This window comes from Arachis ipaensis, chromosome B7 (genome assembly GCF_059453495.1).
Source record: "Arachis ipaensis isolate K30076 ecotype BB chromosome B7, ASM5945349v1, whole genome shotgun sequence".
NCBI lineage: Eukaryota > Viridiplantae > Streptophyta > Magnoliopsida > Fabales > Fabaceae > Arachis > Arachis ipaensis.
In genome coordinates this window covers 113,974,588-114,046,676 of record NC_142442.1, presented here as the reverse complement: position 1 = coordinate 114,046,676, position 72,089 = coordinate 113,974,588, and the positions used below count along the sequence as shown (strand labels likewise).

The 72,089-nt window shown below is 39.6% G+C and overlaps 1 non-coding gene across 1 annotated transcript; it reads left to right on the top strand.

The window, feature by feature from the left end:
• Positions 1-40,855: 40,855 nt before the first annotated feature.
• Positions 40,856-40,963, top strand: LOC148553784 (small nucleolar RNA R71). The gene has a single exon (XR_015893067.1). It is a non-coding gene; the product is annotated as a small nucleolar RNA R71 (small nucleolar RNA).
• Positions 40,964-72,089: the final 31,126 nt, after the last annotated feature.

Below are 72,089 nucleotides of genomic sequence, written 5' to 3'. Positions count from 1 at the left end.
TATGTCAATGGTTCGTCAAACAAAGCCGGGAGCGGGGCAAGCATCATCCTGGAAAGTGATCAAGGGACCCAAATAGAACTATCCCTAAAGTTTGAATTTCCCGCCTCAATTAATCAAGCAGGATACGAAGCTCTACTGGCTGGCTTAAAGCTGGCTAAAGAGGTCGGGGCATAAAGCATCACCATCTTCAGTGACTCACAGATATTTACCTCACAGATAGAGGGAATCTACCAAGCAAAAGACCCCATCATGAAGAAATATCTGGATAGAACCAAAGAGTAGCTCGAGAGCTTCAGAGAATGTGAGGTCCGACACATACCCTGAGAGCAAAATGCCCGAGCTGACGCCCTCTCAAAGCTAGCTAACACCAATACAGGGGGCAATAACAGAAGCCTCATCTAAGAAACCTTACAATACCTGTCAATCTCAAAGGAAGAGAAGGTGTTAAATATATCGGACCAACACCAAGAGTGGATGACCTCCAAAATAAACTACTTTAAGCTCAGAACCCTACCCACGAAAAGAAAGGATGCTAAAAGGTTCATAAGGGAGGCGCAAAACTACACTCTAGTCCACGACATCCTATACAGAAAAGGGATCTCTACATCCCTTCTAAAGTGCATCCTGACCTCTGACACAAGGGAAGTCCTGGAGGATGTTCATAATGGCATATGTGGTAATCATTTGGGAGCCCGGGCACTGTCCAAAAAAGTGGTGGTCCGATCCGGCTTCTTCTGGCCGATCCTGCAAAAGGAAGCGGCCGAGTTCGTAAAAATATGCCCTCCATGCCAAATGCACGCCAATTTTCACATAGCCCCACCTGAAGAACTCATCGGTGTCACTTCACCTTGGCCGTTTGCGAAGTGGGGCCTCGACCTCCTCGGGCCATTCCCGCTAAGGATCAAGCCAAGTTAAATTCCTCATAGTGGGAGTAGATTACTTCACAAAGTGGATTGAGGCAGAGCCCTTGGCCATCGTCACTACCCAACGAAGTCAGAAGTTCCTGTATAGAAACATTGTCAAAAGATTTGGAGTCCCCGACTCCATCACCACGGACAACGAAACTCAGTTCACCGACACAGGTTTCAGAAACCTAGTGGCTGACCTAAAAATCAGACATCAGTTCACCTTGGTGGAACATCCACAGGCCAATGGACAGGTTGAAGTAGCAAATAAGGTCATATTGACCGCGCTGAAATGCCGACTGCAGGACACAAAGGGAGCTTGGGCTGAGGAGCTCTCCTAAGCCCTATGGGCATATCGGACAACACCCCATTCCACCACAAGTGAATCACCTTTCCGACTAGCTTACGGAATGGAGGTAATGATCCCCATTAAAGTAGATGAAGGATCCCCGAGGGTAATCTTCTACATTGAAGAAATCAACTCTTGAGCGTAAAAAGAAGAGCTCGACCTGCTTCCAGAAGTCCGAGAAAGAGCTCAGATCAGAGAGGAAGCCCTGAAGCATCGAATGGCACTAAGATACAACCGAAAGGTAATCCAAAGAAGCTTCACAGCCAACAATCTTATCCTGATCCGAAATGATATCAGAACACAGAAATCGGGAGATGGAAAGCTGGCAGCAAATCGGAAATGACCGTACCGGGTAGTAGAAGTACTAGGACAAGGTTACTATAAGGTGTCCGACCTTGAAGGGCGGGAACTCCCGAGATCTTGGCACGCCTGTAACCAAAGAAGGTACTATAGCTAGAAAGCCTTGAACTAAGGTGTACTCTTTTTCGCAACAAAAGGGTTTTTTAACGAGGCACCAGGTCAAGAGCCAGGAGGCACCCGATCTGCAGGGTGACAACACTTGTAAAGAAGCCTTTTTTTTCAATTTTACCCTTAAATTACTATTCCTCAAAAGTTTCCTACCCAGGCTCATTAATTTATGCTCGAAAAAATGCAAAAAGTCATTGTCTAACCCAAGGTGGTCGGCGAGACTAAGCGACGAGGTTCAAATTAATGTGAGAAGTTATAAAAGAAACTCATATAAAGCAATCCATCAAGAGATAGGAAAAAAAATGGAGTTGCAAAAATAACTTAAGGACTGACAGAACAAAGTCGGACCAGACAAACGAAAACTAAAAAGAAAAAAAAGCAAAACAATCCAACCTCACAAAGGTCGGAACGGAGGCCGAGTTTAACAACACTAAAACGTTACTCAAACTCGGGCAAAGGCATCTATGGAGTCCCGAAAAGGACAAAGCCTTCGAAAACGCTAACTAAAAAGTTGTCAAGGAACAACTAAAAAGTAAAAGCGAGCCAGCCAAAAGACGTGCGACAAGGAACAATCCTCGGCGACCAAAGGTAAAATTTCAAGAAATTGAACATTACCTGTAAAAAGCCCTGCCCTAACCTAGGTGAAGGCTAAAAAATGCTACCCAGAAATTTGTCAAAAAACAACTAAAAGGGCAAAAGGAAAGCACTCAAGAAATCAAGCTAAACAACTAAATGTGACATAGCTCAAGAAAAAGTTAAACATTAACCAAAAGTTGCTCAAAGACAACTAAAGGCTAAAATGTTCTAACTACGAACTATTACAAAAGAAAATGTTCATCCAAACCCACAAGTCGGGCCATAACAAAATATAAATTGTTCACAAAGAGAGGCCATAAAACCCAATGGTCACAGAGGGTTAAGCTTCTCCCTCATAGCTGCATCTCGGGAAGGGGGAGGGATAATCGTGATTGGAACCGCCCCTATAACCCCATCGGCCTCGTTCAAGATCTCCACATCAGGATCGGCCTCAGGATGGGCAGCCTCGGTAGAAGAGGTCGGGACAGCCTTAGCCTTGGGGTCGGGTACCGGGACCTCGTCCTCATCTAGAGCAAGAACGATCTTACCATCAACCACCACGTTATCCATGCTAAAGAGAGTGAGGTCGAGGTCGGGAGCCAGGATGCGAACTTGTTCCTTTAAATTCTCATACATCTGAGTCATGCGATTGACCATATGACCCAGCAACTCAGTGTAATCATCACAAGCTTATTGGAGTTTTTCCCTCGCCTCTAGAAGCTCGCCATAAGTGCGGGTATAACTCTCTTCAGTTTTCTTCTCCGTATCCTCCGCCAGCTTGGATGCCGCCTTGGCCTTAGTAGCTCGGGCCTTCTCCTTCTCCAAGGATAGCTCCAACTCGACATTCTTCTCCTCCAGCTCGGCCTTCAGGCCACTGACCCTCTCAAACTCAGCTTTTGCACTCCCCAGAAAAGTACTGGTAGCATTAATAGGAGATTTCTTAAATTCTCTCACCAAGATGGCATTCAGACTAGCCATCCAGACATAGTTGCGGACCATGTACTGGAAATGGTAGAGAATGGACACATTATCAGTAGAGGTGAAGGCATGGGGCACAATATGTTCCTCACTCCAAGCTAGACCATCAAACTCCTTGTCATTAATATCAACCACACCAGATGTCTTCTGCTTCTTAGGAGTAGGACTTGGAGAAGAAGGGAGCCAAGCTAGTAAAAGGCGGGTCCGAAGAAACCAAATGAACGTGAGGAGTGGGGATGATCTTTCTCGGGCCCTGAGAACTGATAAACCCCAATTTTGTGGTTTATCTTGTGCTTAATTTGGGGAATTTTACCACATTTTCCCACATTTATTCGATAAAATAGCATGGTTTTGTAATTCTCCCTTGAATTGTGCTTAAGTGTAAAAACATACTTTTTAGGCCCTAAATTGGTGATTTTGATTCACTTTAATTCCATTCGATGCCTTGATGTGTTTGTTGAGTGATTTCAGGTTTATAAGGCAAGTATTGGATGGAAGAAATGAATAGAAAAGCATATAAGGGGAGAATGCATGAGAAACAAAGATTGGGAATGCATCCAAGGACGCGCACGCGCACAAGGCGTGCACGCGCAAAAGTGGTCTCGCCTATAGACGTGCACGCATACATGCCACGTCCGCGCAGTTGGAGAATTTTCCAATCGACGCGCACGCGCATATGGCACGCACGCGCCGGTATTCTCACAAGGCCAACTTAAAGGCAAAACACTGGGGGCAATTTCTGAGCTACCCAGGCCCAAATCCAACTTGTTTCTGAGTGTATTTCATGAAGAATTGAAGTCCAAGCAAAGGGGGAGCAATTGTTTGGTAGCTTAGCATCATGTAGGTTAGTTTCTAGAAAGAGAAGCTCCCTCTTCTCTCTAGAATTAGGTTAGGTTAATCCCTTCTAGATTTAGGTTCAATTACATGTTTTCATCTTGTTTCTTTTACGATTTCTTGTTCCTACTACTTGATTCTCTTAGTTTTCATGTTAATTTCTCTTTTATGTTAATGAACTCTTGTTGGATTTGGATCCCTTTTAATGCAATTTAATGTTTGATGTTTGATACATGCGAAATTGTTACTCTGAGGTTGTAAAATTTGTTGTTCGTTCTCTCCCTGGCAATGGCGCCAAAACTGGTGCGCAATACCATGGTCTAAGCATAACTTCACAACTTCGCACAACTAACCAGCAAGTGCACTGGGTCGTCCAAGTAATAAAACCTTACGTGAGTAAGGGTCGATCCCACGGAGATTGTCGGTATGAAGCAAGCTATGGTCACCTTGTAAATCTCAGTCAGGCGGATATCAAATGGTTATGGAGTTTTCGATTAATAATAATAAATAAATAGAAAGTAAAGATAGAAATACTTATGTAATTCATTGGTGAGAATTTCAGATAAGCGTATAGAGATGCCTTCGTTCTTCTGAACTTCTACTTTCCTGCTGTCTTCATCCAATCAGTCCTACTCCTTTCCATGGCAAGCTTTCTGTAAGGGCATCACCGTTGTCAATGGCTACATCCCATCCTCTTGTGAAAAAGGTCCAAATGCTCTGTCACGGCACGGCTAATCATCTGAGGTTCTCGATCATACTGGAATAGGATTCACCCTCCTTTTGCGTCTGTCACTACGCCCAGCACTCGTGAGTTTGAAGATCGTCACAGCCATCCCTTCCCAGATCCTACTCGGAATACCACAGACAAGGTTTAGACTTTTCGGATCTCAGGAATGGCCATCCATGGGTTCTAACATATACCACGAAGATTCTAATATCTCGGACTCGGTCCTCTGTATTAGGTATCTAAGAGATACTCATTCTAGCTTGGTTGCATGTAGAACGGAAGTGTTTGTCAGGCACGCGTTCATAAGTGAGAATGATGATGAGCGTCACATAATCATCACATTCATCATGTTCTTGGGTGCGAATGGATATCTTAGAAGCGGAATAAGTTGAATTGAATAGAAAAACAGTAGTACTTTGCATTAAATCATGAGGAACAGCAGAGCTCCACACCTTAATCTATGGAGTGCAGAAACTTTACCGTTGAAAATACATAAGTGAAAGGTCCAGGCATGGCCGAATGGCCAGCCCCCAAAACGTGATCACAGGATCAAAAATATAATCCAGGATCTTCCAAAGATGTCTAATACAATAGTAAAAAGTCCTATTTATACTAAACTAGCTACTAGGGTTTACAGAAGTAAGTAATTGATGCATAAATCCACTTCCGGGACCCACTTGGTGTGTGCTTGGGCTGAGCTTGAATGTTACACGTGCAGAGGCACTTTCTGGAGTTGAACGCCAGGTTGTAACATGTTTCTGGCGTTCAACTCTGGTTCGTGACGTGTTTCTGGCGTTTAACTCCAGACTGCAGCGTAGAACTGGCGTTCAACGCCCTTTTGCGTCGTCTAAACTCGGCCAAAGTATGGACTATTATATATTTCTGGAAAGCCCTGGATGTCTACTTTTCAACGCAATTGAAAGCGCGCCATTTTGAGTTTTGTAGCTCCAGAAAATCCACTTTGAGTGCAGGGAGGTCAGAATCCAACAACATCAGCAGTCCTTCTTCAACCTCTGAATCTGATTTTTGCTCAAGTCCCTCAACTTCAGCCAGAAAATACCTGAAATCACAGAAAAATACACAAACTCATAGTAAAGTCCAGAAATGTGAATTTAACATAAAAACTAATAAAAACATCCCTAAAAGTAACTAGATCCTACTAAAAACATACTAAAAACAATGCCAAAAAGCGTATAAATTATCCGCTCATCAATGTTCTTTTATTGTTGATTTGGGTTGTTGATCTTGTTTCCTTGAAATTTGTAGTTGGTAGATTTTTCTAATCTTGCACATTTATTATGCGTTCTTTTTATGCCTTCCAAGTGTTTGACAAAATGCTTGGTTGGATGTTAGAGTATATTTTGAGCATTCTTGGCTTGAAAAGGGTAATTAGGTGATCTTGAGTCATGAAAACCCAACCTATGTTGGTGACTTAGAGTTGTTGGATAATAATGTTTCCATTGACGCTAATCTTTTGCTAATTTAATTAGTAAGTTGATTAGGATTTTTGGATTGAGATTAGCTAGTCTTGTTAGACTTTCTCTCATGGAAGATAACCTATATCTTCTTCCAATGTTGGAGATGACGTAATGAGATAAATTCTTGTTTATATTTGTGACATGATTAATTAGTCTTGTTTGACATTCTCCCTATGTGAAGATGACATAATACCTTCTTCCGTTTGTTGGAGTTGACTAAATAAGATGAATTAATCAATGTATAACTAGGATAGAAAGCTTATGATCTCAACCCTTGCCATGAATGTCTCTCTTTATTACTTACTTTCTTTATTTACTTGCTTGATTTACTCTTCTTGCCATTTATTTTGTTGCCCCTCTTATCAACCAAAAACCCCCCTTACCCCTTCATAGCCAATAATTTACCATTTCATTGCAATTCCTTGTAAGACGATCCGGAGTCTAAATACTTCGGTTATAAATTCTTTGGGGTTTGTACTTGTGACAAAACTATATTTTAATTTAATGTGGGAGTTGTTTGTTGGTTTGGATCTATGCTTACAACGAAGTAATTCCTTTCTTTAGGAAGAAAATCTAGACCGACAACAGATTTTCGCTATCAAGAACCCGTGCCCGGCTTCTTAGGACGAAGCTAGGAAGAACGCTCATCAGCCACCTTCCTCTGGAGATTCTGGGCAGCCACAATCTTTTTTGTCTTGCGCAAAAACTTCATGGAGTCAGAACCCGAAGCCATCTCTGAAAATAGAAGTACAAAAATATCATCAAAAGATACAATTAAGAGAAAAAAGTAAAAGAGCAAGAGGTCGGGTACTACCTAACTCGGACCGAAGAAGGCTGGGATCCCCTAAAAACTTTTTCATGTCCAAGTGAGGAGGTCGACCCCAGTGCTCCTCCAACACACCCACAAAGGCCTGCTCTACCTCGTCTAAACTCTCTTGGGTATACTTAGCAACTACTAGATTCTCTTGCCACCAGAGGGGGAAAGAAGGCTCATCATTCTCATCCAAAAAGAAAGGATGGACTTTATCTACAGCTTGGACCTTAAAGTAAAAGCTTTTAAAATCATTGAAGGAGTTGTCAAAAATGGCAAAAACTTTCCTGCCCTGGTTGGCTCGGAAAAAGATCCAAGAAGCCTTTTTCTTGGTCGACCCAGGTTTGGTAAAGACGAACAGATTCAAAAAAAATAGAGGGTAGGTTGGACACCCAGCTCCTGACACAAGAGCTAAAAAATCTTCATGAAGGCCCAGGAGTTGGGATGAAGCTGAGTAGGGGCAAGATTACAATTCCAAAGGATCTCGGTTTCAAAGTCGGTAAAAGGGGGTAATACCCAACATGGTAAAGAAGCAGTCATAAGCATAGAAGAACGGATGCTTAGTCTGACTTAAAGGGGGAAAGCAGACCATCTCCTCGGGATCAGGGGCAAATACCTCATAATCCTTTTCATCCTCCCTATTTCCACACACCCTATGGAACCTCCTAAACTTCTCACAGTATTCCCGATCCACTACTATCACACATCACAAAACTATAGAGTCTAACCAATCAGCCATACCAGGGGGAACCTTTGTGGAAATCTCAACAAGATTCTTACGAGACATATACGCTACACCTACAGCAATAAAAAACAAAAACATCGCTACCAGCAGCTGATGAGCGGATAATTTATACCCTTTTTGGCATTTATGTATCCGGTGGTAATACTGGAAAACAAAATGCTTAGGGTCATGGCCAAGACTCATAAAGTAGCTGTGTTCAAGAATCAACATACTGAACTATGAGAATCAATAACACTATCTGAATTTTGAGTTCTTATGGATGCCAATCATTCTGAACTTCAAAGGATAAAGTAAGATGCCAAAACTGTTCAAAAGCAAAAAGCTAATAGTCCCGCTCATCTAATTAAAACTAATCTTCATTGATATTTTTGAAATTTATTGTATTTTCTCTTCTTTTTATCCTATTTTGTTTTTAGTTGCTTAGGGACAAGCAACAATTTAAGTTTGGTGTTGTGATGAGCGGATAATTTATACGCTTTTTGGCATTGTTTTAACATAGTTTTTAGTATGTTTTAGTTACTTTTTATTATATTTTTATTAGTTTTTATGCAAAAATTACATTTCTGGACTTTACTATGAGTTTGTGTGTTTTTCTGTAATTTCAGGTATTTTCTGGCTGAAATTGAGGGACCTGAGCAAAAGTCTGATTCAAAGGCTGAGAAAGGACTGCAGATGCTATTGGATTCTGACCCTTCTGCATGCGAAGTAGATTTTATGGAGCTACAAAAGCCCAATTGGCGCTCTCTCAATTGCGTTGGAAAGTAGACATCTTGGGCTTTCCAGAAATGTAATAGTCCATACTTTGCCTGAGATTTGATGGCCCAAACTGGCGTCTAATCGCCAGCCAGAGACCCTTTTCTGGCGTAAAAAGCCAGAACTGGCACCAGAACTGGAGTTAAACGCCCAAACTGGCATCCAAACTGGCATTTAACTCAAGAGAAGGCCTATGCACGTGTAAAGCTCAATGCTCAGCCCAAGCACACACTAAGTGGGCCCTGGAAGTGTATTTCTGCACTATCTGCACTTAGTTACTTATTTTCTATAATCCTTAGTAACTAGTTTTAGTATAAATAGCACTTTTACTATTGTATTCGTAGTTTTTGGAAACACATCTTATGCCATATTTCACATTTGGAGGCTGGCCACACGGCCATGCCTAGACCTTTTTCTCTTATGTATTTTCCAATGGTGGAGTTTCTACACCTCATAGATTAAGGTGCGGAGTTCTGCTGTTCTTCATGAATTAATGAAAGCACTATTATTTTTCTTTCAATTCACGCATATTTCTTCTCCAAGATATACTCTCATACTTAATTCAGTTAAGCCAGAATGAAGGGGTGACCCGTGACAATCACCCACTATCTTCGTTACTCGCTTAGCCAAGATCCACGTGCCTGACAACCACAAGCGGTCTACATGATGTTCAACGTAGTCATTGGACGACAGCCGGAGTATATTCTCTTGGGTTTCTAATCCACGGACCGAGTCCATGAGGTTGGAACCTTCGTGGTATAGGCTAGAACCATTGGCAGCATTCCTGAGATCCGGAAAGTCTAAACCTTGTTTGTGGTATTTCGAGTAGGATCTGGGAAGGGATGACTGTGACGAGCTTCAAACTCGCGAATGTTGGGCGCAGTGACAGTGTGCAAAAGGATAGAGAGATCCTATTCCGACGCTAGTGAGAACCGACAAATGATTAGCCGTGCGGTAGCTGTACCTGGTATTTTTTCATCCGAGACGAGAAATTTGATAGTTGATTAGCCGTGCAAAAACCGTACTTAGACCATTTTCACTGAGAGGATCATACAGCTTGCCATGGAAGGGAGCATGCATGATTGGATGAAGACAATAGGAAAGCAGAGGTTCAAAAGCAACAAAGTATCTCCAAACGCTTATCTGAAATTCCCACCAATGAATTACATAAGTATCTTTATTTTATTTTATGCTTTATTTATCTTTTAATTATCAAAACCTCATAACCATTTGAATCCACCTGACTAAGATTTACAAGATGACCATAGCTTGCTTCAAGCCGACAATCTCCGTGGGATCGACCCTTACTCACGTAAGGTATTACTTGGACGACCCAGTGCACTTGCTGGTTAGTTGTGCGGAGTTGTGAAAAGTGTGATCACAATTTCGTGCACCAAGTTTTTGACGCCGTTGCCGGGGATTGTTCGAGTTTGGACAACTGACGGTTCATCTTGTTGCTTAGATTAGGTAATTTTATTTTATGTTTAAGCTTTTTAATTTTATTTTTGAAAAAAAAAATATATTTGTTCTTCAGAATTTTTAAGAATGAATTCTAGAGCTTCTTGAGATATGTTGAAGCCTGGCTGGCTGTTAAGCCATTTCTAATCTTTTGGACCGAGGTTTTCAATTTTCATTGTAGAAAGGACATATCTGTAATTGTTATGCTAAAGCTTGGCTGGCCATTTGGCCATGTCTAATTCTTTTGGACCGAAGCTTTAGACTAACATTACATGAATCCTGGAATTCTTATTAAAAAATTTTGAATTTCTTTATTTTCTTTTTCCAAACTAATTTCGAAAAATATACAAAAATTAATAAAATCATAAAACCAAAAAAATTTTATGTTTCCTGTTTGAGTCTTATGTCAAATTTTAAGTTTGGTGTCAATTGCATGTTTTTAATTTTTCTTGAATTTTTGAAAATTCATCATGTGTTCTTTCTTGATCTTCAAGTTGTTCTTGATGATTTTCCTTGTTTGATCTTTAACTTTTCTTGATTTGTGTCTTTTCTTGTTTTTCATATGCAATTTCGAATTATTAATGTCTAAATATTAAAAATTTTTAAGTTTGGTGTCTTGCATGTGTTTCTTTTCTTAAAAATTTTCAAAAATATGTTCTTGATGTTCATCATGATCTTCAAAGTGTTCTTGGTGTTCATCTTGACATTCAAAGTGTTCTTGCATGCATTATTTATTTTGATCTTAAATTCTTATGTCTTGTGTCATTTTGTTGTTTTTCTCTCTCTTCATTAATTCAAAAAAAATAAAAAATAATATTTTTTCCTTATTTTACTCATAAATTTCGAAATTTTGGGTTGATTTAGTTAAAAATTTTTAAATTTAGTTATTTCTTGTTAGTCAAGTCAAAATTTCAATTTAAAAACTTTATCTTTTCAAATCTTTTTTTTTTCAAAAATCAAATCTTTTTCATTTTTCTTCTTAAGATTTTCGAATTTCTTAAATAAATTTTCAAAATCTTTTTCTTATTTTTATTTCACATTTTCGAAAACTTTACTAACAATTAATTTTTTGATTCAAAAATTTCAAGTTTGTTACTTTCCTGTTAAGAAAGGTTCAATCTTTAAATTCTAGAATCATATCTTTTAGTTTCTTGTTAGTCAAGTCATCAACTTTAATTTTCAAAATCAAATCTTTTTAAATCTCTTTTTCAAATCTTCTTCAAAATAAATTTCAATCATATCATTTTTAAAATTTAATTTCAAAATATTTTTCTAACTTCTTATTCTCTCTCTACCTCACTCTTCTATTCTTCTATTCTTATACTCACATAAAGGAATCTCTATACTGTGACATAGAGGATTCCACTATTCTCTTTGTTCTCTTCTTTTTCATATGAGCAGGAACAGGGATAAAGATATTATTGTTGAAGCTGATCCTGAACCTGAAAGGACTCTAGAGAGGAAGCTAAGAGAAGCTAAAGCACAACACTCTGGAGAGGACCTTACAGAAATTTTTGAAAAAGAAGTAGACATGGTAGCCGAACCCAACAACAATGGTGGAGATGCAAGGAAGATGCTTGGTGACTTTGCTGCACCAACTTCTGACTTCTATGGAAGAAGCATCTCAATTCCTGCAATTGGAGCAAACAACTTTGAGCTTAAGCCTCAATTAGTTTCTCTAATGCAGCAGAATTGCAAGTTTCATGGACTTCCATTGGAAGATCCTCATCAGTTCTTAGCTGAATTCTTGCAAATCTGTGACATTGTTAAGACCAATGGGGTTAATCCCGAGGTCTACAGACTTATACTTTTTCCTTTTGCTGTAAGAGACAAAGCTAGGATATGGTTGGACTCACAACCTAAAGAAAGCCTGAACTCTTGGAAAAAGTTGGTCAATGCTTTCTTGGCTAAATTCTTTCCACCTCAAAAGTTGAGCAAGCTTAGAGTGGAAGTCCAAACCTTCTGACAAAAGGAAGGTGAACCCCTCTATGAAGCTTGGAAAAGGTACAAGCAATTGATCAGAAGGTGTCCTTCTGACATGCTTTCAGAATGGAGCATCTTATGTATATTCTATGATGGTCTGTCTAAATTGTCCAAGATGTCATTGGACCACTCTGCTGGTGGATCTCTTCATCTGAAGAAAATCCCTGCAGAAGCCCAGGAACTCATTGAGATGGTTGTAAATAACCAGTTCATGTATACTTCTAAAAGAAATCCTATGAATAATGGGATTTCTTAGAAGAAAGGAGTTCTTGAGATTGATACTCTGAATGCCATATTGGCTCAGAACAAAATATTAACTCAGCAAGTCAATATGATTTCTCAGAATCTGACTGGAATGCAAGCTGCATCCGGCAGTACTAAAGAAGCCTCCTCTGAAGGAGAATCTTATAACCTTGAGAATCCTACAATGAAAGAGGTGAATTACATGGGAGAATCCTGGAAACACCTATAATCTTTCATGGAGAAATCATCCAAATTTCTCATGGAAGGATCAGCAGAAGCCTCAACAAGGCTTCAATAATAATAATGGTGGGAGAAATAGGTTTGGCAATAACAAGCCTTTTCCATCATCTTCTGAGCAACAGACAGAGAATTCTAAGCAGAGCCTCTCTGACTTAGCAACCATAATCTCTGATCTATTTAAGACCACTCTCAAATTCACGACTGAAACAAGGTCCTCCATCAGAAATTTGGAGGCACAAGTGGGTCAGCTGAGTAAAAGAGTTACTGAAATCCCTCATAGTACTCTCCCAAGCAATACAGAAGAGAATCCAAAGAGAGAGTGCAAGGCCATCAATATAACCAAAATGGCCGAACCTATAGAGGAGGAAGAGGCAGTGATTTCCAGTGAGGAAGACCTCAATGGACGTCCACTAACCACTAAGGAGTTCCCTATTGAGAAACCAAAGGAATATGAGGCTCATACAGAGATCATAGAGATCCCACTGAACTTACTGTTGCTATTCATGAGCTCTGATGAGTATTCTTCCTCTGAGGAAGATGAAGATATTATTGAAGAAAAAGTTGCTCAGTACCTACGAGCAATCATGAAGCTGAATGCCAAGCTATTTGGTAATGAGACTTGGGAGGATGAACCTCCATTGCTCATCAATGAACTGAATACTTTGGTTCAACTGAAATTACCTCAGAAGAAACCGGATCCCAGAAAGTTCTTAATACCTTGTACCATAGGCACCATGACCTTTGAGAAGGCTCTGTGTGACCTAGGGTCAAGAATAAACCTCATGCCACTCTCTGTAATGGAGAAACTAGGGATCTTTGAGGTACAAGCTGTAAGAATCTCATTAGAGATGGCAGACAAATCTATAAAATAGGCTTATGGACTTGTAAAGGATGTCTTAGTGAAGGTTGAAGGCCTATACATCCCTACTGATTTCATAATCCTAGACACTGGTAAGGATGAGGATGAATCCATTATTCTTGGAAGACCCTTCCTAGCCACAGCAAGAGCTGTGATTGATGTGGACAGAGGAAAGTTAGTCCTTCAATTGAATGAGGACTACCTTGTGTTTAAAGCTCAAGGATCTTCTTCTGTAACCATCGAGAGGAAGCATGAAAAGCTTCTCTCAATACAGAGTCAAACAGAGCCCCCACACTCAACTTCTAAGTTTAGTGTTGGGAGGCCACCATTAAGCTCTAAGTCTCTGTGAAGCTCTCTAAGAGCTTCACTGTCAAGCTATTGACATTAAAGAAGCGCTTATTGGGAGGCAACCCAATGTTATTTAATTATATTTATTTTTATAGACATTTGTTTTCCATTGTCATGTTATGTTTTCTTTAGGAAGATGATCATGTAAAGTCATAAAAATAGCTACAGAATTAAAGCAGAATAAAAAATAGCATCAAAAACAGCACACCCTGGAGGACAGGCTTACTGGCGTTTAAACGCCAGTAAGGATAGCAGAATGGGCATTTAACGCCCAGTCTGGCAGTATTCTGGGCGTTAAATGCCAGAATTGGCAGACAAACTGGCGTTTAACGCCAGAAAAGGGTGTTTGGCTGTCTGGCTGGCGTTAAATGCCAGAAATGGCAGACAAACTGGCGTTTAACGCCAGAAAAGGGTGTCTGGTGAGCGTTAAATGCCAGAAAAGGTAGCAGAGTTGGCATTAAATTCCAGAAATGGCACACAGAGGGCGTTTAAATGCCAGAAAGGTGCAGAGAGTAGAATTCTTTGACACCTCAGGATCTGTAGACCCCACAGGATCCCCACCTACCCCAACTCACTCTCTCTCCTCTTCACACCTCTCCATAACACTCTTCCCTAAATACCCTTGGCCAATCACATCAATACCTCTTCCCCAAATACCATTCACCTATCAAGTCCTACCCTCTTCCCCATAATCTTTTTACCACTCACATCCATCCATCAAAAACCCCATCTACCTCACCATTCAAATTCAAAACATATCCCTCCCAAATCCAACCCCATCTTACATGAATTCCCTCTCCCTCTTACCCTATAAATAACCCTCCTTACGACCTTCAATTTTGCACATCATAAACACTTAAACCCCCTTGGCTGAAACCAACACACCCCTCTATCTCCTCCATTTCTTCTTCTTCTTCTTATTCTTTCTTTCTTCTTTTGCTCGAGGACGAGCAAACCTTTTAAGTTTGGTGTGGGAAAAAGCTCTGCTTTTTGTTTTTTCATAACCATTAATGGCACCTAAGACCGGAGAAACCTCTAGAAAGAGGAAAGGAAAGGCAATTGCTTCCACCTCCGAGTCATGAAAAATGGAGAGATTCATCTCAAAAGTCCATCAAGACCACTTCTATGAAGTTGTGGCCAAGAAAAAGGTGATTCCCGAAGTCCCCTTCATGCTCAGAAAGAGTGAATATCCAGAGATCCGACGTGAGATTCGAAGAAGAGGTTGGGAAGCTCTCACCAACCCCATCCAACAAGTCGGAATCTTAGTGGTTTAAGAGTTCTATGCTAATGCATGGAACACTAAGAACCATGATCAAGGTATGAACCCGAACCCAAAGAATTGGCTCATAATGGTTTGGGGGAATTACTTGGATTTCAGTCCGGAAACTGTGAAGGTTGGCATTCAATTTGCCAATAATGAGAGGAGATTCACATCCTTTCACTAGAAGAGTCAACTTTGATCAAAGGTTGGACCAAGTCCTCACGGATATTTGTGTGGAAGGAGCTCAATGGAAGAGAGACTCCAAAGGCAAGCCGGTTCAACTGAGAAGGCTTGACCTCAAGCCTGTGGCTAGAGGATAGTTAGAGTTCATCCAACGCTCTATCATTCCTATTAGCAACCGGTCTGAAGTAACAATAGACCGGGCTATCATGATCCATAGTATCATGATTACAGAGGAAGTAGAAGATAATGATATCATACCTCTAGAACTATACAAGGTGGCGGACAAGCCCTTTACTTTGGCAAGGTTAGCCTTCCTTCATCTCATCTGTGACCTATGCAATTCAGCTGGAATTGTCATAGAGGAAGACATCCTCATTGAAGAGGACAAACCCATCACTAAAAAGAGGTTGGAGCAAACAAGAGAGCCCACTCATGGACCTCAACAAGAACATGAGGAAGTCCCTCATCAAGAAATCCCTGAGATGCCTCAAGGGATGCATTTCCCTCCACACAACTATTGGGAGCAACTCAACACCTCTTTAGGAGAATTGAGTTCTAACATGGAGCAACTGAGAGTGGAGCACCAAGAGCACTCCATCATCCTCCATGAAATCAGAGAGGACCAAAAGGCCATGAGAGAGGAGCAACAAAGGAAAGGAAGAGATATTAAGGAGCTAAAGCACTCAATAGGATCTTCAAGAGGAAGAACTAGCCGCCGTCACTAAGGTGGACCCGTTCTTTAATTTCCTTGTTTATTTTCTTTTCTGTTTTCGATTTTTATGCTTTATGTTTTGACTATGTTTGTGTCTTCATTACATGATCATTAGTGTTTAGTGTCTATGTCTTAAAGCTATGAATGTCCTATGAATCCTTCACCTTTCTTAAATGAAAAATATTTTCTGAAAAAGAAAAAGAGGTACATGAATTTTGAAGTTTATCTTGAAATTAGCTTAATTATTTTGATATGGTGGCAATACTTTTTGTTTTCTGAATGAATGCTTGAGCAGTGCATATTTTTTATAGTGAAGTTTATGAATGTTAAAATTGTTGGCTCTTGAAAGAATAATGAAAAAAAAGAGAAATATTATTGATAATCTGAAAAATTATAAAATTGATTCTTGAAGCAGGAAAAAGCAGTGAAAAACACAAAACTTGTGAAAAAAATTTGCGAAAAATAAAGAAAAAAAAGAAAGAAAAAGAAAAAACAAGCAGAAAAAGCCAGTAACCCTTTAAACTAAAAGGCAAGGGTAAAAAGGATCCAAGGCTTTGAGCATTAATGGATAGGAGGGCCCAAAGGAATAAAATCCTGGCCTAAGCGGCTAAATCAAGTTGTCCCTAACCATGTGCTTGTGGCGTGAAGGTGTCAAGTGAAAAGCTTGAGACTGAGCGGTTAAAGTCGTAGTCCAAAGCAAAAAGAGTGTGCTTAAGAGCTCTAGGCACCTCTAACTGGGGACTCTAGCAAAGCTGAGTCACAATCTAAAAAGGTTCACCCAGTTATGTGTTTGTGGCATTTATGTATCCGGTGGTAATACTGGAAAACAAAATGCTTAGGGTCACGGCCAAGACTCATAAAGTAGCTATGTTCAAGAATCAACATACTGAACTTGGAGACTCAATAACACTATCTGAATTCTGAGTTCCTATGGATGCCAATCATTCTAAACTTCAAAGGATAAAGTGAGATGCCAAAACTGTTCAAAAGCAAAAAGCTAATAGTCCCGCTCATCTAATTAAAACTAATCTTCATTGATATTTTTGAAATTTATTGTATTTTCTCTTTTTTTTATCCTATTTTGTTTTTAGTTGCTTAGGGACAAGCAACAATTTAAGTTTGGTGTTGTGATGAGTGGATAATTTATACGCTTTTTGGCATTGTTTTTACATAGTTTTTAGTATGTTTTAGTTACTTTTTATTATACTTTTATTAGTTTTTATGCAAAAATCATATTTCTGGACTTTACTATGAGTTTGTGTGTTTTTCTGTAATTTCAGGTATTTTCTGGCTGAAATTGAGGGACCTGAGCAAAAGTCTGATTCAAAGGCTGAGAAAGGACTACAGATGCTGTTGGATTCTGACCCTCCTGCACGTGAAATGGATTTTCTGGAGCTACAGATGCCCAATTGGCGTGCTCTCAATTTTGTTGGAAAGTAGACCACTTGGGATTTCCAGAAATGTAATTGTCCATACATTGCCCGAGATTTGATGGCCCAAACTGGCGTCTAAATGCCAGCTAGAGACTCTTTTCTAGCGTAAAATGCCAGAACTGGCACCAGAACTGGAGTTAAACGCCCAAACTGGCATCCAAGGTGGCGTTTAACTCAAGAGAAGGCCTATGCATGTGTAAAGCTCAATGCTCAGCCCAAGCACACACCAAGTGGGCCCCAGAATTGGATTTCTGCACTATCTACACTTAGTTACTTATTTTCTGTAATCCTTAGTAACTAGTTTTAGTATAAATAGCACTTTTACTATTGTATTCATAGTTTTTGGAAACACATCTTATGCCATATTTCACATTTGGAGGCTGGCCACACGGCCATGCTTAGACCTTTTTCTCTTATGTATTTTCCAACGGTGGAGTTTCTACACCTCATAGATTAAGGTGCGGAACTCTGCTGTTCTTCATGAATTAATGAAAGTACTATTGTTTTTCTTTCAATTCACGCCTACTTTTTCTCCAAGATATACTCTCGTACTTAATTCAATCAAGCCAGAATGAAGGGATGACCCGTGACAATCACCCACTATCTTCGTTATTCGCTTAGCCAAGATCCGCGTGCCTGTCAACCACAAGCGGTTTACATGATGTTCAACGTAGTCATTGGACGACAGCCGGAGTATATTCTCTTGGGTTTCTAATCCACAGACCAAGTCTGTGAGTTTGGAACCTTCGTGGTATAGGCTAGAACCATTGGCAGCATTCCTGAGATCCGAAAAGTTTAAACCTTGTCTGTGGTATTCCAAGTAGGATCTGGGAAGGGTTGACTATGACAAGCTTCAAACTCGCGAATGTTGGGCGCAGTGACAGTGTGCAAAAGGATAGAGAGATCATATTCCGTCGCTAGTGAGAACCGACAGATGATTAGCCGTGCGGTAGCTGTACCTGGTATTTTTCATCTGAGACGAGAAATCCGACAGTTGATTAGCCGTGCAGAAACCGTACTTGGACCATTTTCACTGAGAGGATCATACAGCTTGCCATGGAAGGGAGCACGCATGATTGGATGAAGACAACAGGAAAGCAGAGGTTCAGAAGCAACAAAGCATCTCCAAACGCTTATCTGAAATTCCCACCAATGAATTACATAAGTATCTTTATTTTATTTTATGCTTTATTTATCTTTTAATTATCAAAACCTCATAACCATTTAAATCCACCTGACTAAGATTTACAAGATGACCATGGCTTGCTTCAAGCCGACAATCTCCGTCGGATTGACCTTTACTCATGTAAGGTATTACTTGGACGACCCAGTGCACTTGCTGATTAGTTGTACGGAGTTGTGAAAAGTGTGATCACAATTTCGTGCACCAGCAACTCAGCCAAATGACAAAGAAATCGGAAAATCTAGCAACAATAGTCAACTAACAAAAGGGCACCCCAGTCTTGCTGTATTTGTGTAGTGGTGCACGAAATTATGATTCACACTTTTCACAACTCCGATGTAACTAACCAGCAAGTGCACTGGGTCGTCCAAGTAATACCTTACGTGAGTAAGGATCGATCCCACGGAGATTGTCGGCTTGAAGCAAGCTATGGTCATCCTTGTAAATCTCAGTCAGGCGGATTCAAATGGTTATAAGGTTTTGATAATTAAAAGATAAATAAAATATAGAGTAAAGTATCGTTTTTGTCCTCAACGTTTGGGGTAAATCCTATTTGTGTCCCTAACATTTAAATCATCCTATTTGTATCCCTAACATTTGTAAAGGTGATTCAATGTTATCCTGCCGTCCGTTACACATCATGAGCGCTTTAGTTTGAGTTTTAAAAATCTCTTCTTGAAGTTAGAATACAAATGTCTGGGATAGAATCGATGATCTACTCCGAAAAATAATTGAATCTAAACCCAAATAGTGGGTATAATATTAAAATTGAACACATCCAAGTGAGACCTAATTGAGAATAAATACATCCAAGTGAGAATAATTGAAAAATATAATCTGATTTGTTAGTATAATTGATAGTAGGATAACATTGAATCACTTTTATAAACGTTAAGGATACAAATAGGACGATTTAAACGTTAGGAACACAAATAGGACTTACCCCAAACGTTGGGGACAAAAACGATACTTTACTCTAAAATATAAAATAGGATAGAAATAGTTATGTAATTCATAGGTAGGAATTTCAGATAAGCGTCTGGAGATGCTTTGTTGCTTCAGAACGTCTGCTTTCCTATTGCCTTCTGCCAACCATGCGTTACCTCCTTCCATGGCAAGCTGTATGATCCTCTCCGATGAAAACAAATCCATATGCATTGTCATCTGTCGGTTCCCACTAGCGTTGGAATAGACCATTGTCCTTTTGCGCACTGTCACTTGCGCCCCACATTCGCAGGTTTGAAGCTCGTCATAGTCATCCCTTCCCGGATCCTACTCGGAATACCACAGATAAGGTTTAGACTTTCCAGATCCCAGGAATGCTGCCTGTATTCTAGTCTATACCACGAAGGTTCTAATCTTAAATTAGAAACCCAAGAGATACGCACTCAAGCTATTGCAGATAGAACGGAAGTGGTTGTTAGGCACGCACTCATAGGTGAGAATGATGATAAGTGTCACGGATCATCACATTCATCAGGTTGAAGTGCGAGTGGATATCTTAGAGAAGAAGTAGGCGTGAATTGAAGAGAAAAACAACAGTACTTGTATTAATTCATGAAGAACAGCAGAGCTCCACACCTTAATCTATGGGGTGTAGAAACTCCACCGTAGAAAATACATAAGTGAAAGGTCTAGGCATGGCCATGAGGCCAGCCTCCAAACGTGAACATACAAGTTCCAAAGATAAAAGATTAAAGATTGATAGTAAAAGGTCCTATTTATAATGAACTAGTAGCCTAGAGTTTACAGAAATAAGTAAATGATGCAGAAATCCACTTTCGGGGCCCACTTGGTATGTGCTTGGACTGAGCAATTAAGCCTTTTGGTGCATAGGCTGTTCTTGGAGTTAAACGCCAGCTTTGGTGCCAGTTTGGGCGTTTAACTCCAATTCTGGTGCTAGTTTAGGCGTTTTACGCCAGAAATTTTAGGCTGATTTTGAATGCCGGTTTGGGCCATCAAATCTCGTGCAAAGTATGGACTATTATATAATTCTGGAAAGCCCAGGATGTTTACTTTCCAACGCAATTGAGAGCGTGCCAATTGGGCTTCTGTAGCTCCAGAAAATCCACTTCGAGTGCAGGGAGGTCAGAATCCAACAGCATCTGGAGTCCCTTTTCAGCCTCTGAATCAGATTTTTGCTCAGGTCCCTCAATTTCAGTTAGAAAATACCTGAAATCACAGAAAAACACATAGAATATGCATATGATGCTCCATTCTGAAAGCATGCCAGAAGGACACCTTCTGATCAACTGCTTATATCTTTCCCAAGCTTCATAGAGGGATTCGCCTTCCTTCTGTCTGAAGGTCTGGACTTCCACTCTAAGCTTGCTCAACTTTTGAGGTGGAAAGAATTTGGCCAAGAAAGCATTGACCAACTTTTCCCAAGAGTTCAGGCTTTCTTTAGGTTGTGAGTCCAACCATATCCTAGCTCTGTCTCTTACAGCAAAGGGGAAAAGCATAAGTCTGTAGACCTTAGGATTAACCCCATTGGTCTTAACAGTGTCATAGATTTTCAAGAATTCAGCTAAAAACTTATGAGGATCTTCCAATGGAAGTCCATGAAACTTGCAATTCTGCTGCATCAGAGAAACTAATTAAGGCTTAAGCTCAAAGTTGTTTGCTCCAATTGCAGGAATTGAGATGCTCCTTCCACAGAAGTCAGAAGAGGATGCAATAAAGTCACCAAGCATCTTCCTTGCATTGTTGGCATTGTTGTTATTTTTGGCTGCCATGTCTTCTTATTTTTTGAAAATTTCTGTTAGGTCCTCTCCAGAGAGTTATGCTTTAGCTTCTCTTAGCTTCCTCTTCAAGGTCCTTTCAGGTTCAGGATCAGCTTCAACAAGAATGTCCTTGTCCTTGTTCCTGCTCATAAGAAAGAAAAGAGAACAAGAAAGTATGGAATCCTCTATGTCACAATATAGAGATTCCTTGAGGTGTCAGAGAAAAACAGGAATAGAGGGATGAGGTAGGTAGATAAGAATTCGAACATATGAAGAGAGAGAGAGTCCGAATTGCTAATTGAGAAGGAGTGTTAGTCCTTAAATAGAAATAGATGAGAGAGGGAATTTTTGAAAATTTTTAAAAGAAACAAAATAAAATTTAAATTTAAAACAATTAGTTAATTAAAAAGAATTTTAAAAAATGGTTAATGGTTTTCGAAAATCAAAAGTGAGAAAGTGATTTTGAAAATAAATTTTGAAAAGATAGGAAGTTAGAAAAAGATTTTGAAATCAAGGATTTTGAAAAGATATGATTGAAGAATAATTTAAAAAGATTTGAATTTTTTTTTTGAAAATCAAAGTTGATTACTTGACTAATAAGAAACTAAAAGATATGATTTTAAAGATTGAACATTTCTTAATAGGCAACTAACAACTTGAAATTTTTGAATCAAAATATTAATTGTTAGCATTAATTTCAAAAATTATGAAATAAAAATAAGAAAAAGATTTTGAAAATCAAATTTTAAAATTTTCGAAAATATTAAGAAGGAAATTGAAAAAGATATGATTTGAAAAAGATGTGATTTTGAAAAAGTATGAAGATTTGAAAAAGATTTGAATTAAAAACTAACTTTCCTCCCTTGTGTTGTCCTGGCGTTAAACGCCCAGAATACTACCCTTTTGGGCGTTTAACGCCTAGCCAGGTACCCTAGCTGACATTTAAACGCCAGTTTTCCTTCCTCATTGGGCATTTTGAACGCCCAACTTTTTCTCTGTGATTCTTCTGCTGTATGTTCTGAATCTTCAATTCTCTGTATTATTGACTTGAAAAGACATAATTTTGAAATTTTTTTTAATTTTTAATGATGAGAGAGAGCAATAACAAAATGAAACTAATAATGAATAAATAAGATCAAAAAAACAATGCATGCAAGAACACGTTGAATGTCAAGATGAACATCAACACATATTTTTAAGAAAAGAATGACATGGAAGACACCAAACTTAGAAATTTTCATTCTATAGACACTAATAATTAAAAAATGCATATGAAAAACAAGAAAAGACACCATACAAGAGAATTTAAAGATCAGATCCAAGAAAATCATCAAGAACAACTTGAAGATCAATGAAGAACATAATGCATGAAAATTTTTTTTCGAAAATTTTTAAGATAATTTAAAAATATGCAATTGACACCAAACTTAAAATTTGACGCTAGACTCAAACAAGAAACACAAAATTTTTGGTTTTTATGATTTTATGAATTTTTTTATTTTTTGAAAATTATTTGGAAAAAGAAAAATAAATAAATTCAAAATTTTTAATAAGAATTCCAGGAATCATGCAATGTTAGTCTAAAGCTTCAGTCTAAAAAAAGATTAGACATGGCTAGCCAAGCTTTAGCCGGACATTACATACAACAGCCAATTTGATGGGAATCAACTAGCTCCTGTGATGATAAAAGCATCATCTGAAACTCTAGAATTCATTCTTAAAAATTCTGAAGAACATAGAATAATTTATTTTTATTTTTTTAGAATTTTTCGAAAATAAAAAGCTTAAAAATAAAATAAAATTACCTAATCTGAGCAACAAGATGAACCGTCAGTTGTCCAAACTCGAACAATCCCCGGCAACGGTGCCAAAAAATTGGTGCACGAAATTGTGATTCACACTTTTCACAACTCCGATGCAACTAACCAGCAAGTGCACTGGGTCGTCCAAGTGATACCTTACGTGAGTAAGGGTCGATCCCACGGAGATTGTCGGCTTGAAGCAAGCTATGGTCATCCTTGTAAATCTCAGTCAGGCAGATTCAAATGGTTATAAGGTTTTGATAATTAAAAGATAAATAAAATATAAAATAGGATAGAAATACTTATGTAATTCATAGGTAGGAATTTCAGATAAGTCTCTGGAGATGCTTTGTTGCTTCAGAACGTCTGCTTTCCTATTGCCTTCTTCCAACCATGCGTACCTCCTTTCATGGCAAGCTGTATGATCCTCTCGGATGAAAACAAATCCATATGCGCTGTCACCACACGGCTAATCATCTGTCGGTTCCCGCTAGCGTCGGAATAGGACCATTCTCCTTTTGCGTACTGTCACTTGCGCCCCACATTCGTAGGTTTGAAGCTCGTCACAGTCATCCCTTCCTAGATCCTACTCGAAATACCACAGACAAGGTTTAGACTTTCCGGATCCCAGGAATGCTGCCTGTATTCTAGCCTATACCACGAAGGTTCTAATCTTAGATTAGAAACCCAAGAGATACGCATTCAAGCTATTGCAGATAGAACGGAAGTGGTTGTCAGGCACGCGCTCATAGGTGAGAATGATGATGAGTGTCATGGATCATCACATTCATCAGGTTGAAGTGCGAGTGGATATCTTAGAGAAGAAGTAGGCGTGAATTGAAGAGAAAAACAATAGTACTTGTATTAATTCATGAAGAACAGCAGAGCTCCACACCTTAATCTATGGGGTGTAGAAACTCCACCCTAGAAAATACATAAGTGAAAGGTCTAGGCATGGCCATGAGGCTAGCCTCCAAACGTGAACATACAAGTTCCAAAGATAAAAGATTAAAGATTGATAGTAAAAGGTCCTATTTATAATGAACTAGTAGCCTAGGGTTTACATAAATAAGTAAATGATGCAGAAATCCACTTTCGGGGCCCACTTGGTGTGTGCTTGGGCTAAACATTGAATATTTTTCGTGCATAGGCTGTTCCTGGAGTTAAATGCCAGCTTTGGTGCGAGTTTGGGCGTTTAACTCCAATTCTGGTGCCAGTTTGGGCGTTTTACTCTAGAAATTTTAGGCTGACTTTGAATGCCAGTTTGGGACATCAAATTTTGGGCAAAGTATGGACTATTATATATTTATGGAAAGCCCAGGATGTCTAATTTCCAAATCAATTGAGATCTCACCGATTGGGCTTCTGTAGCTCCAGAAAATCCACTTCGAGTGCAGGGAGCTCAGATTCCAACAGCATTTGCAGTCCTTTTTCAGCCTCTGAATCAGATTTTTGCTCAGGTCCCTCAATTTCAGTCAGAAAATATCTAAAATCACAAAAAAACACACAAACTCATAGTAAAGTCTAGAAATATAATTTTTGAATAAAAACTAATAAAAATATAATAAAAAGTAATTAAAACATACTAAAAACTATGTAAAAACAATGCTAAAAAGCGTATAAATTATCCGCTCATCATGTAGCAACACGGCGGCACCCTTTGGAGGCAACATAAACACAGACAACGTACAATAACCCATCACAAGCAGTAAAAACCAAAACTTTGAAGAAAAAGCAAACACATAGAATCACCAGAAACGAGCAAATAAACAAAGTTCACACCTAAAAGGAGCGACAGAAAGCTAGAACATTGATAGGAAAATTATTCTCGGTCTAGAATTTCTCTTAATAGAAAAGAAAATTCGTTGTAAGCATAGTTCCAAACCAACTAATAATCCTCAATCAAATTTAAATATTGGTTGTCACAAGTACAAACCCCAATAAGAATTAACTGAAGTGTTGAAACCTCGGGTCGTCTCACAATGAATTGCAATGAAGTAGTCAATTATTGGCTATGAAGGAACAAGGGGTTTGGTTTATAAAGGGCAAGAATTTAAATGACAAGAAGAGTAAATCAAGAATTAATAAAGGCAAGGTAAAGAACTCTTGGCTAGACATAGGTAATTGAGATCACCATCCTTGTCTACAAACCATGTATTGATAATTATGAGAAACCAAGCTCATTAAGTCTACTTCTATGCTTGAAGCATATCAAATGGCTTGATCAACATCAATCCATAGGTTCTAACCTAGCTACTAATTAACTTAGTAGTAGGCTAGAGTCAATGGTTATCAAATTGACCACTAAGAGTTCTCAAATCACCAATTCAATGAGACCCAATGACTCAAGGTCACTCAATTCCCTTAGCCTAGGCCAAGAGTAAGAAAACTACTCAAAAAATAGTGTAAATATTCTAGCAAACACATAGTGTACAAGAAAAGTAAACATCACAAAATGCAAGAATTAAAGAAACCCACAACTAACATAAGTAAGAAATTAATAATAACAATCAAGATCAACATAAAAGATACATGGGAACATAAAATTGCATTAAAAGAAATCAAGATCCAACAATTGTTCATCAACATAAGAGAGAGCAAAATAAGAAATTAACAAGAGAACTAAGAATATTAAGATAATAGAACACTAAGATATAAAGAGAATTGAAATCAAAACAAGAATTGGAAGAGAAATTTCAGAGAGATTAACCTAACTTTACCCTAATTTCTATCCTAAATCTAGAGAGAGAAGAGAGCCTCTCTCTCTATAATTCTACCCTATAACATGATAAAAACTCAATTATGACTACTTGGTTCATTCCCCCTTCAATCCTTGGGTACAATAGCATCAGAAATGAGTTGGATTGGGCCCAAAATGCCTCAGAAATTGCTGGCCACGAGTTGCCCAAGATGGCCCACGCTGACCCTGCGACGCGTGCGCGTGGGGGACGCGTATGCGTCACCTAACTGCAAGGCAACTATGGTAAATTTTATATAATTTTAAAGCCCCGGATGTTAGCTTTGCAACACAACTAGAATTGCCTCATTTGGACCTCTGTAGCTCAAGTTATGATCGATTTAGTACGAAGAGGTCAGGATTGACAGCTTTGCAAGTTCCTTCATTTCTTCATGAGTTCTCCCACTTTGCATGCTTTTCCTTCATTCCTTCAATCCAATCTTTGTCTTCTAAACCTAAAATCACTTAACAAACATATCAAGGCATCGAATGGAATTAAAGTGAATTAAATTTAGCTATTTTAAGGCCTAAAAAGCATGTTTTCACACTTAAGCATAAATTTAGGGAGAATTACAAAACCATGCTATTTCATTGAATAAATGTGAGAAAAGTTGATAAAATCCCCTAAATTAAGCATAAGATAAACCATAAAATTGGGGTTTATCAAACATAATCACCAAGAACACAAGGCAGAAATGAAAAGACTGAAGCAAGAACACCAACCTAGAGGAAGAAGTCGAAAGAAGGGGCACGCAAAAACGTTTGGGGCAGCAGCGTGAACCTCACTGATGAGCGGATATTTTATACGCTTTTTGGCATCATTTTCATATAGTTTTCATTATGTTTTGTTTAAGTTTATTATATTTTCAAAGGTTTTAGTACAAAATTCATATTTTTGGATTCTACTTTGAGTTGTTGTGTTTTATGATGATTTTAGGTATTTTCTGGCTGAATTTGAGGAGTTTGAGCAAAAGTCTGATTCAGAGACAGAGAAAAGACTGCAGATGCTGTCAGGATCTGACTTCCATGCACTCGAAGTAGCATGTCTGGAGGTAAAGAAGTCCAAATGGCACACTTTTAATGGCTATGGAAAGCTAACATCCAGGGCTTTCTAGAAATATATAATAGTTTATACTTTGCTTTGGAAATTAAGGCCCAAAACTGGCATTCAACGCCAGCCACCAGCCTCAGTCCTGGCGTCCAACACCCAGAAGGGAGTAGCTGGCTTCCAACGCCCATTCAGGAGTCCAAAGTTGGCGTTGGACGCCCAAAAGGAAGCACTAGCTCGTGGATTGCATTCAAGCTCAGCCCAAACACTCACCAAGTGGGCCCCAGAAGTGGATTTTTCTTTGGTAACCATTGCTTGCTCAAACCAATAATCTCCAAGGGGTCGACCCTCAGTCACCTGAGGTATTACTTGGATGACCCAGTATACTTGCCGGTCTATCTGTGCGAAACGTGCGGAGTCAGTTTCATGCACCAAGTTTTTGGCGCCGTTGCCGGAGATTGTTCGGATTTGACAAACTACCAGATTATCTTGTTGCTTAGATTAGGTACTTTTTACTATTTTGTTTGTGTCTTTTGTTTTCGTTTTTTAAAAAAAATTAAAACCTTTTCTTTTCTTTATTAATCTTTGTCTTTTGTTTAAAGTGTTTTGTTCTTGTTCTTGTTAAAGTTTCGAACTTTCTGGTGTCTTTTTCCAAAAATTTTCAAAAATAATTTCTTTTGTTTGAGTCTAGTGTCAGATCTTAAGTTTGGTGTCCTTTGTGTGTTCTTTATTTTCCTTAAAATTTTCGAATCACTCTTACTGTTCTTTCTTGGTATTCAAGCTGTTCTTGTTTCTTTTTTTTTTTGTTTTGATCTTAAAATTTTTAAGTTTGGTGTGTTTTGGTTGTTTTTATTTAAAATTTTGAAAAAGTTAATGTCTTTGATCTAAAAATTTTAAGTTTGGTGTCTTTTAGTTGTTTTTCTCTTTCTTCATTAATTCAAAAAATTAAAAATATCTTTTTTATCTTTATTCAAATTTTCGAAATTATTACCTTCTTTTCTATTTAAAAACTTTTAAGATTGGTGTTTTCTTGTTGGTAAAGTCGAATTTCAAATCTTATCTTTCTTTTAAATTTCAAAATTCAAAACCTTTTCAAATCTTTATCTTATCTTTTTATCTTTCTTTAAATTTCAAAAATCCTATCTTTTCTTATTTCAAATTCAAATTTTAAAACTCAATTTCAAAATTTAAAATTTAAAAATTCAATTTCAAATTTCAAAATTAAATCTTTTTCAAAAATCAAATTTCACGTCTTATCTTTTCAAATCTTTTTCAAATCTTCACCATATCTTATCTTTTCAAACTTATTTTTAAATCTTTATCTTATCCTGCTTCAATTTCAAAATTCAAAATCAAATCTTTTTCAAATCTTTTCAAATTTTTATCTTATCTTTTCTAATTTTTAAATTTTAAAAATTTTTTAAATCAAATATTTTTCAAATCTCCTATCTTATCATAATTTCAAATCTTTCTTAATTAGTTACTTGTTTTCTCTTTCTTCTTTTTCAAAACTTCCTAACTAATTCCTCGCTCTTCTATTTTTGAAAACTTCTCACCCCTTTCTCTCTCTTCTTTTTCGAAAATTATCTTTCAATTTTCAAATCTTTTTAGTTAATTAGCTTTTAATTTCCTTCTTGCTTTTTGAAATTAAATAAACAAATAAAATAAAAAGAAAAATATTTTAATTCTAATTTCTCTTTTTAATTCTTAAATTTTTGAATTCTTATATCCTTTCATTCGAATTCTTCATCTCATTCCTCTACCTTCATTATTCTTTCTTCTTCATATCTCAAAGGGAGTTCTCTATCCTTTGACATAGAGCTCCCATTATTTTTCCTTCTTGTCTTCTTTTTCTTGTTTATGAGCAAGAACAGAGATAAAGAACCTCTCTTTGATCCTGATCCTGAACCTGAAAGGACCCTAAGGAAGCGTTTGCAACAAGTTAAAGTACAACACTCCAGAAGAGATCTCACATAACTTTTTGAACAAGAAACAGAAAATACAAGCATGGCAGCCGAACAGAACAATGGAGGAGATGCAAGGAAGGTTCTTGGTGACTTTACTGCATCCACTTCTAACTTTTATGGAAGAAGTATCTCCATACCTGCTATTAGAGCAAATAACTTTGAGCTTAAGCCTCAGTTAGTCTCTCTAATGCAACAGATTTGAGAGTTTCATGGACTTCCACTAGAAGATCCACATCAGTTCCTATCTGAATTCTTGCAAATCTGTGATACTGTTAAGACCAATAGAGTGGATCCTGAGGTCTACAGGCTTATACTTTTCCCTTTTGTTGTTAGAGACAGAGCTAGGATATGGTTGGATTCTCAACCTAAGGAAAGCCTAGACTCTTGGGAAAAATTGGTCAATGCTTTCTTGGCCAAGTTCTTTCCACTTCAAAAGATGAGCGAGTTCAAGGCGGAAGTACAAACCTTCAGACAAAAAGAGGGTGAATCCCTCTATGAAGCTTGGGAAATATACAAGCAACTGATTAGGAGATGTCCTCCTAACATGCTTTCAGAATGGACTATCCTTGGAATCTTCTATGATGGTCTATCTGAGATGTCCAAAATGTCTTTGGACCATTCTGTTGGTAGATCACTCCACCTGAAGAAAATGCCTGAAGAGGCACAGGTACTCATTGAAATGGTTGCAAACAACCAGTTCATGTACACTTCTGAGGAAAACCCTGTGAACAATGGGGTAGCTCAAAAGAAAGGAGTCCTGGAAGTTGACACTCTGAATGCTATACTGGTTCAGAATAAGATCTTGACTCAACAAGTCAATATGATCTCTCAGCATTTGACTGGAATACAAGCTGCAACTAGCAGCACTCAAGACACCTCCTATGATGGAGAGGCCTATGATCCAGATCAACCCATGATTGAAGAGGTGAACTACATGGGAGAACCCTATGGAAATACCTATAACTCCTTACGGAGGAGTCATCCTAACCTTTCATGGAGAGATCAAGAGAAGCCTCAGCAAGGCTTCAACAATAATCAAGGTGGAAGAAACCAGAAAATGTTTAATAGTAAACCATTCCCTTCATCTCAGCAAAACATGGAGACTTCTAAGCAGAGTCTTTCTGACTTAGCAACCATAGTCTCTGAACTTTCTTAGACCACTCACAATTTCATAACAGAAACTAGGTCCTCCATAAAAAATCTGGAGGTAGAAGTTAGTCAGCTAAGCAAGAGAATTCCTGAGACCCCTCCTAACACTCTTCCTAGTAATACTAAAATGAACCCAAGAGAAGAGTGCAAGGCCATTACTGTAGAAGTGGAGGCCAAATCTGAAGGGGATAATCTGGCATTGAACGCCAGTAAGAAAGTCCTTACTAGGTGTTCAACGCCCAAGGAAGCACCATCACTGGCGTTGAACGCCAGTAAGGAGGTCCTTACTGACGTTCAACGCCCAAAGAGGCACAACAACTGGCGTTCAACGCCAGTAAAAGGATACAAGCTGGGCGTTCAATGCCCAAAGAGACACAAGTCCTGGTGTTGAAAGCTACAATAGGAGTAGTTGGCGATCTTAAGCCCACTGAGAACTTTCCTATTGAAAAACTGATAAAACCCAAGGTTCATGAGGAGCCAACTGAAGTTCCCTTGAATGCTTGATTTAAGATAATAAAGAGTACTCTTCCTCTGATGAGGAAGGAGAAACTAGGAAAGAGCAAGTTGCTCGGTACCTATGACTTCGCATGAAGCTGAATGCCAAGTTCTTTGGCACAAAACCATTGGAGGAAGAATCTCCAGTGCTCACCAAGGAACTCAATGCCTTGGTTCAAAAAAAACAACCTCAGAAGCTTCCGAATCCAGGACACTTCCTAATTCCTTGCACCATAGACACCATCACCTTTGAAAAGGCTCTGTGTAACCTAGGGTCAAGCATAAACATTATGCCACTCTTTGTAATGGAAAAGTTGGGAATCTTTAAGGTGCAAGCTACAAGAATCTCACTAGCGATGGCAGACAGGTCAATGAAAAAGGCCTATGGTTGTGTAGAGGATGTCTTAGTAATGGTTGAGAACCTTTACATCCCTGCAGATTTCATAATCATGGATACTGGGGAGGAAGAGGATGAATCCATCATCCTTGGAAGACCCTTCCTAGTCACTGCCAATGCCATCATTGATATGGCAAAAGGAGAGCTAATTCTACAGTTATAGGAGGACCACATCTTGTTTAAAATGCCTAACCCTGACTCTCCCTCTGATAAAAGAGAGACACTTGTACAACACCTAGTGTTCTAACCTTCTCTTTTAGTGCAGAGTTATACAGAGTCCCCAGACACCAATTTTAAGTTTGGTGTTGGGAAGCCATCATAAAGCACTGAGAATAAAGGTACTAAGAAGAAAGTACCTAAAGGCTGGAGGGATAAGAAAATCTCCACTGAAAGCCTCTCACCTGGCATGAGAGTTGTCTTTACTGACAATCCAGTCATTCCATACACAGTGAACAGGATCCTATCTCTAGAGCATGCAAAGCTCATCTATGAGAGCAAAAATAGGAAGTTCACTGTAAGGAGCAAAATTCTGAGACCCTATCCATCTCCATAAGGAGCTAACCGTCAAGCTAGTGACGTTAAAGAAGCACTTGTTGGGAGGCAACCCAACCATAATTAAAGTTATTTCTATTTTTCATTAAGTTTATTTCAGTTATATCAGTTTAATTTTCATATTTGTTTAAGTTTGTGATCATGTGCAGTAGTTAGAACAAAAACAGAAATAGTTAGAGCTGGAAACAAAACACCCTGGAGCAGGTACCTTGCTGGCGTTGAACACTAGACAAGGAGACCAGAGTGGGCGTTCAATTCCCATGAGGAATAGCATTGCTGGCGTTGAACGCTAGTCAGGGGGCAGAGACTGGGCGTTCAAAACCCCAAAAGAGGCAGAGACCTGGCGTTGAATGCCAGGAAGGAGGACCCCAATGGGCGTTCAACACCCTATAAGGAGCATATAGCTGGCGTTGAACGCCAGCCAGGAGCAGGAGCTAGGCATTCAACGCCCACAAGGGGGCAGCGAATTCGAATTCCCTAGCCCCTCAGTTTTAGTGGGTCCCACAGAATCTCCACTTACCCCACCTTCTTCTCTCTCTTACTTTCACTCTTCCCTATAAACCCTAACCCAATCCCATCCATATCTCTTCCCAAAACCATCATAACTCCAACCAACCCCCACTCACTTTAAATTCAAAATTTTCCACCCATTTCCCACCCATTCATTCGAACCCTTCCCATCCCACCCTTATAAATAATTAAATACCCATTCTTCTAACCCTTCAACACACACTTCATACACATAAGCCCACTTATCCCAATCCTTCTCTCCCTCTTTCTCCATCTATTCTCTTCTTCTTCTACTCTTTTCTTTCATATTTTGCTCGAGGACGAGCAAAGCTTTTAAGTTTGGTGTTTAAAAAGCCTTACTTTTTGCTTTTCATTCACACCTATGGCACCCAAAGTCAGAGAATCCTCTAGAAAGAGGAAAAGAAAAGCTGTTGCTTCTACCTCCAAACCTTGGGAGATGGAGAGATTCATCACCAAAGCTTGTCAAGATCACTTCTATGAAGTAGTGACAAAGAAGAGGGTGATTTTTGAAGTCCCCTTTAGGCTAAAAATGAATGAGTACCCGGAGATCCAATGAGAAATCCGGAGGAAAGGTTGGAAAGTCCTTTCAGACATTTGTGTGGAAGGAGCTCAGTGGAGGAGGGATGCTCAAGGCAAGCCTATCCAATTGAGAAGGCTTGACCTCATGCCCGTAGCTAGAGGATGGTTAGAATTCATCCAACGCTCCATCATCCCTACTAGCAATCGGTCAGAAGTGACCAGTGACAAAGTCATCATGATTCATTGCATCATGATTGGAAGTGAGGTGGAGGTACATGAGGTGATACCTCAAGAATTGTACAAGAAAGCTGAAAAGCCTTCCACCTTAGCAAGGTTGACTTTTCCCCACCTTATTTGTCATCTATGTAATTCAGCAGGAATTGTCATAGGAGGAGACATCCCTATTGAGAAAGACAAGCCCATCACTAAAAGAAGGATGGAGCAAACTAGAGAGCCTTCATATGCACCTCAACAAGAGCATGTGGAGCAACCTCAACAAGAAATTCCTGAGATTCCTCAAGGGATGCATCCCCCCCCCCCAAAGGCTATTGGGACCAATTACATACTTCTCTAGGAGAATTAAGCTCCAACATGGATCAGTTGAGGATGGGACATCAAGAGCATTCCACCATCCTCTATGAAATAAGAGAAGATCTAAGGGCCATGAGAGAAGATCAAAGAGCCATAAGGGAAGAACGACATAGGCAAGGATGTGACATAGGAGAGATCAAGCACTCCATTAGATCCTCCAGAAGGAGTAGTAGCCGCCATCATTAAGGTGGATTCGTTCCTTAAATCCCTTATTACTTATGTTAATTTTTTTGTTTTTCATGTATTTTATCTTATTGTCTGTTTCTAGTGCATGATCATCTTTATCTATGTCTTAAAGTTATGAAATATTCCATGCATCTCTCACCTTGCTTAAAAGAAAAGTGAGATACTTGAATTTCGAGTTATATATTAAGAATAGTTCAATTATTTGATGTGGTGGCATTGCTTTTATTTTCTGAATATATGAATGAATAGTGCATATTTGATGTTGGAGTTAAAAAATGTTGACTCTTGAAAGAATAATGATGAAAGTGAAGTATTATTGGTAATCTAAAAAATTCAAAAATTGATTCTTAAGGCAAGAAAAAGCAGTGAAAAGCAAAAAGAAAGAAAAAAAAGAAAAAAATAAGCGAAAAAAAAGCAGAGAAATAAAAAGAAGAAAAAGCCAATAGCTCTTTAAACCAAAAGGAAAAAGCAAGGATCCAAGGCTTTGATCATCAATGGTTAGGAGGGCCTAAAAGAGACAAAATCTCGGCCTAAACAGTTCAAATAAGCTACTTCCCTAACTATATGCTTGTGGTGTAAAGGTGTCAAGTGGAAAGCTTGAGACTGAGCAGTTAAAGTCGTGATCCAAAGCAAAAAGAGTGTGCTTAAGAACTCTGGATACCACTTTCTGGGGATTCTAGTAAAGCTAAATCACAATCCTAAGGGGTTCACCCAGTTAAGTGTCTGTGGCGTTTATGTATCCGGTGGTAATACTAGAAAACAAAGCGCTTAGGGTCACGGCCAAGACTCTAAAGAAGTTGTCTTCAAGAATAAAAAAGAACTTAACTAAGAGAATTAATAGCATCATCTGGATTCTAAGTTCCTAAAGATGCCAACTATTCTAAGCTTCAAAGGAAAGTGAGATGCCAAAACTATTCAGAAGCAAAAAGCTGCTAGTCCCGCTCATCTAATTGAAACTGAGCTTCATTGAGAACTCTGTGATTCATTGTATCCTTCTCTTCTTTTTATCCTACTTTGTTTTTGGTTGCTTGGTGGTACGCGGAATCGTGATTACACTTTAATTATGTAAAATTCATTGCTCTTTCTTTCCCTGGAAATGGCGCCAAAAACATGATGCCAAGACCATGGTTCACAACTCCGTGTAACTAACCAGCAAGTGCACTGGGTCGTCCAAGTAATACCTTACGTGAGTAAGGGTCGAATCCCACGGAGATTGTCGGTATGAAGCAAGCTATGGTCACCTTGCAAATCTCAGTTAGGCAGATATAAATTGATAATGGTGTTTTCGAATAATAATTAATAGAATAGGGATAGAAACACTTATGTAATTCATTGGTGAGAATTTCAGATAAGCGAATGGAGATGCTTTCGTTCCTCTGAACCTCTGCTTTCCTGCTATCTTCATCCAATCAGTCTTACTCCTTTCCATGGCTGGCTTTATGTGATACATCACCACTGTCAATGGCTACTTTCGGTCATCTCTCGAGAAAATGATCCAATGCCCTGTCACGGCACGGCTAATCGTCTGGAGGCATCACCCTTGTCAATGGCTTCATCTTATCCTCTCAGTGAAAATGGTCAACGCACCCTGTCACGGCACGGCTATTCATCTGTCGGTTCTCGATCATGCTGGAATAGGATTTACTATCCTTTTGCGTCTGTCACTAACGCCCCGCAATCGTGAGTTTGGAGCTCGTCACAGTCATTCATTCATTGAATCCTACTCGGAATACCACAGACAAGGTTTAGACCTTCCGGATTCTCTTGAATGCCGCCATCATTCTAGCTTACACCACGAAGATTCTGGTTAGGAGATCTAAGAGATACTCATTCAGTCTAAGGTAGAACGGAAGTGGTTGTCAGGCACGCGTTCATAGGGAATGATGATGATTGTCACGTTCATCACATTCAGATTGAAGTATGAATGAATATATTAGAAGCGAAACAAGATGAATTGAATAGAAAACAGTAGTACTTTGCATTAATCCTTGAGAAACAGCAGAGCTCCACACCTTAATCTATGGAGTGTAGAAACTCTACCGTTAAAAATACATAAGTGAAAGTCCAGGCATGGCTGAGAGGCCAGCCCTCAAACGTGATCTAAGGTAGCATACAACTGATCAAAGATACCTAATACAATAGTAAAAGGTCCTATTTATAATAATCTAGCTACTAAGGTTTACAGAAGTAAGTAGTTGATGCATAAATCCACTTCCGGGGCCCACTAGGTGTGTGCTTGGGCTGAGCTTGAGTGTTGCACATGTAGAGGTCCTTTCTGGAGTTGAACGCCAGCTTTTGTGCCAGTTTGGGCGTTCAACTCTGGTTTTGGCTCCTTTTCTGGCGCTGGACGCCAGATTTAGGCAGAGAGCTGGCGTTGAATGCCAGTTTGCGTCATCTATTCTTGGCCAAAGAATAGACTATTATATATTTCTGGAAAGCCCTGGATGTCTACTTTCCAAAGCAATTGGAAGCACGCCATTTCGAGATCTGTAGCTCCAGAAAATCTACTTTGAGTGCAGGGAGGTCAGAATCCAACAACATCAGCAGTCCTTCTTCAACCTCTGAATCTGATTTCTGCTCAAGTCCCTTAATTTCTGTCAGAAAATACCTGAAATCACAGAAAAACACACAATCTCATAGTAAAGTCCAAAAATGTGAATTTAACATAAAAACTAATGAAAACATCCCTAAAAGTAACTAGATCCTACTAAAAACATACTAAAAACAATGCCAAAAAGCGTATAAATTATCCGCTCATCACAACACCAAACTTAAATTGTTGCTTGTCCCCAAGCAACTGAAAATCAAATAGGATAAAAAGAAGAGAATATACTATAAATTTCAAACTATCAATGAAACATAGCTGCAATCATATGAGCGGGACTTATAGCTTTTTTGCCTCTAGAATAGTTTTGGCATCTCACTTTATCCATTGAGGTTCAGAATGATTGGCATCTATAGGAACTCAGAGTTCAGATAATGTTATTGATTCTCCTAGTTCAGTATGATGATTCTTGAACACAGCTTCTTTATGAGTCTTGGCCATGGCCCTAAGCACTTTGTTTTCCAGTATTACCACTGGATACATAAATGCCACAGACACATAATTGGGTGAACCTTTTCAGATTGTGACTCAGCTTTGCTAAAGTCCCCAATTAGAGGTGTCCAGGGTTCTTAAGCACACTCTTTTTTTGCTTTGGACCTTGACTTTAACCGCTCAGTCTCAAGTTTTTACTTGACACCTACACGCCACAAGCACATGGTTAGGGACAGCTTGGTTTAGCCGCTTAGACCAGGATTTTATTCCTTTTAGGCCCTCCTATCCACTGATGCTCAAAGCCTTGGGATCCTTTTTATTTGCCCTTGCCTTTTGGTTTTAAGGGTTATTGGCTTTTTGCTCTTGCCTCTTGGTTTTAAGATCTTTTGGCTTTTTCTGCTTGCTTTTTCTCTTTAAATTTTTTTTTCGCCTATTTTTTTTTTCTGCAAGCTTTGTTCTTTGCTGCTTTTTCTTGCTTCAAGAATCATTTTTATGATTTTTCAGATTATCAAATAACATGTCTCCTAGTCATCATTCTTTCAAGAGCCAACATATTTAACATTCTTAAGCAACAACTTCAAAAGACATATGCACTGTTCAAGCATTCATTCAGAAAACAAGAAGCATTGTCACCACATCAATATAATTAAACTAAGTTCAAGGATAAATTCGAAACTCATGGACTTCTTGTTCTTTTGAATTAAAACATTTTTTCATTTAAGAGAGGTGATGGATTCATAGGACATTCATAACTTTAAGACATAGTTACTAACTACTAATGATCATGTAATGAAGACACAAACATAGATAAGCACATAACATAGAAAACGAAAAACAGAAGAAATAAGAACAAGGAATGAATCCACCTTAGTGATGGTGGCGTTTCCTTCTTGAGGAACCAATGATGTCCTTGAGCTCTTCTATGTCTCTTCCTTGTCTTTGTTGCTCCTCCCTCATTGCTTTTTGATCTTCTCTTATTTCATGGAGCATGATGGAGTGCTCTTGATGTTCCACCCTTAGTTGTCCCATATTGGAACTCAATTCTCCTAGGGAGGTGTTGATTTGCTCCCAATAGTTTTGTGGAGGAAAGTGCATTTGAGGCATTTCTGAGATCTCATGGTGATGAGCTTCATACGCCTCTTGAGCTCCATGAATGGGATCTCTTGCTTGCTTCATCTTTTTCTTAGTGATAGGCTTATCCTCTTTAATGAGGATATCTCCCTCTATGTCAATCCCAGCCGAATTGCAGAGGTGGCAGATGAGGTGAGGAAAGGCTAACCTTGCCATAGTGGAGGACTTGTCAGCCACCTTGTAGAGTTCTTGAGGTATAATCTCATGAACTTCCACCTCTTCTCCAGTCATGATGCTATGGATCATGATGGCCCGGTCTATAGTAACTTCAGACCGGTTGCTAGTGGGAATGATTGAGCATTGAATGAACTCCAACCTTCCTCTAGCTATAGGCTTGAGGTCCAATCTTCTTAGTTGAACCGGCTTGCCTTTGGAGTCAATCTTCCATTGAGCTCCTTCCACGCATATGTCCATAAGGACTTGGTCCAACCTTTGATTAAAGTTGACCCTTCTAGTGTAGGGGCGTTCATCTCCTTGCATCATGGGCAAGTTAAACGCCAACCTCACATTCTCCGGACTAAAATCTAAGTATTTCCCCCGAACCATTGTAACATAGTTCTTTGGATCCGGGTTCTTACTTTGATCATAGTTCTTGATGATCCATGCATTAGCATAAAACTCTTGAACCATTAGGATGCCGACTTGTTGGATGGGATTTGTTAGAACTTCCCAACCTCTTCTTTGAATTTCATGTCGGATCTTCGGATACTCATTTCTTTTGAGTTTGAAAGGGACCTCAGGGATCACCTTCTTCTTGGCCACAACATCATAGAAGTGGTCTTGATGGGCTTTGGAGATGAACCTTTCCATCTCCCATGACTCGGATGTGGAAGTTTTTGTCTTCCCTTTCCCCTTTCTAGAGGATTCTCCGGTCTTAGGTGCCATCAATGGTAATGGAAAAACAAAAAGCTTATGCTTTTACCACACCAAACTTAGAATTTTGCTCGCCCTCGAGCAATAAAAGAAAGAATAGATGAAGAAGAAGAAGAAATGGAGGAGAGGGAGAGTGGGAAGTGTTTCGGCCAAGAGGGGTGTGTTGTGTGAATTTGATGAAGAATGGGGGGCTTTATATAGGGAAGGGAGGGGGTTAAGGTTCGGCCATATGGGTGGGTTTGGGTGGGAAATTGGTTTTGAATTTTGAAGGTAGGTGGAGTTTATGAGGTAGGTTTATGGGGAAGAGTGGATAGATGTGAGTGGTGAAGAGGTGATGGGGAAGAGAGATTGAGGTGATTGGTGAAGGGTTTTTGGGGAAGAGTGTTTATGGGGTTGTGTGAAAGAGAGTGGTGAGAAGAAGTGAGTGGAGGTAGGTGGGGATCCGTGGGGTCCACAGATCCTGAGGTGTTCAAGGATTTACATCCCTGCACCCATTAGGCATGTAAAAATGCCTTTGCACACAACTCTGGGCGTTCAGCACCAGGTTGGTGGCCATTTTGGGCGTTCAACGCCCATTTGTGTGCCATTTTTGGCGTTGAACGCCAGAACCATGCCTGTTCTAGCGTTCAGCGCCCAGAAGCTGCCCATTTTGGGCGTTCAGCGCCAGAACCATGCTCTGTTCTGGCGCTGAACGCCTGACAGATGCTCCTCCAGGGTGTGATTTTTCTTCTGCTGTTTTTGATTCTGTTTTCAATTTTTCTATTTATTTTGTGACTCCACATGATCATGAACCTATAAAGACATGAAAAACAATGAAAATAAATATTAGATAAATAAACATTGGGTTGCCTCCCAACAAGCGCTTCTTTAATGTCAATAGCTTGACAGTGGGCTCTCATGGAGCCTTATAGATGTTCAGAGCATTGTTGAAACTCTCCAATACCAAACTTAGAGTTTGGATATGGGAGTTCAACACCAAACTTAGAGTTTGGTTGTGGCCTTCCAACACCAAACTTAGAGTTTGACTGTGGGGGCTTGGATTGACTCTGTTTTGAGAGAAGCTTTTCATGCTTCCTCTCCATGGTTGCAGAGGGAGATCCTTGAGTTTTAAACACAAGGGAGTCCTCATTCCATTGAAGGACTAGTTCACCTCTGTCAACATCAATCACAACTCTTGCTGTGGCCAGGAAAGGTCTTCCTAGGATGATGGATTCATCCTCTTCCTTTCCAGTATCCAGGACTATGAAATCAGCAGGGATGTAAAGGCCTTCAACCTTTACTAACACGTCCTCTACTTGTTCATATGCCTGTTTTCTTGAATTGTCTGCCATCTCTAATGAGATTTTAGCAGCTTGCACCCCATAGATTCCCAGTTTCTCTATTACAGAGAGGGTCATGAGGTTTATTCCTGAACCAAGGTCACACAGAACCTTAAAGATCATGGTGCCTATGGTACAAGGTATTATGAACTTCCCAGGATCCTGTCTCTTCTGAGGCAATGTCAGTTGATCCAGATCACTTAGTTCATTGATGAACAAGGGAGGTTCAACTTCCCAAGTATCAATGCCAAATAATTTGGCATTTAGCTTCATGATTGCACCAAGAAACTTGGCAGTTTGCTCTTCAGTAACATCCTCATTCTCTTCAGAAGAGGAATACTCATCAGAGCTCATGAAGGGCATAAGGAGGTTCAATGGAATCTCTATGGTCTCTAGATGAGCCTCAGAGTCCTTTGGTTCCTCAGAGGGAAGCTCCTTATTGATCACTGGACGTCCCAGGAGGTCTTCCTCCTTAGGATTCACGTCCTCCTCTCCTTTTTTGGGTTTGGCCATGGTGCTTATATCAATGGCCTTGTACTCTCCTTTTGGATTCTCTTCTGTATTGCTTGGGAGAGTACTAGGAGGGATTTCAGTGATCCTTTTACTCAGCTGGCCCACTTGTGCTTCCAGATTTCTAATGGAAGATCTTGTTTCATTCATGAAACTTACAGTGGCCTTAGATAGATCAGAGACTAAGTTTGTTAAATTAGAAGTATTTGTTCAGAGTTCTCTGTCTGTTGCTGAGTGGATGATGGAAAAGGTTTATTATTGTTAAACCTGTTTCTTCCACCATTATTAAAGCCTTGTTGAGGCTTTTGATCCTTCCATGAGAAATGTGGATGATTTCTCCATGATGAATTATAGGTGTTTCCATAAGGTTCACCTAAGTAATTCACCTCTGCTATTGCAGGGTTCTCAGGATCATAAGCTTCTTCTTCATAAGAAGCCTCTTGAGTACTGTTGGATGCAGCTTGCATTCCATTCAGACTCTGAGAGATCATATTGACTTGCTGAGTCAATATTTTGTTCTGAGCCAATATGGCATTCAGAGTATCAACTTCAAGAACTCCCTTCTTCATAGGCGTCCCATTACTCACAGGATTCCTTTCAGAAGTGTACATGAACTGGTTATTAGCAACCATGTCAATGAGTTCTTGAGCTTCTGCAGGCGTTTTCTTTAGGTGAATGGATCCACCTGCAGAAGTGTCCAGTGACATCTTTGATAGCTCAGATAAACCATCATAGAATATATCCAGGATGGTCCATTCTGAAAGCATGTCGGAAGGACACTTTTTGGTCAACTGTTTGTATCTTTCCCAAGCTTCATAGAGGGATTCACCTTCTTTCTGTCTAAAGGTTTGAACATCAGCTCTAAGCTTGCTCAGCTTTTGAGGAGGAAAGTACTTGGCTAAGAAAGCTGTGACCAGCTTATCCCAAGAGTTCAGGCTGTCTTTGGGTTGAGAATCCAACCATAATCTAGCTCTGTCTCTTACAGCAAAAGGGAAAAGCATGAGCCTGTAGACTTCAGGATCTACTCCATTAGTCTTAACAGTATCACATATCTGCAAGAATTCAGTTAAGAACTGAAAAGGATCTTCAGATGGAAGTCCATGAAACTTGCAGTTCTGTTGCATCAGAGAAACTAATTGAGGTTTCAGCTAAAAGTTGTTTGCTCCAATGGCAGGAATGGAGATGCTTCTTCCATGTAAATTGGAATTAGGTGCAGTAAAGTCACCAAGCATCTTCCTTACATTATTATTATTTTCGGCTGCCATCTCCTCTTCCTGTTCGAAAATTTCTGAAAGGTTATCTCTGGATTGTTGTATTTTAGCTTCTCTTAGTTTCCTTTTCAGAGTCCTTTCAGGTTCTGGATCTGCTTCCACAAGAATGTTCTTATCCTTGCTCCTGCTCATATGACAAAGAAGAGGGCACAGAAAAATAATAATAATAATAGAGATCCTTTATACCACAGTATAGGGATCCCTGTGTGAGTAGAAGAAGAGGGGGAGACAAAGAATGTAATGTAATGGAAGAAACACAACTGTGAGGAGGGTTGAGATGTGAGATGAGATGTTAGTAGATGAATAAATAAATAGAATAAGATGGGAGAGGGAGAATTTTCGAAAATAATTTTTGAAAAAGGGTTAGTGATTTTTGAAAATAGTTTTTGAAAAAGGTTAGTAATTTTCGAAAAACTTTAAAATCAAAAATAAAAATAAGAATAATTAGTTAATTAAAAAGAAATTTTTGAAAAAGAGGGAAGATATTTTCGAAAATTAGAGAGAGAGAGTTAGTTAGGTAGTTTTGAAAAAGTTAAGAAACAAACAAAAAGTTAGTTAGTTAGTTGAAACAAATTTTGAAAAGATAAGAAGTTAGGAGGTTAGAAAAGATATTTTGAAACCAACTTTTTGAAAAAGGTAAGATAAGAAGATATTTTAGAAATTAGTTTTGAAAAAGATTTGATTTTTAAAATCTCAATTAATGACTTGATTCATAAGAAATCACAAGATATGATTCTAGAACTTAAAGTTTGAATCTTTCTTAACAAGCAAGTAACAAACTTCAAATTTTTGAATCAAAACATTAATTGATTATGTTATTTTCGAAAATTTGATATAAAAATAAGAAAAAGATTTTTGAAAAAGATTTTTGGAATTTTCGAAAATAACTAAGAATTTTGAAAAAGATTTGATTTTTGAAAAAGATTTTGAAAAAGATAAGATTTTCAAATTGAAAATTTGATTTAACTCATAAGAAACAACTTGATTTTAAAAATTTTTGAAAAAGTCAATCCAAATTTTCGAATTTGATGAGAGAAAAAGGGAAAGATATTTTTTTTATTTTTGAAATTTTTTTTTATAAAGAGAGAGAAAAACAAGAAAAATGATGCAATGCATGAGAATTTTAGATCAAAACAGTGAATGCATGCAAGAATGTTATGAATGTCAAGATGAACACCAAGAACACTTTGAATGTCAAGATGAATACCAAGAACATATTTTTGAAAAATTTTTGATGCAAAGAAAACATGTAAGACACCAAACTTAGAAATCTTTCATGTTTAGACTTTAAGAAACGAAAAATGCACATGTAAAACAAGAAAAGACACAAAACATGAAAACATCAAGATCAAACAAGAAGACTTACCAAGAACAACTTGAAGATCATGAAGAACACTATGAATGTATGATATTTTCGAAAAATGCAAGATGCATATGCAAGTGACACCAAACTTATGATATGACTCAAGACTCAAACAAGAAACACAAAATATTTTTTTTATTTTTATGATTTTCTAATTTTTTTTTGGATTTTTATTTTATATTTTTCGAAAATTATTTAGAAAGAAAGAAAAATAAGGATTCCAAAATTTTTAATATGAATTCCAGGAATCTTGCTATGTTAGTCTAAAGCTTCAGTCCAGGAATTAGACATGGCTCACTAGCCAGCCAAGCTTTCAATGAAAGCTCCGGTCCAAAACACTAGACATGGCCAATGGCCAGCCAAGCTTCAGCATGTAACCCAGACATGACATGCCTGACATACCCTACAGTCGTATAACAGCTGATGGTTGGAAGCCTCAGTCCAAAAGAATTTAGACATGGCTTTACAGCCAGCCAGGCTTTACATGCTTCATGAAACACTAGAATTTATTCTTAAAAATTTTGAATCTAAAACTTTTTCAAAAACAGGTGAGAAAATTTTGAAATATTTTTGAAAAAAAATTTTTTTTGAAAAGAAAACAAAAAGAAAATTACCTAATCTGAGCAACAGGATGAACCGTTAGTTGTCCAAACTCAAACAAACCCCGGCAACGGCGCCAAAAACTTGGTACGCGAAATCGTGATTACACTTTAATTATGTAAAATTCATTGCTCTTTCTTTCCCTGGAAATGGCGCCAAAAACATGATGCCAAGACCATGGTTCACAACTCCGTGTAACTAACCAGCAAGTGCACTGGGTTGTCCAAGTAATACCTTACGTGAGTAAGGGTCGAATCCCACGGAGATTGTTGGTATGATGCAAGCTATGGTCACCTTGCAAATCTCAGTTAGGCAGATATAAATTGATAATGGTGTTTTCGAATAATAATTAATAGAATAGGGATAGAAACACTTATGTAATTCATTGGTGAGAATTTCAGATAAGCGAATGGAGATGCTTTCGTTCCTCTGAACCTCTGCTTTCCTGCTATCTTCATCCAATCAGTCTTACTCCTTTCCATGGCTGGCTTTATGTGATACATCACCACTGTCAATGGCTACTTTCGGTCATCTCTCGGGAAAATGATCCAATGCCCTGTCACGGCACGGCTAATCGTCTGGAGGCATCACCCTTGTCAATGGCTTCATCTTATCCTCTCAGTGAAAATGGTCAACGCACCCTGTCACGGCACGGCTATTCATCTATCGGTTCTCGATCATGCTGGAATAGGATTTACTATCCTTTTGCGTCTGTCACTAACGCGTTCATAGGGAATGATGATGATTGTCACGTTCATCACATTCAGATTGAAGTACGAATGAATATCTTAGAAGCGAAACAAGATGAATTGAATAGAAAACAGTAGTACTTTGCATTAATCCTTGAGAAACAGCAGAGCTCCACACCTTAATCTATGGAGTGTAGAAACTCTACCGTTAAAAATACATAAGTGAAAGTCCAGGCATGGCCGAGAGGCCAGCCCTCAAACGTGATCTAAGATAGCATACAACTGATCAAAGATACCTAATACAATAGTAAAAGGTCCTATTTATAATAATCTAGCTACTAGGGTTTACAGAAGTAAGTAGTTGATGCATAAATCCACTTCCGGGGCCCACTAGGTGTGTGCTTGGGCTGAGCTTGAGTGTTGCACGTGTAGAGGTCCTTTCTGGAGTTGAACGCCAGCTTTTGTGCCAGTTTGGGCGTTCAACTCTGGTTTTGGCTCCTTTTCTGGCGCTGGACGCCAGATTTGGGCAGAGAGCTGGCGTTGAACGCCAGTTTGCGTCGTCTATTCTTGGCCAAAGTATGGACTATTATATATTGCTGGAAAGCCCTGGATGTCTACTTTCCAACGCAATTAGAAGCGCGCCATTTCGAGTTCTGTAGCTCCAGAAAATCCACTTTGAGTGCAGGGAGGTCAGAATCCAATAGCATCAGCAGTCCTTCTTCAACCTCTGAATCTGATTTCTGCTCAAGTCCCTCAATTTCAGTCAGAAAATACCTGAAATCACAGAAAAACACAAAATCTCATAGTAAAGTCCAGAAATGTGAATTTAACATAAAAACTAATGAAAACATCCCTAAAAGTAACTAGATCCTACTAAAAACATACTAAAAACAATGCCAAAAAGCGTATAAATTATCCGCTCATCACTTGGGGACAAGCAATAGTTTAAGATTGGTGTTCTGATGAGCGGATAATTTATACGCTTTTTTGGCATCATTTTCATATAGTTTTCATTATATTTTATTTAAGTTTTATTATATTTTCATAGGTTTTAGTGAAAAATTCATATTTTTGGATTCTACTTTGAGTTGTTGTGTTTTATGATAATTTCAGGTATTTTCTGGCTGAATTTGAGGAGCTTGAGCAAAAGTCTGATTCAGAGACAGAGAAAGGACTGCAGATACTGTTAAGATCTGACCTCCATGCACTCGAAGGAGCATTTCTGGAGCAACAGAAGTCCAAATGGTGCGTTCTCAATGGCTATGGAATGTTAACATCCAGGGATTTTTAGAAATATATAATAGTCTATACTTTGCTTTGGAAATTAAGGCCCAAAACTGACGTTCAACGCCAGCCACTAGCCCCAGTCCTAGCATCCAACGCCCAGAAGGGAGTAGCTGGCGTCCAACACCCATTCAGGAGTCCAAAGCTGGCGTTAGACGCCCAAAAGGGAGCACTAGCTCATGGATTGCATTCAAGCTCAGCCCAAACACTCACCAAGTGGGCCCCAGAAGTAGATTTTGGCACTATAGGACTAGTTTATCTTATTTATGTAATTCTTAGTAATTAGATTAGTATATATAGGAGAATATCACCCTTGTTTAGGGGTCCTGCCAATCTTCTTCCTCCACTTTTATTCGAACACTATTCTATGTACAGTATGAGTCAATAACCTCCTAAGGTTAAGGTTAGGAGCTCTGCTTATTGTTATGTATTAATAATATCACCTATTCTACTTCAATCTATGCTTGATTCTATTTTAAGATGTATCTTCGTTCTTCATCCTAATGGATTAGGAGTGTAACTTGACCGCCATCCCGATTCCACATGGGTTCTTGCGAGTCCTTGATGGGATAGTATTGAACCACCAGCTTGATTATACATCTCTTAGACGGCTAATCCACGGCTTCGTTGGGGACTTCTCGAGACATCAATTTAGGCGAGGTGCGGGGCGATTAGGGCCTTTGTGGTATAGGCTAGAACCAAAAGAGCAGCGTTCTCTGATCCTGAAGATCTGACCTTGTCTCTGGCGTTTTGAGTAGGATCACCAAGGGAATGGACTGCTAGAGCTTCACCCCCGTTCAGATTGGATGACCGCTGACCCGGCGTTTGATCTGAAGCAGAGGAGATTAATGACCGCTGACCCGGCGTTAATCATATACAGCCTGCCACGGAATGAATCAATCAAAAGTTCGAGTAGATGGTGAGAAAAGTTGATCCAGAAGGAAGAAGCATCTCCGAAGCCTCAACCGTTCTCATACCATTGATCTCATACCTATCTAGTAACGTTTTATTTAATTATCTGTTTTATGCATTTTCTCATGACAACTATATTTTCTATCCACCTAACTAAGATCTGCAAGGTATCCACTGCTTTCTCAAACCAACAATCTCCGTGGGATCGACCCTCACTCACCTGATGTATTACTTGGACGACCCGGTATACTTGCCGGTCTATCTGTGCAAAATGTGCGGAGTCAATTTCGTGCACCACTCACCAAGAAAGACAAGAAAATAACTTCTTGATCACAAAGGCACAAATGAGGAGGAGAAACGCCACAGAAAGGAAAAGGAAAGAACAATAGGACGTTCGTGATTTTTCAAAAAATGAAAAAGAAGGAGCTCTAGGGTTTTTAAAAGAGAGATGAAGCAGGGAAAGACAAAAAGGCGAAAGGGAATAAAAGCCCAATCAATGAGCCTTAAAAGCGCTCACAAATACCCAAGAAAACTTTCGCGCTCAAAATTATATCAACATTAAAAACAGGCATTTCGTATTTTGAGAAGACTAAACAGCGCAAAACCTGCCCGAGATCCTCAAGACACCCGACCTACTTGAGGTAGACATGTCCGACAAAAGGATACTTGAGCACGACCTATCCAAAAGATCGAAGCTTAAGCAGGGATACTGTTCATACCCTGACCCGAGCACTAGGCCCGAGTCGGCAAAGAGTAAAAGGGCCGAACTTAAAGAAAGCCCTCTCACCTCCACCGACCTATTCCAAAGAAGTCGGACAACCATCAAAAGGCCCAAAAAGGCCCAAAACAGCAAGACCACTGTCTATCCAAAGGCGGTCACCATAAAAGATAAGATCCCACTAGCGGATATAAGATAAGATAAAGATCCTCCTCCCAAAAGAGGCCATCAAGTTCAACTATAATACACTAGAGCCCCCAGGTATAACTCATACTCTGATGCTACAAAGGAACCTACTTAAAGCCCTTGCTAACTTAAGCATCAGAGTCTCTTGCAGGTACCACCACCCAACCCCTAATGAGGAGCTCGGATAGGCAGCACCTCAACACCAACAGGTCAAACATTGACACTCAAAGAGGATCCGGACCTCACGCCCGGCCCGGACTCAGTGTTTTAGGTAACCCTCAGAATAAATACTAAAAGTAAAAAGAAAACCAAAACTTAGCATTGGTGACTCAATTCATCAGAAAAATGACCATGGGCATGTTAAAATTGGAATAATTAAGTATCCACTCAAACAGCAAGAATTAGATGGTTTCTTGGTCAATGAACAAGACCACTTTCATCAAGCAAGTAATAGCATAGTGAACACCTCACAGTAACCAAAGAAGCATAATGATTAAAGAGACAGCAAAGTCCCCAACAAAATAGCAAAAGTTAGCACAAAGTAGCAGTTTTCAAGCAGAGTAGAATCACCCAAAATGGCAGAAAGAACCCAACCCTAACATTTCTTCTAACAGCACTGAACAGTAGCAGTTTAATCAACAATCTTAGCAAGAACAAAGCAACAATAACAACTATGTAACATTAGCAACCAAATGAGTATACGGGCAAGTCATCCCCAGCAATATGCAAACTAATTTCAGATAGAAAATCAGTCATTCCAAACATCATCAGTAAATAAAACATAACCTAAACATCATCAATAACCAATTTAAACCAAACTAAATAAGTAACCAACAGCAATGAGCAAATAATGGCTCAAGATACAGCACCAAAATAGTAACAACGAACAATCCAACAGCAATAACAACGTGAGTTCAGAAATTTATCAAAATCATCATTACTGCAACATCTATATCTAGGAATTGTTCGTTTAAAAACCAGCCACCACAAGAAAAAAAAAACAACAATTAAAAAATAGGAAGCATTCTCTTTTTTGAATTTAACAACCAATCACAAGTATTCAACATGAATTTAAACAAATAAGCATCCTGAGTCAAGTGATTAAGTTCAAATTGGAACAAAATAGTAGCAAAAACAAATTAAATTCATACATTAAGCAAAATTGTCATCATTGCAAACACAATCCAAAATTTGTGCAACTATTACAAGAATGCAGCAGTAGTGATAGCTTAGACTCAGAAATTCATTAAAGTTATCATTACTGCACAAACAGTTCAGAATTTGTTCACTCCAGCAGTAGCCATCAATAGGAATAAAGTAGCAGTAAACAACTAAGCAGCATCATCAAACAAATCAATTTAGCACAGGGTAAATCAATGAAAGAGCAACATTTCCAAACAGCAGCATTAATCAAAATAGACCTAAATCCACTATCCAACTCAGATTCTTTAACCACCTAATCAACTAAGCAATCATAAACTAACTAAAATAAATTAAGCAAAATTAACTACAAACAGTAATAAACCAAACGAAATAAAATAGGGGAAAGATAAAGACCTGTGAAGCAGAGATTGAACAGAGAAAGGGAAAAAAGTTGGTGGCCGAGTGGTTGGTGACGCCAGTTAAGTGGCACCACTGCAGTAGCAATGGAGTCACCAAGAGAGGTTGCGGCTGGATTGTGGCTGTGAACAGGGGAGAGAAGGAGAAAACGAAAGGGTAGAAGAAGAAGGAGAAGAAAAGAGAAGAAGGAAAAGAAGAAGAAGAAGAAGAAGAAGAAGAAGAAGAAGAAGAAGAAGAAGAAGAAGAAGAAGAAGAAGAAGAAGAAGAAGAAGAAGAAGAAGAAGAAGAAGAAGAAGAAGAAGAAGACACGTCGGCGGCGATGGGGGCCGACGATGGTGATGTAGCAAGGAGAAGGAAGTTGAGGAAGATGAAGACTGAACGAAGAAGACGAAGAAGAAAGACGTTAGGTGCGAGTGGGGTTAGGGCTCGAACCTCCCCACACTTTTGATTAAAATGCTATTTCAAAATTTTTTTTATTTCATGTTCGCATGCGTGAGGAGTAGCACGCGACGCGGTCGAATGCTACGGCCTATCCATCTCACGTATGCAAAAGAGAGGTTGCGCACGGGACTTAGCAAGAATTGGGAGGGCTGCGAGCATGAAGAAGAGTGGCACGCGACGTAGCCAAGACACACTGCCTCAGCAACTCGTGAAGAGTGGGTCACGATGCAGCCAGAACTCACTATTTGGGTTTGTCGCATATGCAAGCAGTGGCTGCGTACGCAACCAAGGCTGAAAACATAGTTTGCGTATGCGAAGAGCAAGTCTCGTACGCGAGCAAAGCTGAACACCAAGTTGAAATTTGCTTGAAACAAACTACCTAAGGCTACAATATTCACATCCTAAGAGTCCAAACTTTCAGAAAACACTTAAAACTAACAAACTAGATAAATTCAAAGGAAAAATTAAAAGATCATACCTTGGTGGGGTGTCTCCACCTAGCACTTTTCTTTAACGTCCTTAAGTTTGACGGTCATGAGCTCAAGATTCTTCACCTCCGGGTGCATCCTTAAGAAGGAACACCTCCAATTCCTTTGGTGACTTATAACCATGATACTTTTTCACTCTGTGGCCGTTCACTTTGAATGTTGCTCCACTTTGAGGATGGAAAAGCTCAACCACTCCGTAGGGCTTCACTTCTTTCACTTTAAAAGGGCCATCCCACCATGAGCGAAGCTTGCCTGGCATGAATCTAATTCTTGAATTGTATAGAAGAACTTCATCACCCTCTTGGAAATCTTTCTTACGGATATGGTGATCATTGCCTTAGTCTTCTCCTTATAGATCCTCGCATTTTCATAGGCTTCCATCCTAAGGCATTCAAGTTCTTCTAATTGCAACTTCCTTGCTATGTCCGCCTTGGTGAAGTCCATCTTACATTTCTTGACCGCCCAATATGCCTTATGTTCAATCTCAATTGGGAGGTGGCACGCCTTCTCATAGACAATCCGAAAGAGGCTCATCCCTAATGGAGTCTTGTATATGGTCCTATACACTCATAAGGCGTCACCCAACTGAGAACTCCAATCTTTTCTCTGTGAATTCACCATCTTTTCCAAAATCCATTTTATCTCTCGATTAGATACCTCCGTTTGGCCATTAGTTTGGGGGTGGTAAGCAGTTGTAACTTTGTGTACTACACCATATCGTTTGAGTAATGCTTCTATCTTCCTATTGCAAAAATGAGTACCTTGGTCGCTCACGATGGCTCGTGGTGACCTATAACAGCAAACAATATTGTTTCTTACAAAAGAAACTGCAGTGTTAGCAACATCAAGGTGGGTTGGAATTGCTTCCACCCACTTTGGTACATAATCAACCGGTAAAAGAATATAAAGGTACCCATTTGAATTAGGAAAAGGCCCCATAAAGTCAATACTCTAAACATAAAAAATTTCACAGAAAAGCATGGGTTGTTGGGGTATTTCATCTTTTTGGGATGCATTTCTTGATTTCTGACATTGGTGACATAAGAAACAATATTGGTTTGCATCTCTAAACAGTGTCGGCTACCAGAATCCATAATCTAACACCTTTTTAGCAGTCCATTGGGGGCCAAAGTGACCACCACACTCGGATGAATGACAAAATTCAAGAATAGATTGGAATTCTGACTCCGGAATACACCTACGAATCACTTGGTCCGCTCCACGTCTCCATAAGTGAGGGTTATATCAAATATAGTATTTGGAATCACTCTTTAATTTGTCTCTTTGGTTCTTTGAAAAATTAGGAGGAAAGATTTTGGCGACCAAATAATTTTCCATAGGCGCAAACCAAGGAATGCTATTAGAGATAGCATGCAAACCATCTAACGGAATGAATCATCAATCGGGAATGGATCATACTTAATGTTTTCAAGGCGGTTTAAATGGTGTGCAACCAAGTTTTGAGACCCACTCCGATCTTTAATCTCAACATCGAATTTTTGCAAGAGCAAGATCCAACGGATGAGCCTAGGTTTAGATTCATTTTTCGTTAGCAAGTATTTCAAGGCCGCATGATCCGTATACACCACCATCTTTGAGCCCAGCAAATATGATCTAAATTTGTCTAATGCATGAACAACCGCTAGAATCTCTTTTTCAGTAGTGGTGTAATTGGATTGCGCCGCATCCATTATCTTAGAAGAATAGGCAACAATGTAAGGAAGCTTACCCTCGCGCTGTGCAAGCGCGGCACCCACAACATGATTAGAGGCATCGCACATGATCTCAAAAGGTTGTGTCCAGTCAGGTCCTCTTACAATGGGGGCTCTGGTGTGGGCTTTCCTTAGCTTTTCAAACGCCTCTTTATAAGCATCACTAAACTCAAACTCCACATCTTTCTGTAGCAGACTGGACAAGGGCAAGGAGATCTTATTGAAATCCTTAATGAAGTGCCTGTAAAAACTTGCATGTTCCAGAAAAGAGCAAATTTCCCTCACAGAAGAGGGGTAAGGAAGACTAGTAATAACATCAACTTTAGCTGGGTCCACTGAAATGCCTTTCTCAGAAACAACGTGTCCTAACACTATATGCTTGAAGTATGTCAAATAGGCTTAATCAATATCAACTTATAAGTTCCAACCTTGGTACTAATCAACTTAGTAGCAGGTTAGTGTTAATGGGTATCAAATTGACCAACAAAGGTTCCTAAATCACCAATCCAATTAGAACCAATAACTCAAGGTCACTCAATTCCCTTAGCCTAAGCCAAGAGTGTAGAAAACTACTCCAAAACTAATGAAAATATTTTGTCAAACACTTGGTAGGCAATAGTTAAAGACATAGCTAAATTGAAAAAATCAAATAGAAATTAAAATTACCCACTAACAATTAACAATAATATCAACTCAACTAAGACTATAAAACATGAAAACATCCATGCATTAATGAGAATTCAAAATCAACAAGGTTCATAAAATGAGAAATAAAAGGGAAAATAAGGAGAACACAATTCTAACACAAGATCTAAGCAAAATTATAACTAGAGAAGCTAAAATTAAGACAATAAAACTAGAATCAACAAACTCCAATTCAGAAATTCAAATAAGAAGTGACCAAAATGCACTAAACCTAGAGAGAAGTCAGAGTTTCTCTCTCTAGAAAACAAAGAACAAAAACTAGCTAAAATTAAGTCTAATGTGTGTATCCATGATTGCCTCCTCTCCCCCTTCAATTCTTGGCCTTTCCTCATTCAGAATAAAGTTAGATTTGGGCCTGGAGGAGCTCAGAAATCACCCCCAACATTTTCCTTTAAGTGAGTCACATGCCGAACGTCACGCGTACACGTCATGTCACGCGTGCGCATCAGCTGAACTCTGCACAAGTCACGCATACGCGGAAGGTCACGCATACGCGTCAGGTGAATTTTGCAATTATCACGCGTACATGGCAGCCATGCATGTGCGCGGGAACCAGCCTCTCACAACTTTTATTCTTCATGTTCCTTCTACTTTTGCATGCTTCCTTTCCATCCTCTAAGCCATTCTTGCTCTATAGATCCTGAAATCACTTAACAAACGCATCACGGTATCGAATGGTAATAGAAGAGGATTGAAATTTAGCATTTTTAATGTCTAAGAAACATGTTTTGAACTATCAAGCATAATTAGGAAGAAATCATAGAAACATGCAATTTATATGAATAAATGATAAAAGAATTGATAAAACCCACCAAATTCAACACAAGATAAATAGTAAAATTGGGGTTTATCGACTTTCCCACACTTAAACTAAGTGTTCATACCCTACACCGAGCTATAGGGTCCGGGTCGTACGAAGATAAAGGACCGACCTCTTTTAAAGGTTGCCCCATTACAACGAGCTCTTCGCAAAGAGCTCGGAATATCACCACATAGGCCCAAAAGAGGCCCAAAAAGAACCACCACCTACTAAAAAGACGGTTGGCCAAAGATACGATCTCACCTGCAAAAGATAAGATAAGATAACAAACTTATCCTAAGGAAGGTCGCTCAAACACTACTATAAATACACTGGAGCACTCAGGTATAACTCATACTCCAATTCTACAAAAAACTTGCCTAAAGCCCGTACTAACTTAAGCATCGGAGTCTCTTGCAGGTACCACCACCCTCTAGTGATCGAGGGCCAACAGCACCTCAAGTTCTAGCAAGTCGGACACGGCGGGCTCAACCAGACCGGAAGATCTCGTCCGAGATCGACCTCAACGTTTCAGGTAACCCCCGGAACATTGGCGCCGTTATTAAGGAACCTAGAAGTCATTCCAAACACCATGGCAGACAACACTCCTCACAACAAACACGCTTCTGGATTGGAAAACAGTACGCCAAACACAGAAATCCTAGATACCATCCGTGACCAGCAAGATCGCCTTAAACAACTTGAACAAGGAGCCGAGCAATAACGAGAAGCTGAGCGGGATCTACAAAGAAAAACAAGACGACGTAGAGAGCTGGAGGAGAAACTCCAAAAGCTCGAAGCCGACCTCAAAGCTAAGACTGCACGATCCAACCGAGAAGCTAGCCCCCACAGGGAACAAGACCCGTTCACAAAAGAAATCATGAAAGCTAAAGTTCCAAAGGATTTCAAGGCTCCCGACATGACCCTATATAATGGAACTTCTTATCTGAGCCACCACCTCAGCAACTTTAGGAGCCGGATGTATCTCACGGATGCCTCGGACGCAACTCGCTGCAAAGCTTTCCCGACTACCCTCACCAAAACTGCAATAAAGTGGTTCGACAGCCTGCTGCCATGATCAATTACGAGCTTCGACGACCTCACCAGAAAATTCCTAGCCAGGTTCTCTATACAAAAGGATAAAGCCAAGCATGCCCCAAGCCTGCTAGGAATCAAGCAAGGAGATCAGGAAAGCCTCCGAAGCTACATGGAAAGATTCAATAAAGCATGCCTTGATATACAGAATCTCTCTATAGAAGCAGCCATCATGGGACTTATCAACAGTCTACGTGAGGGACCCTTCAGCCACTCCATATCTAATAAACACCCCACGTCCCTAAACGAAGTACAAGAACAGGCCGAGAAATATATCAACATGGAGGAAAACTCGGGATTAGGAGAAACCTCCAAAGCGGGTTCACCTACCCATCTCAGGACAAAGAAAAAGATTTAAGGAAAAAGGAGGACCAATCCACAGAAAAACCTAGGAAATATAATAACTATACCCTTCTTCGGGTATCTTTAGTGGACGTCTACCGAAAAATATGCAACACAGAAAATATCCCACCATCCCGCCCAATTAAGCACAAAAGGGGAGGAAGTCGGACCGAGTACTACGAATACCACAGGATCTACGGGCACCCCACTAACAAATGCTACGACTTGAAGAATGTCATAGAAAAACTGACTCGAGAAGGAAGCCTAGATTGATTCCTACCAACAGAACGGACGAGCCAAAAAAGAGAAGGATGGATGAAGAGGGAGGATGAGCTGAACGTCCTCCTCACACCCCGGAAAGGCACGTTCATATGATCAACAGAGGGTTCGTAGGAGGAGGAATCTCCAAATTGTCCTGCAAAAGGCACCTTAAAGAAATATACCATGTCAGAGAAGGGGATAGGTCACCCGACCTCCCCACTATTTCTTTCACCAAAGAAGACGCCGCGGGCATCATCCCTGGGCATGATGACCCCATGGTCATTACCATCATACCGGCCAATGCTAACCTCCACCGAACACTGGTTGACCAGGGAAGCTCTGCAGACATCCTATTCAAATCCGCCCTCGACAAGCTCGGACTACAAGAAAAGGAGCTCAGAGCATATCCCAAACAGCCTGTTCGGGCTAGGAGACGCTCCGATCCAACCCCTCGGATACATCCCACTACACACGACCTTCAGAAAATGATCCCAGTCCAGAACACTGAGCATAGACTACATTGTGGTTAACGTGAACTCCGCGTACAACGCCCTTATAGGCTGGACGACCTTAAATCAGCTCGCCGCAGTAGTCTCCACTCCTCACCTATGCATGAAGTTCCCAACCAGGCATAGCCACCGTCAAAGGAGATCAAAAACTCGTGCGACGCTGCTATAACGAAAGCCTGAACCTAAAAGGTAACCCCAGAGGAAAAGAAGCGAATACCATCAAACTCGGGGGAGCCCGAGCTCGTGAAGAACTTCATCCTCAACTAGAAGGCAAGACCGAGGAGGTCCGATCAGAGACACCCGAGATAAGACAACAAACATAGGTGCAAACCTAAATGGAGACCTAAAGGAGCTACTAATAAAGTTCCTAAAGAAAAATTCCGACTTATTTGCGTGAAAATCCGCGGACATGCCTGGCGTAAATCCTGGAATAATGTGCCACAAGCTGGCAGTATACCCCGGATCTAGACCAGTGCAACAAAGGCGTAGAAAGCTCGGCCCAGAGAGATCACAAGTCATGGAGGAACAAGTGCAAGCCTTACTAGAGGCAGGGTTCATAAGGGAGGTCAAGTACCTACTGTGGCTAGCGAACGTCGTACTGGTCAAAAAGCCAAATGGAAAGTGGCAGATATGTGTAGACTATACTGATCTCAATAAAGCCTGCCCAAAAGACCCTTATCCCCTCCCGAATATCGACACCCTGATCGACGCCTCGTCAGGATACAAGTACCTCTCTTTCATGGACGCCTACTCAGGGCACAACCAAATCCGAATGCATCAACCCGATCAAAAGAAGACCTCGTTCCAAACCCAGAAAGTAAACTACTGCTACGTAGTAATGCCGTTCGGAGTCAAGAACGCGGGGGACACATATCAGAGGTTAATGAACAAAGTATTCACCGACCACATCGAGAAGCTGATGGAAGTCTACGTAGACGACATGCTAGTAAAAACTCAAAAAGAAAAAGCACTGCTGCCCGACCTCGCCGAAGTATTCGGCACCATAAGAAAGCACGGGATGAGACTAAACCCTACAAAATGTACTGATGAGTCCATATTTTTCGGTATATTTTGGTTTGATTTGAGTGGATTTCATCACATAAACCCACATTTATTCATCCAAATAGCATGCTTTTGTGTTTTCTCCCTAAATTGAGCTTAATTGTGAAAACATGCTATTTTGTGCTTAATTTAATCAATTTTATTCCACTTTCATTCCATTAGGTGCCTTGATGTGTTTGATGAGTAATTTCAGGTTTACAAGGCTAATATGGATGGAAGAAATGATGGAAAAGCATGCAAAAAGGGAGAAAGCATGAAGGAAACAAAGGAGAAGCACACATTGGAGTGTGCGTTCGCACAACCACCTATGCGTATGCACAAAAGCCACAAAACCATGTGTGCGTGCGCACGACATTCTGTGCGCGCGCACAAGAAGAAAATCAGCATGTGTGCGTACACACACCTGTGCGAACGCACACATTCCAGCGCGTGACTCATTTATTGTAAATCGCTGGGGGCAATTTTTGGGCCTCCAGGGCCCAATTTTGGGATTTTCTGAAGCTGATTGAGTGCTATATGAAGGAAGGCCTCACTCCACATGAAGGGGGGAGAAATTAGGGTTAGTTTAGCATTATGTAGGTTGTATTCTAGATAAAGAAGCTCCCCCCTCTCTCTAGACCCTTCCTAGCCACAGCAAAAGCTGTGATTGATGTTGACAGAGGAGAGTTGGTCCTTCAGTTGAATGAGGACTACCTTGTATTTAAGACTCAAGGTTCTCTTTCTGTAACCATGGAGAGGAAGCATGAAAAGCTTCTCTCAATACAGAGTCAAACAAAACCCCCACATTCAAACTCTAAGTTTGGTGTTGGGAAGCCACAACCAAACTCTAAGTTTGGTGTTGGGAAGCCACAACCAAACTCTAAGTTAGGTGTTAAGAGGCCCCAACATTGCTCTGGTTTTCTGTGAGGCTCCATGAGAGCTCACTGTCAAGCTATTGACATTAAAGAAGCACTTGTTGGGAGGCAAACCAACGTTATTTAATTATATCTATTTATTTTCCATTGCTATTTTATATTTTCTTTAGGTTGATGATCATGTGAAGTCACAAAAACTACTGAAAAATCAAAAACAGAATGAAAAACAGCATTAAAAATAGCTCACCCTAGAGGAAGAGCTTACTGGCGTTTAAACGCCAGTAAGAAGCATCAAACTAGTGTTTAACGCCAGAAAGAAGAATCAAGCTGGCGTTAATCGCCAGAAACAAGCACCAGACTGGCGTTTAATGCCAAAGCATGGAATTGGCATTTAATGCCAAGAATGGGAGAAAAGCTGGCGTTAAATGCCAGAAACAAGCAGCAAGCTGGTGTTTAACGCCAGACATGCATTCTAAGGGCGTTTTTGCACGCTTAAATGGAGCAGGGTTGCTAAGTCCTTAACCCCTCTGGATCTGTGGACCCCACAGGATCCCACCTACCCCACCTCTTCTTCTCTCCTCTTCACACCTTTTCATAACACTCTTCCCCAAATACCCTTCACTAATCATCTCCATACCCCTTCCCCATAAACCCCACCTACCTCCAAATTTCAAATTCTTTTCCTTCCCAAACCCAACCCTAAAGGCCGAAACCTACCCTTCCCCCCACCCCTATATAAACCCCTTAACACTACTCCATTTTCACACATCACAACCACTACTCCTCCCCCTTGGCCAAATACACTCTCTCACTCCATCTCCTCCATTTTCTTCTTCTTCTACTACTTTCTTTCTTCTTTTGCTCGAGGACGAGAAAACCTGTTAAGTTTGGTGTGGTAAAAGCATTACTTTTTGTTTTTCCATAACCATCAATGGCACCTAAGGCCAGAGAAACCTCAAGAAAGAGGAAAGGGAAGGCAATTGCTTCCACCTCCGAGTCATGGGAGATGGAGAGATTCATCTCAAAGGTCCATCAAGACCACTTCTATGAAGTTGTGGCCAAGAATGAGAAATCCCTGAAATGCCTCAAGGGATGCACTTTCCTCCACAAAACTATTGGGAGCAAATCAACACCTCCCTAGGAGAATTAAGTTCCAACATGGGATAACTAAGGATGGAGCACCAAGAGCACTCCATCATTCTCCATGAGATTAGAGAAGATCAAAGAGCTATGAGAGAGGAGCAACAAAGACAAGGAAAAGACATAGAGGAGCTCAAGAACACCATTGGTTCTTCAAGAGGAAGAAGACACCACCCTCACTAAGGTGGACCCGTTCCTTAATCTCCTTGTCTATTTATTTTTTCTGTTTTTTGTCTACTATGCTTTATGTCTATTTATGTTTGTGTCTTATTACATGATCACTAGTGTCTAAGTGTCCATGTCTTAAAGCTATGAGTGTCCTATGAATCCATCACCTTTCTTAAATGAAAAATGCTTTTAAAAATAAAAGAACAAGAAGTACATGATTTCGAATTCATCCTTGAAACTAGTTTAATTATTTTGATGTGGTGACAATACTTTTTGTTTTCTGAATGAATGCTTGAACAGTGCATATGTCTTTTGAATTTGTTGTTTATGAATGTTAAAATTGTTGGCTCTTGAAAGAATGATGAAAACGGAGAAATGTTATTTGATGATCTGAAAAATCATAAAAATGATTCTTGAAGCAAGAAAAAGCAGTGAATAACAAGGCTTGTGAAAAAAAAAAGAAAGAGAGAAAGAAATAAAAAAAGAAAAGCAAGCAGAAAAAGCCAATAGCTCTTAAAACCAAAAGGCAAGGGTAATAAAAAGGATCCAAGACTTTGAGCATTAGTGGATAGGAGGGCCCAAAGGAATAAAACCCTAGCCTAAGCGGCTAAACCAAGCTGTCCCTAACCATGTGCTTGTGGCGTGTAGGTGTCAAGTGAAAAGCTTGAGACTGAGCGGTTAAAGTCGAGGTCCAAAGCAAAAACGGAGTGTGCTTAAGAACCATGTACACCTCTAATTGGGGACTTTAGCAAAGCTGAGTCACAATCTGAAAAGGTTCACCCAATTATGTGTCTGTGGCATTTATGTATCCGGTGGTAATACTGGAAAACAAAGTGCTTAGGGCCACAGCCAAGACTCATAAAGTAGCTGTGTTCAAGAATTAACATACTGAACTAAGAGAATCAATAACACTATCTGAATTCTGAGTTCCTATAGATGCCAATCATTCTGAACTTCAAAGGATAAAGTGAGATGCCAAAACTGTTCAGAGGCAAAAAGCTACTAGTCCCGCTCATCTGATTGGAGCTAAGTTTAATTGATATTTTGGGATTTATAGTATATTCACTTCTTTTTATCCTATTTGATTTTTAGTTACTTGGGGACAAGTAACAATTTAAGTTTGGTGTTGTGATGAGCGGATAATTTATACGCTTTTTGGCATTGTTTTTACATAGTTTTTAGTATGATTTAGTTAGTTTTTAGTATATTTCTATTAGTTTTTAAATAGAAATCACATTTCTGGACTTTACTATGAGTTTGTGTGTTTTCTATGATTTCAGGTCATTTCTGGCTGAAATTGAGGGACTTGAGCAAAAATCTGATTCAGAGGCTGAAGAAGGACTGCATATGCTATTGGATTCTGACCTCCCTGCACTCGAAGTGGATTTTCTGGAGCTACAAAAACCCAATTGGCGCGCTCTCAATTGCGTTGGAAAGTAGACATCCAGGGCTTTTCAGAATTATATAATAGTTCATACTTTGCCCGAGTTTTGACGATGTAAAATGGCGTTCAAACGCCAACTTCCTGCCCTATTCTAGAGTTACACGCCAAAAACAGGTTGCAAATCAGAGTTAAACGCCAGAAGCAAAAAGCTACTAGCCCCGCTCATCTAATTAGGATCTGAGCTTCACTCAGAAACTCTGAGATATTATTGCTTCTTAAATTATTTGTATTCTATTTTATTTATCTAGTTGCTTGAGGACAAGCAACAGTTTAAGTTTGGTGTTGTGATGAGCGGATATTTTATACGCTTTTTGGGGTTAATTTCATATAGTTTTTAGTATGTTTTAGTTAGTTTTTAGTTTATTTTCATTAGTTTCTAGGCAAAATTCATATTTCTGGACTTTAATATGAGTTTGTGTATTTTTCTATAATTTCATGTATTTTCTGGCTGAAATTGAGGGAGCTGAGCAAAAATCTGATTCAGGCTGAAAAAGGACTGCTGATGCTGTTGGATTCTGACCTCCCTGCACTCAAAGTGGATTTTCTGGAGCTACAGAACTCCAAATGGCGCGCTTCCAATTGCGTTGGAAAGTAGACATCCAGGGCTTTCCGGCAATATATAATAGTCTATACTTTGCTCAAGAATAGATGACGTAAACTGGCGTTTAACGCCAGTTCCATGCTGCAGTCTGGCGTCCAGCGCTAGAAACAAGTTACAAAGTGGAGTTCAACGCCAGAAAAGGATCCAAAGCTGGCGTTGAACGCCCAAAACATCCCTATGCACGTGATTTGCTTAAGTCTCAGCCCCAGCACACACCAAGTGGGCCCCAGAAGTGGATTTTTACACCATCTATCATACTTTACTCATTTTCTGTAAACCTAGGTTACTAGTTTAGTATTTAAACAACTTTTAGAGATTTATTTTGTATCTCATGACATTTTTAGATCTGAAATTTGTACCTTTTGACCGCATGAGTCTCTAAACTCCATTGTTGGGGGTGAGGAGCTCTGCTGTGTCTCGATGAATTAATGCAAGTATTTCTGTTTTCCATTCAAACATGCGTGTTCCTATCTAAGATATTCATTCGCACTTCAATATGAATGTGATGAACGTGACAATCATCATCATTCCCCCATGAACACGTGCCTGACAACTACTTACGTTCTACCCTAGAATGAATGAATATCTCTTAGATCTCTTAATCAGAATCTTCGTGGTATAAGCTAGATTGATGGCAGCATTCAATAGAATCCGGAAAGTCTAAACCTTGTCTGTGGTATTCCGAGTAGGATTCAGGGATTGAATGACTGTGACGAGCTTCAAACTCGCGAGTACTGGGCGTAGTGACAGATGCAAAAGGATAGTAAATCCTATTCCGGTACGACTGAGAACCTGCAGATGATTAGTCGTGTGGTGACAACGCATCTGGACCCTTTTCACTTGAAGGATGGATGGTAGCCATTGACAATGGTGATCCACCAACACACAGCTTGCCATAGGAGGACGTGCGTGCATGAATCAGAGAACAGAGGAAAGCAGAATTTCAGAAGACAAAGCATCTCCAAAATTCCAACATATTCTCCATCAGTGCATACAAGTATAAATTGTGTTCTGCCCTTTTATTCCTTGCAATCAAATTTGATAAGTGAATTATTTTATTGTCTTCCTGACTAAGAGTTACAAGATAACCATAGATTACTTCAAGCCAACAATCTCCGTGGGATCGACCCTTACTCACGTAAGGTATTACTTGGACGACCCAGTGCACTTGCTGGTTAGTGGTACGAGTTGTAAAAAGTGTGATTTACAATTCGTTCACCAAGTTTTTGGCGCCGTTGCCGGGGATTGTTTGAGTTTGAACAACTGACGGTGAATCTTGTTGCTTAGATTAGGAAATTTTTGTCTTTTGGGTCATAGTCTTTTATTTCCTTTTCAAAAAATTTTTCAAAAAATTAATTTTTCTATTAAATCTCGTGCCAAACTTTAAGTTTGGTGTTTTCTTGTTGGTTTTCCTTTGTTTTTCAAAAATTTTATTTTGATTTTCTAAAAATTTTAAGTTTGGTGTTCTTTCTTCATGTTCTTGTGTTCTTGTGAGTCTTCAAAGTGTTCTTGAGTTTTCCTTGCGTCTTGATCTTAAAATTTTTAAGTTTGGTGTTCCTTGGTGTTTTCCCTCCAAAATTTTCGAAAACAAGGAGCATTAGATCTAAAAATTTTAAATCTTGGGCTATCTTATTGTTTCTCTCTTTCCTCTTTAAATTCAAAAATATCTTTTCTCTCTATTTTTAAAAACAAATTTTCGAAAATTATTTTTAAAATTCAGATTTTTTTTCAAAATTTAAAATCTTTTTCAAATCATATCTTTTTCAAAACTTCCTGGCCACTTTCTCTCCCCTCATTTTTTCAAAAATCTTCACCTATTTTTATTTATTTTATTTTAATATTTTTTTTCGAAATAATTAAATAAATAAATAAAAATAAATTTTTTATTTTACATCATCTCTCTTTCTCCATCATGGATCTAAGTGGAAATGAACAGTCCAGGAGGACTCTGGGGTCATATGCTAACCCCTCTACTACTTCATATGGGAGTAGTATCTGCATACCCTCCATTGGAGTCAGTAGCTTTGAGTTGATTCCTCAGCTCATTATCATGGTGCAGCAAAGCTGCCAGTATTCCGGTCTTCCACAGGAAGAACCTACAGAGTTTCTGGCACAGTTTTTACAAATTGCTGACACAGTACATGATAAGGAAGTAGATCAGAACGTCTACAGATTATTACTGTTTCCATTTGCTGTAAAAGACCAAGCCAAGAGGTGGTTGAATAACCAACCTAAGGCCAGCATAAGGACATGGAAACAGCTGACAGAAAAATTCCTGAATCAATACTTTCCTCCAAAACGGATGACACAGCTAAGGCTGGACATCCAAGACTTTAAACAAGGAGATAATGAATCTCTTTATGATGCCTGGGAGAGATACAGAGAGATGCTATGAAAATGCCCCTCTGAAATGTTTTCAGAGTGGGTTCAGTTAGACATCTTCTATTATGGGCTTACAGAAAGAGCTCAGATCTCTCTAGATTACTCAACTGGTGGATCTATCCACATGAGAAAGACAATTGAAGAAGCTCAAGAGCTCATTGATACAGTTGCTAGAAATCAGCATCTGTACTTAAGTAGTGACCCTTCCATGAAAGAAGAGGCTAAAACAGTAACTGCTGAACTCAGTCCTGCAGAGCAAGCTGCTGAATTCAATCAGCAATTGGATTTTCTAACAAAGCAGTTAGATGAATTCAAGGATAAACTACAAGAGACAAGGATGGCTAATATAAACATGGAAGTACAATTAAAGCAAACAAAGCAGCAGCTGTCAAAACAAATAACAGAAGAATGCCAAGTAGTTCAATTAAGAAGTGGAAAAGCACTAAATACCCCACTTCAAAGCAGCAGAAAACCAAGAAATGAGCAAACCACCCAAAATCCATCTGAGGACAGTAAGAGCCCAGGGAAAAATAATTCTGGCGCTAAAACGCCAGAAGTTGGGTGGAAGGCTGGCGATAAACGCCCAAACCATGCTCAGGACTGGCATTCAATGCCAGAAACAAGCAAGGATCTGGCGTTGAATGCCCAAAAGAAGCACAGTTCTGGCGTTCAAACGCCAGGAACAGATGAGGAGCTGGCGTCTAATGTCACTCCAGCTTCTAACTCTGGCACTCAATTGCCAGTGAGGGATCAGACACACACAAGTGCTGATAACAACCCATCTAAAAAGGCTTCTTCAACCACTTCTGTAGGAAATAAATTTACAGCAACTAAGGTTGAGGAATATAAAGCCAAGATACCTTATCCTCAAAAACTCCGCCAAGAGGAGCAGGATAAGCAATTTACTCGCTTTGCAGATTATCTCAGGACTCTTGAAATAAAGATTCCATTTGCAGAGGCACTTGAGCAAATACCTTCTTATGCCAAGTTCATGAAAGAGATCTTGAGTCATAAGAAGGATTGGAGAGAAACTGAAAGAGTTCTCCTCACTGAAGAATGCAGTGCAGTCATTCTGAAAAGCTTTCCTGAACAGCTTAAAGACCCTAGGAGTTTTCTGATACCATGCACATTAGAAGGTAATTGCACCAAGATAGCTTTATGTGATCTTGGGGCAAGCATCAACCTAATACCTGCATCCACTATCAGAAAGCTTGGTTTAACTGAAGAAGTTAAACCAACCCGGATATGTCTCCAACTTGCTGATGGCTCCATTAAATACCCATCAGGCGTGATTGAAGACATGATTGTCAGAGTTGGGCCATTCGCCTTTCCCACTGACTTTGTAGTGCTGGAAATGGAGGAGCACAAGAGTGCCACTCTCATTCTAGGAAGACCCTTCCTAGCAACTGGACGAACTCTCATTGATGTCCAACAGGGGGAAATAACCCTGAGAGTTAATGATGATGAGTTTAAGTTGAACGCTGTCAAAGCCATGCAGCATCCAGACACATCAAAAGACTGCATGAAAGTTGATCTTATTGACTCTTTGGTAGAAGAGATCAACATGGCTGAGAGTCTCGAATTAGAGTTGGAAGACATCTTTAAAGATGTTCAGCCTGATTTGGAGGATTCAGAGGAAATGAAAGAGCCTCTGAGATTTCCTCAGAAAGAGGAAAAACCTCCTAAACCCGAGCTCAAACCATTACCACCATCCCTGAAATATGCATTTCTAGGAAAAGGTGACACTTTTCCGGTGATCATAAGCTCTGCTTTAAATCCACACGAAGAGGAAGCACTTATTCAAGTGCTAAGGACACACAAGACAGCTCTTGGGTGGTCCATAGGTGACCTTAAGGGCATAAGCCTAGCTAGATGCATGCACAAAATCTTATTGGAGGATAATGCTAAACCAGTGGTTCAACCATAGAGGCGGCTAAATCCAGCCATGAAGGAAGTGGTGCAGAAAGAGGTCACCAAATTACTGGAGGCTGGGGTTATTTATCCTATTTCTGATAGCCCCTGGGTAAGCCCTGTTCAAGTTGTCCCCAAAAGAGAGGCATGACAGTGGTTCATAATGAAAAGAATGAACTGGTTCCTACAAGAACAGTTATAGGGTGGCGCATGTGTATTGACTACAGAAGGCTCAATACAGCCACCAGAAATGATCATTTTCCTTTACCATTCATAGACCAGATGCTAGAAAGACTGTCAGGTCATGATTATTACTGCTTTTTGGATGGCTACTCAGGCTATAACCAGATTGCAGTAGATCCCCAGGATCAAGAGAAAACAGCATTCACATGTCCATCTGGAATGTTTGCTTATAGAAGGATGCCATTTGGGCTGTGTAATGCGCCTGCAACCTTCTAGAGATGCATGCTCTCTATTTTCTCTGATATGGTGGAAAAATTTCTGGAAGTCTTCATGGATGACTTCTCAGTATATGGAGACTCATTCAGCTCCTGTCTTGATCACCTGAAACTAGTTCTGAAAAGATGTCAAGAGACCAACCTGGTTTTAAACTGTGAAAAATGTCACTTTATGGTGACTGAAGGGATTGTCCTTGGGCATAAAATTTTAAACAAGGGAATAGAGGTGGATCAAGCAAAAATAGAGGTGATTGAAAAATTACCACCACCTGCCAATGTTAAGGCAATCAGAAGCTTTCTGGGGCATGTAGGATTCTATAGGAGGTTTATAAAGGATTTTTCAAAAATCACAAAACCTCTGAGCAATCTGCTAGCTGCTGACATGCCATTTGTGTTTGACACAGAGTGTCTGCAGGCGTTTGAAACGCTGAAAGCCAAGCTGGTCACAGCACCAGTTATTTCTGCACCAGACTGGACATTACCATTTGAGCTAATGTGTGATGCCAGTGATCACGCCATTGGTGCAGTACTGGGACAGAGGCATGACAAGCTTCTGCATGTCATTTATTATGCTAGCCGCATTTTAAATGATACCCAGAAAAATTACACAACCACAGAAAAAGAATTGCTTGTAGTGGTTTATGCCATTGACAAGTTTAGATCATACTTAGTAGGATCAAAGGTGATTGTGTATACTGACCATGCTGCTCTTAAATATCTACTCACAAAGCAGGATTCAAAACCCAGGCTCATAAGATGGTTGTTGCTTCTGTAAGAGTTTGATATAGAAATAAGAGACAGAAAAGGGATAGAAAACCAAGTGGCTGATCATCTGTCCCGGATAGAGCCAGTAGAAGGGACGTCCCTCCCCTCTCTTGAGATCTATGAGACCTTTCTGGATGAGCATTTATTTGCCATTCAGGAAGCACCATAGTTTGCAGACATTGCGAACTATAAAGATGCAAGGTTCATACCCAAAGAGTACAACAGGCAACAAAAGAAAAAACTAATTACTGATGCAAAGTACTACTTGTGGGATGAACCCTATCTCTTTAAGAGATGTACAGACGGAATAATCCGGAGATGTGTGCCTAGAGAAGAAGCACAGAGGATCCTATGGCATTACCATGGATCACAATATGGAGGCCATTTCGGAGGTGAGCGGACAGCCACCAAGGTCCTCCAATGTGGTTTCTATTGGCCCACACTCTATAGAGATTCCTGAGAGTTTGTACGTAACTGTGACAGTTGCCAAAGAGCTGGTAATCTGCCCCATGGTTACGCCATGCCTCAACAAGGAATCTTGGAGATTGAGTTGTTTGACGTATGGGGAATTGACTTCATGGGACATTTCCCACCATCATACTCAAACACTTACATTCTGGTGGCAGTTGACTACGTATCAAAATGGGTAGAGGCCGTTGCCACACCCACCAATGATACTAAAACAGTGCTGAAGTTCCTCCAGAAATATATCTTCAGCAGGTTTGGGGTCCCTAGAGTATTAATCAGTGATGGGGGCACTCACTTCTGCAACAAACAGCTTTACTCTGCCATGGTCCGGTATGGGATTCGCCACAAGGTGGCGACTCCATATCATCCACAGACTAATGGGCAAGCTGAAGTCTCTAACAGAGAGCTAAAAAGAATCCTAGAACGGACTGTAAGTACCTGTAGAAAGGATTGGGCAAGAAGCTTGGATGATGCTCTGTGGGCATACAGAACAGCATTCAAAACTCCTATAGGGACCTCTCCATACCAACTTGTGTATGGTAAGGCATGTCACCTGCCCGTGGAACTGGAACATAAAGCCTACTGGGCAACCAGATTCCTAAATTTTGATGCCAAATTAGCTGGAGAAAAAAGATTGCTCCAGTTAAATGAGCTAGAAGAATTCAGATTCACTGCTTTCGAAAATGCCAAGCTTTATAAAGAAAAATAAAAAAAGTGGCATGACAGAAAGCTGTCATCTAGAATCTTTGAACCAGGACAAAAGATTCTGTTGTTTAACTCTAGGCTCAGGCTATTCCCCGAGAAACTGAAGTCCCGGTGGAGGGGACCATATGTGATTACAAGTGTATCACCATATGGTTATGTGGAGCTTCAAGAAATTGATTCTGATAAGAAGTTCATTGTTAATGGACAGAGAATCAAGCACTATCTTGAAGGCAATGTTGAGCAAGAGTGCTCAAGGCTGAAGCTAGATTAAAAGCTCAGCAAGGTCCAGCTAAAGACAATAAAGAAGCGCTTGCTGGGAGGCAACCCAGCCATGGGGCATCACTTCCTCTAAGCATTTTGCCCTATTCTTGATTTTATTTGTTTATATAAAGTTCATTGATACTAAGATAAAGAGTTAATTGTATAAGATCACAGGGTTACAGAAGGATTCTGCACACAAAACAGAGAAAAAGAGCTCACTGGCAAGAAAACGCCAGTAAAAGTCTGTTTTGGGCGTTCAACGCCCAAAAGAAGCATCCACTGGGCTTTGAACGCCAGTAAGGATAGCCATCTGGGCGTTAAACACCAAAAAGAAGCATCTTCTGGGCGTTGAACGCCAGAAAGAAGCTCCTTCTGGGCGTTTAACGCCAGATTTACATCGACCTGGGCGTTCAGAAAAATGCCCAGTGACAAAGGAGTTCCTAGCGTTCAACGCCAGAAAGAAGCAACAGCTGGGCGTTGAACGCCCAGGAGAGGCAGCATTTGGGCGTTGAACGCCCAAAACATGCAGCGTTTGGGCGTTCAAACGCCAGGATGGTGGGGAGGAGGTAAATTCGTTTTTTCTTCATATTTTCCATTTTAATCCTAATTTTCATGTTTCAATTCATGATTTCTTACATAAACATGTTACAAACCCTGATTTCTAAAATCCCTAATTTCTGAAAACCCTTCTTTATAAATATTAAATGTATCTTAATCCATAAGCACAAATCCTTTTTTTTTTCAATCCAACTCAACTCTTTTTCAAAATTTTCAAAACAAATCTATCTCTTTTCATTCAAAAATCTTTTCAACTAAGCAATATCTTTTTCAAATCTCCATACTATCTTTTTCAAAAATCCAAATCTATCTTTTTCAAATATCTTTCATATCTTTTCAATTTTAAATCATATCTTTTCTTATCATACTTTTTTTTTCTAAAAATCATATCTTCTATCTTATCTTTCTCCCTATTTTCGAAAACCCCCCCTCCCTTTTAAAAACTCATTCGGCCTCCCTCCCCTCCCATCCACCATTGCACCTAGCTCTCCTTCTATCCCTCTTCTTTCTTTTCTTTTGCTTGAGGACAAGCAAACCTCTAAGTTTGGTGTGTTTATCCGTGATCACTAAACTATACCCACTAAGATCATGGCTCCTAAAGGAAAACAACCCACTCCAAGAGGCAAGAAAGAGAGTGTTCCAAAACCACTTTGGAATCAAGGGAAGTTCTTAACTAAAGAACATTCAGACCATTATTACAAAATAATGGGTCTAAGATCAGTGATCCTGGAAGTTAGATTCGATCTGAAAGAAGACAAATATCCGGAGATCCAGGAGCAGATCCGAATCAGGAACTGGGAGATCCTAGCCAATCCTGAAACAAAAGTGGGAAGGAATATGGTCTAGGAGTTCTATGCTAATATGTGGCATACAGACAGGCAAAGACTATCTGGATCTGCTATCTATGACTATCGGACCTTGGTCAGAGGAAAGATTGTTCATACCCACCCTGACAAGATCAGCGAGATCTTAAAGCTACCTCAGCTGAAAGATGATCCAGACTCCTTCAATAGGAGAATGATGAGAACAAACAAGGGCCTGGATAAGATTCTAGAGGATATATGTATCCCTGGAGCCAGGTGGACCACCAGCACGAAGGGTATCCCAAATCAACTCAAAAGAGAAGATCTCAAACCAGTCGCCAGAGGATGGCTGGACTTCATTGGCTATTCTCTGCTGCCCACTAGCAACCGTTCTGAAGTCACTATTAGAAGAGCAGTGATGATCCATTGCATCATGATGGGAAAAGAAGTGGAAGTTCATCAACTAATTTCAACTGAATTCTACAAAATTGCAAACAAAAATTCCAAAGATTCCAGGTTGGCTTATCCACGCTTGATTTCTATGCTCTGCAAGGACGCTGGAGTAAGGATGGGAATAACTGAGTATATCTCAGTTGAGCGGCCAATCACCAAAGCATCAATGGAAAAACAACAATCACAGGATGACCCCATCAAGAAGAGAACACAGGAAATTCTCCCAGAAATCCCTTAATCTGAATACTGGGAGTATCTTGAAACATCTATTACCAAGATGCAAGAAGCTATGGAACAAATACAGAAAGAACAGAAGGAACAAAGTAGCATTCTTTGCTATTTGCTTGAAGAACAGGAGGAGCAAGGGCGTGATTTAAGGGAATTGAAGCGCCAGAAATTATCTCTTGAAGGACCAAGCACCCCGCAGATTAGAGGAACATCCACTTCCCAGAACAAAGGTTGTAAAATTCCAATCTTAGCCTTAACTCTGTGATAACTGTTTTTATTAGTTTTACCTTAGGAGTCATATAGTAGTAATTAGTATCTATATTTTTTATTTTATCCCCAATTAAGCTATAATTTAATTTTATCATCATCATTAAACATGAATAAAATAGAAGAATTTCTTTAGAATAAGAGGCAATATTTTTCGAGTTTTTAATAAGATAAATTCTAATTATTTACATGTGGTGGCAATGCTTTCTGTCTTCTGAATGAATGCTTGAACAGTGCATATGTCTTTTGAATTTGATGTTTAAGACTGTTAAATATGTTGGCTCTTGAAAGAATGATGAACATGAGACATGTTATTGATAATCTAAAAAATCATAAAAATGATTCTTGAAGCAAGAAAAAGCAGCAAAGAACAAAGCTTCCAGAAAAAAAAAAAGCAAGCAGAAAAAGCCAAAAGCTCTTAAAACCAAAAGGCAAGAGCAAAAAGCCAATAACCCTTAAAACCAAAAGGCAAGGATAAATAAAAAAGATCCCAAGGCTTTGAGCATCAGTGGGTAGGAGGGCCTAAAGGAATAAAATCCTGGGCTAAGCGGCTAAACCAAGCTGTCCCTAACCATGTGCTTGTGGCGTGAAGGTGTCAAGTGAAAACTTGAGACTGAGTGGTTAAAGTCAAGGTCCAAAGCAAAAGAAGAGTGTGCTTAAGAACCCTGGACACCTCTAATTGGGGACTTTAGCAAAGCTGAGTCACAATCTAAAAAGGTTCACCCAATTATGTGTCTGTGGCATTTATGTATCCGGTGGTAATACTGGAAAACAAAGTGCTTAGGGCCACGGCCAAGACTCATAAAGTAGATGGGTTCAAGAATCAACATACTGAAAGAGGAGAATCAATATCACTATCTGAATTCTGAGTTCCTATAGATGCCAATCACTCTGAGCTTCAATGGATAAAGTGAGATGCCAAAACTGTTCAGAAGCAAAAAGCTACTAGCCCCGCTCATCTAATTAGGATCTGAGCTTCACTCAGAAACTCTGAGATATTATTGCTTCTTAAATTATTTTTATTCTATTTTATTTATTTAGTTGCTTGAGGACAAGCAACAGTTTAAGTTTGGTGTTGTGATGAGCGGATTTTTTATACGCTTTTTAGGGTTAATTTCATATAGTTTTTAGTATATTTTAGTTAGTTTTTAGTTTATTTTCATTAGTTTCTAGGCAAAATTTATATTTCTGGACTTTACTATGAGTTTGTGTGTTTTTCTATAATTTTAGGTATTTTCTGGCTGAAATTGAGGGAGCTGAGCAAAAATCTGATTCAGGCTGAAAAAGGACTGCTGATGCTGTTGGATTCTGACCTCCCTGCACTCAAAGTGGATTTTCTGGAGCTAAAGAACTCCAAATGGTGCGCTTTCAATTGCGTTGAAAAGTAGACATCCAGGGCTTTTCAGAAATATATAATAGTTCATACTTTGCTCAAGGATAGATGACGTAAACTGGTGTTCAATGCCAGTTCCATGCTGCAGTCTGGCGTCCAGCGCCAGAAACAAGTTACAAAGTGGAGTTCAACGCCAGAAAAGGATCCAAAGCTGGCGTTGAACGCCCAAAACATCCCTATGCACGTGATTTGCTTAAGTCTCAGCCCCAGCACACACCAAGTGGGCCCCAGAAGTGGATTTTTACACCATCTATCATAGTTTACTCATTTTCTGTAAACCTAGGTTACTAGTTTAGTATTTAAACAACTTTTAGAGATTTATTTTGTATCTCATGACATTTTTAGATCTGAACTTTGTACCTTTTGATTGCATGAGTCTCTAAACTCCATTGTTGGGGGTGAGGAGCTCTGCTGTGTTTCGATGGATTAATGCAAGTATTTCTGTGTTCCATTCAAACATGCGTGTTCCTATCTAAGATATCCATTCGCACTTCAATATGAATGTGATGAACGTGACAATCATCATCATTCCCCCACGAACGCGTGCCTGACAACCACTTACGTTCCACCGTAGAATGAATGAATATCTCTTAGATCTCTTAATCAGAATCTTCGTGGTATAAGCTAGATTGATGGCAGCATTCAATAGAATCCGGAAAGTCTAAACCTTGTCTGTGATATTCCGAGTAGGATTCAGGGATTGAATGACTGCGACGAGTTTCAAACTCGCGAGTACTGGGCGTAGTGACAGACGCAAAAGGATAGTAAATCCTATTCCGGTATGACTGAGAACCTGCAGATGATTAGCCATGCGGTGACAGCGCATCTGGACCCTTTTCACTGGAAGGATGGATGGTAGCCATTGACAACGGTGATCCACCAACACACAGCTTGCCATAGGAGGACGTGCGTGCGTGAATCAGAAAACAGAGGAAAGCAGAATTTCAGAAGACAAAGCATCTCCAAAACTCCAACATATTCTCCATCAGTGCATACAAGTATAAATTGTGTTCTGCCCTTTTATTCCTTGCAATCAAATTTGATAAGTGAATTATTTTATTGTCTTCCTTACTAAGAGTTACAAGATAACCATAGATTGCTTCAAGCCAACAATCTCCGTGGGATCGACCCTTACTCAC